This window comes from Globicephala melas, chromosome 1, assembly GCF_963455315.2.
Source record: "Globicephala melas chromosome 1, mGloMel1.2, whole genome shotgun sequence".
Lineage (NCBI taxonomy): Eukaryota > Metazoa > Chordata > Mammalia > Artiodactyla > Delphinidae > Globicephala > Globicephala melas.
In genome coordinates, this window is record NC_083314.1 from 180351741 (window position 1) to 180408020 (window position 56280).

The window sequence follows — 56280 nt, forward strand, 5'->3', positions numbered from 1 at the left end:
CCAGGATCTGGGAGGAGGCACAAGTGTCTGCATTCTAAGGAGTTCTGCTGGTCCTTGAGTAACAAGACCCTACAATCATCTGGATCTGGGCCCCTATTTTGCCCAGGAAAAATGCATTGACCCTGGAGTCTATGTTTTTACATGTGGAAGGCAGAAGAGAGTGTTTGCCACACCAATAGCCATGTGTGCCAAATCATTTTCTTCCCAGGGTTTTGGCAACTGGCAATAGGTTTTAGGCTGATTTCAGCTATTGTATAAAATGCTAATGTAAGCAGATAGGTTAGGGGGTCCCCCAGAGAAAGAGAACCCGGCTGGCTTTCTTGACATAAGAGAAACCATTTTTGGCCTTGCCATTTTTATTTTTTTGGTGTTGCCTTTTATTTTTATTTTAGTTTAGTTTAGTTTTTGGCCATGCCGTGTGGTATGTGGGGTCTTAGTTCCCCAGGGATTGAACCCACGCCCCCTGCATTGGAAGCACAGAGTCTTAATCGCTGGACCACCAGGGAAGTCCCATGGCCTAGCCATTTTGTGATCTAAGCCTGGCCATAATGAGTGCCCTTGAGCAGGTCTTAGTAATGCAGGAACAAAGGAAAAGCCGTCAAGAAAAAATAGTTCAGCAATAAAAGAGTCCTACTTCCGTAAGCAGCTATTTTGCCCCTTTCCTGCTTGCCTATTTCTGTTCCCCTTAAACCTTAATTATGACAATGACATCACTAGGTAACATTTAACCTAACTCCTGACTTATGCTCTACTAAATGTCCACAATGCCTTGCCTAACCTGTTGATTCTTTCCGTAGATTAAAAGAAGTAGGAATGAAGAATTAAGTAAAGAATGACTAGTTTTCTACCCTCAGCAACTCCCTGAGCAAATTTACAGGCAGACCACACAGGCAAAATAGCATCCAAAGGGAGATCAGGAGAAGTCAGCAGGTTTGCAAGCAACGGAAAAATGACGAAGAATCTGACCTCCTACCTTAATAATTAACTGAGATTTTTTCCCCCTTTTTCCCTTTAAAAACTTTCATGGCTGAGCATAATCTTTGGAGTTGGTTTTGGGACATGAGTCCAACTTCTCCCCAGATTGCCAGCTTTTCTGATTAAAGCGACTTCCCTTTCTACCAACACTTGCCTCTTTAGTACTGGCTTTTGAGCAGAAGCGGAACCTGAGTTTGGTAACAATTCCTCCTCAAGGAATATACAGAACAATCTGATATAGTCTTAGTTCCACAGGAACTAAGGCCCCCACCCAGGTGGAGGATATGATGGTGTTAACCCTCCTGAGTTGAATCAACTAAAGCTTGGACTCTGCCCAATTCTATGCTGAATCCTCCTCTGCGCAAACCCCTTCATGAATATGCATATACCCTTAGCTTAAAACTTCACCAATTTTGCTATTCAGGGAGACAGTGCTTTGGGAAAGATCCACAGTGTTGTCCTTACTTGCTGCAAGAAATAATAAGTCCTTTCTTCTCCTGATCTTTGGCTTGGTTGTGTCTTTTGGCTGGACACCCACCAAGAGGCGAACCCAGATTTCAGGTAACACTAAGAGATCCCTTGGTTTGTATTTTAGACACTCTAGAATATTGAATCTGATCCAACCACCTCTAACAGATGGGGAATCTAAATGAACTCAGAGGTTATATGACTTTGATTCTATTACCAACAATCACCAGCTAGTTATCTGGGTGTCCAGTTTGGTGGTCTGTTATACTAACTAGTCTCTACTCCAGCATCCTTAGCACACTTATATTTCTTTTGGGAAACAGACTGCAAATAACAGTTGATGTGTTGTCTGGATCTAATATCTTTCTGGAACCCGAACCAAATGTAAAAAAAGGAGTAGTGAGGCAGGATATTGACTCAATACTCTATGGCTTAATCCTTTGTGAAATGGGTTGGATGATAAATGAATATAGTTAATGTAAATAACTAGCCTCTGTTGGCCTCTAGGATCTAATACAGTGGCATATAATTGATAAGCTTCTACTGAAATCACGAAAAAGAAAGTATCAAACAAGGGGTCATAGCAGAGCGTAAAGAAAAGCAAAACAGTATTGGGGACAGGTGAAGGATTCCATGAATACACATTTGAAAAACACTAATTGCAACACTCAGAAGGCTCCTTTGCGATACGTGACAGGCTTAACAAAAGATGACTTCGCACACTTGAAATGCTGACCCTGACTCCATTCCCTGTTTTCTTCTCTAAGAAATTTGCTCTAAAAGCCATGGAGGGCCTTCCCTGGTGGTGCAGTGGTAAAGAATCCACCTTCCAATGCTGGGGACGTGGGTCGAACCCTGGTCTGTGAGCTAAGATCCCACATGCCACGGGGCAACTAAGCCCACACGCCGTAACTACTGAGTTTGCGCGCCTCAGCGAGAGAGCCCCCCTGCTGCAAACTACAAAGCCCAGGCCCTCTGGAGCCTGTGCGCCACAACTAGAGAGAGAAAACCTGCATGCCACAACTAGAGAGAAGCCTGTGTGCTGCAACAAAGAGCCCGTACCACAACGAAAGATCCCGCATGCCGCAACTGACCCAATGCAGCCAAGTAAATAAATAAATAAACGCCAGCCATGGAAATGGTTAAAGAGAAAGAGCATAGCAAGGCAAAATTCAAAGCCATCCCCTGGTCTTTAGCACGTTATCCTCCGTAAAAAAGCCAGATACTAGCCAGAGAAACCAGGGAAGAAAGCACTTATGGTAACATGTCGCCGCTAATTTGGGGGTGAGGAGATTAAGTACATTATCAGGAATTTACTGCTTTTGGGAAAAGTCATCATTAATTCCTTCTTATGAATGGGAAAGAGAGGAAATGAGATTCAGGTGAAGGTAGAATATGCCACCCTCAAATGTGCCACTTTTTCATAGTGACTATTTTGAAATGAAGATGATTGGGAAGCAGATAGAAGAAAAACTCTCTGCCCTTCCCCCAGAAGCAGGACATAATTGTGTAAATGTGTCCCCCCCCCGCCCCGTACCAGGTTGGACAGAAGTTAGGGAGACAACACTAGATTCCTATCAGCCTAGAGATGGCATCAGATTTTACATAATAGACTTTACGAACTAGCTCTCATTTTCCGTTAGTTCCTCCATGTATTTATCTTCCCACAATTTGCCACCCCTAGGAAGTCAAAGCCCTTTTCTTTGTCTTGTCACTCTTTGCTGAGATGCCACATAACCAAGTTCTAACCACTCTGAGATGCTCATCACTGAATGTTCCTGTGTGTATTCACCATGCATGTGCTAACAAACTTCTCTTTGTTTGTGTCTTGTTACTCTTTTTTAAAATAATTAATTAATTAATTTTTGGCTGCACTGGGTCTTCGTTGCAGTGCTCGTGCTTCTCACTGTGGTGGCTTCTCTTGTTGTGGAGCATGGGCTCTAGGTGCGTGGGTTTTAGTAGTTGTGGCACGTGGGCTTCAGTAGTTGTGGCTCGCGGGCTCTAGAGCTCAGGCTCAGTAGTTGTGGCGCACGGGTTTAGCTGCTCCGCGGCTTGTGGGATCTTCCTGGACTAGGGCTCGCACCCATCTCCCCTGCATTGGCAGGCGGATTCTTAACCACTGGGCCACCAGGGAAGTCCCTACTCTGTCTTTTTTAGTCTAATTAACAGGGCTCCAGCCAATGAACTTAAGATGGGTAGAGGAAAAATACTTTTTCCTTGCCTATGAGGTTTTGTGTCAGTATGAATCAGATTTAGTTTGAGAAGTTCCAGACTTCCCTACTTAGTGTGAGAAAGGGAGGGGAGAATCTTACCATAGGCTGGGAGATCTTAAAAACACACAGGAGCCTTAGAACCGTACGTTTCAAAGTGGTTAAAATGGCCGATTTTATGTTATATTTATTTTAGCACAATTAAAAGAAAAAAGAAATAAAATGGATCCCCCTGCTCTCAGTTTACAGATGGGGAAACTGAGGCCCAGGTCAGATAATGAGGAGGCGGAGCCAGAGCAGTCCCCAGGCCCCTAGACTCCCAGCAACTCTGGCCCAGCTGTCAATAGCGCCACTGATGGGTGTCATTTAGGCGAAAGTGCTTGGCACAGAGTAGGTGCTCAGAACTATCAAGTCTGAAGAATTAAACTAAGGGCAGGACGAACTAAGAATCGGCACGGAAGGGAGGCGTTCTACAGTCCCGGCAGGAAATAAACTCTTGAGGCCCCGCCGGCCCCCTACGCACCCTGGAGGCCCCCGCGTTCCCTTCCCTCCGCGCCTAGAGCGCCGGAGCCCAAGCCGGGCAGGGGGCGGTGGAAGCGACCCCCCCCCAGACGGCCACCCACAGTCCTCCCGGCTGGAATTGGGCCCCGGGGTAGGGGGGGACGGGGTAGTGGCCTCTGAGGGGTCTGGGTTTCTTGACCCTCCTCAAGCCCTCGAGGGAAGGAGAAGCCAGAAAACTGAAGATTTCAAACGTAGCTCCCGAACTCCACCGGGCACGAGAGTCACCTGGGGGCGCGGGCGCGGCCGGAGACCGGCTGGGGAAGGTCCTCTGGGGCCCGGGAATCCGCGTCCCGGACCAGCTCCAGGTGATGTTGATGCGGCCGGCCGGGACCTCCCCGGGACGGCCACTGGGCTCGGGGAATCCCAGAGCCGCCGCCCGGAGCCTCGCGTTCAAGCGGCTGCGCAGCGAGGTTCTCTCGGGAGGGGCTTCGGGCCGGGGCGCCCCCTCACCCGGGTGGACCCCCATCGTGTCCCCGAGCCTCCCAGCGAGGTGGGCCCATGCCACCCGCGCCCCCTCCTGCTTGGAAGTCCGCGATAGGACAGGAGCCTCGGCCGCGGGGTAGAGACGCACGGGGCACCGGCGGACACACGGAAGGGCAGGCAGAGAGACTCGCGGACGGGGGAGAAAGAAGGACGGGGAACGGGTGGGCGGACGGGGGACAGGAGGAAGGACGGGAGGGACCGGGACATGGGCAGACGGGTGGGGGGGCAAGGGGATGGGGGAGACCGAAGGATGGGGCGACAGGCAGACCGACTGGAGGACTGGCAGACGAACGGGGGTGGGAGTCCGACGGTCAGACGGACAGACAGCGAGACGGAGGATGGACGGGGGTGGGGAAGCGGGGTAACCGGCGGATCCTCAGGCAGACGGGGGGACGGAAGGACGGACGGACAAGGGTGAGGGGAGACAGGGAGACTGACCCACAGGACAGCCCGGCCTCCTCCGCCCTGACCCGGACGCGCGGACGGAGCCCGAGGCCCCCGCACGGCCCCCCTGGCCCTACCTAGGGCCAGCATGTAGCCCTCCAAGTTGTCGCTGCTGAGCAGGTTCCAGGTGCCGCTGAGGTCGGCGGGCATGGCGGGGCTGGGGGCGGCACTGGCGGTGGGCGGTGGGGACTCGGGAGGTAAATGTGTGGCAGGGGAGGCGGGGCCTCCGGGAAGCCCGCCCCACTCTTGGCCTCCTTCGCCACGCGCTCCTGGATTTCTGCTACCTCCCTTTTGGAGATAGCTCAGTTTTCCTTTGGGCTTCCTCCTCTCTGCTTTAACTCCAAACCGTGATCACAGCCACACTGTTTTCTCTGCCTACACGTTACTAACCAAGGGATCTCCTTCAAAGGCATGGCATTGATTACTGTGTCAGCTGCAAATAATATACCAATAAATCCAACTCCAGTGGTCTCAATAAATAGGGGGTTATTTTCCTTACCTATCAAGCAGCCCTGGGATAAGCAGTTGCGGGTGATGATACGGCAGCTCCATTGTCACGGAAGTGGCACCTCTGTGATTCTCCTGGCTCTGTGATTCCTGCCGGTCACCTCACTGTGATGAGTTGGCTGCTGGGCTTCCAGCCGGAACATCCACATTCCGCGAAAGAAGGGGTAGAGCACCACTTGCCATTATCCCTTCATCAGATTTCTGTTTACCCTCATTGGCCCAAACTGTGTCTTATGCTACTTCTAACTGCAAGGGAGCCTGGGGAATCTAGTATCCAGTCTTTAGCCTTGTCAGTACAGAAAGGCCAAAGAGTAAGGTGTTGGGAATGTGGTCTAACCTATAATAGCCAAAAACACCCTCTCTATAGGCTGGCTCCAAGACTTACCTGTCCATTTCTTTTCTTTTATTTCTATTTTTTAAAAAAATGTTATTGGAGTACAGTTGATTTACAATGTTGTGTTAGTTTCAGGTGTACAGCTTATCTGTCCATTTCTGATCTCTCCTGTGAGCTCCAGACTCAAGTATATTAATAGCCAACATTTATTGAGTGATTACTATGTGTATTATCATTTATCACAAAATGCTACCTCTCCAATAGTTACTTTAGTATCTCCATTTGACAGAGACAAAACCTGAGACACAGAGAGGTTAAGTAACTTGCCCAAGTTCATACAGTTGGTGGAAGAGTCTGGATTCGATCTCAGGCAGCCTGACTCCAGAGCTCATGTGTCACCTCTCACTGCTTAAGATGCCTCTCGGGACCTCCCTGGTGGTGCAGCGGTTAAGAATCCGCCTGCCAATGCAGGGGACACGGGTTCGATCCCTGGTCCGGGAAGATCCCACATGCCGTGGAGCAACTAAGCCCGTGCGCCACAACTACTGAGTCTGTGCTCTAGAGCCCACGAGCCACAACTACTGAAGCCCACACGCCTAGAACCTGTGCTCCGCAACGAGAAGCCACCGCAATGAGAAGCCTGCGTACCACAACGAAGAGTAGCCCCCGCTCTCTGCAACTAGAGAAAGCCCACACAGCAACGAAGACCCAATGCAGCCAAAAATAAATAAATAAATTAATTAATTTATTTTTTTAAAAAAAGAATGCCTCTCGATGTCTCCCCTTGGATGACTTAAAGGCATTTGAATGTAACATATACAAGGCAGAAAGCATAAAACAAAATTATTCCTTGGCTTTCCTCATCTCCGTAAATTGTACCACTAGTCACCCGGTTGCTTAAGCTCAAAGCCCATTTAGACACTGGATTTCTCCCTTCTCTGCTCACCCATATCCAATCCATCAGCAAATCCTGTTGGTTCTTCCAACCTAACCCAAGCCACCATCCTGTCTTGCCTCTTCCTGGACTTGCTGCTTCAACTCCTGACCCCACCAAACCATTCTCCATCCTGCAGTCTGGCAAGCTTTTGAGAAATGTAATTCAGATCTTATCACTCTCAGGCTTAAAATGTTCAGTGTTCAGTGTTGTCCCATTTTTCGTAAGAGGAAATTGCACTCCCTCCCATGGTTCCAAAAGCCATTTCTGATTAGGTTCCTGGATACTTCTCCAACATCATCACACTCTGTCTCCCTCGACTCAGCAACTCCAATCATACCAGTTTTGTTGTGGTGGTGATTCTGTGCCGAGGTCAAACCCTTTCTTTCTTCACAGTCTTTGTATACAGTGTTCCCTCTTCCTGGGAGGTTTTTCCTCCTGGTTTTTGCATGGTTAGCTCCTCTGGCTTCCAGTTCAAAAGTCACTATTAGGGAAATAGTCATTTTTAACCATGCTCTTCATGGAGAAGAATTTTCCCTAAACACCCTGTGGTTTTTTTTTTCCAACCCTATTTCTTCCTCATGGAGGTGGAATGAGTTACCTGGTTGGGGGACACCAGGGTGACCACCCATTACGGTTTCCCCAAGACTGAAGGAGTCCCAGGGCATGGAACTTTCATTACTAAAACTGGAAAAGTTCTAGGAAAACTGGAATGAGTTGCTTGCCCTACGGACAACAGCCATTGAAGAATTTTATCCACTAGGTAGAGTTAGTCTATCAAATATTGGAAACACAGATTCTCAGTATTTTCTTCTCCCTTTTGACACGGACTTGAGGGTGTGTCTATTTCACAGACCTGAACTTTCTCTCAGATAGACTGCCTAGACTGGGGGAGTTAGTATATAATTTATTCTTGCCACTCCCAAATCAATGGCTTAAAATAATACAAATCATTAACTGGCTCACAAATCTGCAGTCTGGGGAGGGCTCACAGGGCATGGCTCATCTCAGCTCCATGTGGCATTAGCTGGGGTAACTTGACTCCAGTTGGGAGGGCTAGAGAAGCCACTTCCCAAATGGATCCATCTCATGGCTATCTGTTGGCTGGGAGCCCAGCCAGGCCTGTGGGCTGGGGGCCAGGTTCCTTTCCATGTGGGCCTCTCCATGGGCTGCTTGGGCTCCCTCAGGCAGGGATAGCTGGGCTCTAATAGGGAGCATCCCAAGAGAACCAGGAAGATGCTGTACCATCTTGACCTAGTCTGAGAAGTCATATAACATCACTTCCACCAGAGTCCAAGGCCCACTCTGATTCAAAGGGAGGGAACATGGACCTCATCCCTCAATGTCACACTGTAAAAGGAGCACGTGAGATGGGAGATTCTCATAATAGCCAGCTTGGAAAACACCATCTGTCACAGTTACCAATCCCTCTTTTGACCCTCACACGAAGCTACAACTCCTAACCTGGACTTTATCAGTCATGAGGGTGCTATTTTGGGAATTCCCGGTGGTCCAGTGGTTAGGACTCGGCACTTTCACTGCCGGGGCCCTGGTTTGATCCCTGGTTTGGGAACTAAGATACCGCAAGCCTCGAGGTGTGGCAAAAAAGGTGCTATTTTGGTTCTCCACTTATTGTTTCTTTTGTCTTATTTTTCCATTAGTTTAGAAGTTGAACAGAGAAATATTTGGATCTCTTCAAAAATCTGAGTCACCTTTTCAGAACAGCCTTCTGATATACATTTACTCTGTATCACATCTCTGCTTATATCCTTCATAATTATCATAATCCATAATCATCTTTTCTTGCTTTGTTTACTGACTACCTTTTTCCTTAAGATGTCACGGGCAGAGACCATGTTCATCTTATTCACCTCTATAGTATCCCCAGTGCCTAGTACAGTGCCTGGCAAGTGCTTAATAAATGTTTGTTGACTGAATGGCTATGACCTTTCCAAAGGAGAAATACCATTTTCATTGAGGAAACCATAGTGGCACTGCCCTGCTCACATGAGGGTATTGATTCTCATAAGTATGAAACATTGATTCCTTTGGTGGAACATGACAGGATGATATCAAGTCCTGGGATTAGATATACTTTGCCACGTAAAGGGCACAGAACTAAGAACTCTGACCAGATTTCTGGAGCATGAAACCTGTTTAAATTCCGGATGACTAAAGGAACAGGACGTGGAGAAATCACATTTCCTTCCTATCCTTAAAATCTGATTGTTCTAAATGTTGGCCTGAAAATGAAAGTCACAGAAATAAACTAATAATAGTTCTAGCAATTGTGCTGGTTGGTATGGCTTTTGGCCAGCTTGAGCAAGGGCCATCTATTAGGGAGAGGGTTGAATTTTAGTTGAAGTGGACATAGCCTGGACTTGCCCATGGGAGGAGGAATCATTTTCCCCTCTGCAATTTCAAGATCTTTCTTCTAGATTAAGACCAAAGTTATCTCTCGAAAGGAAAAAGAAAGTTATCTGGCCAAATTTGAGCCCTTTCCTTCCTTCTGTTTGATACTGGCAAAGTAAACCATAAAATTAGAGCAAAGATGAGGTCCTAAGCTTGTGTACAAGCACTGCTTCTCCTAGACAGTAATGGATGGGAATGATGAGGGACACTTGATGGAGTCTGATACTGGTCCAGCAAAGAATGGTGTGGACAGTAGTAAACTTCACCCTATCCATACCTCCCCTCCCTAACGCAGGAGGCAACACCGTCAGGGAGCTCGGTGTAGTTCCAGGGATAAGACCTGGATACACAGGGGTTCGTTATACTTTTATCACTAAACCTATGTCTGAAAATTTCCCTAATGTTTTAAAATGTAATTGTTGTCACGATACTCACTGGTTTGGAAAAACTTATCGGGCAATTTAACTTGATTTGGGACACACTGTCTGCTGTATCATTCAGACTTGTAAGACGCTTGAGGCAGAAATGGATCAGAATCCCAGCACTGAAGTCCCCTCAGCGGGAGGAGGGCCATCGTCCCTCAGGAGGAGCCACAACAGAGAATGGGAATTCCCACCATGTGCCGGCGCCACTGCAGCAGGCCCGAAACCCTACCTGGACCCTTCCAAGCTCCTCTCCTATGAGCTGCCACATCCCACCCCACACGCTTGGCCTTGGTCAGGCTGGTTTCCTTGCTAAAGCCCATAGTCACACGCCTGTTCTTCTCCATAACTCCTCTTAGGTTGTTCCTCCTGCCTAAAGTTGCTGGAGTTGGAAAAAAAAACAGACCAGAAACAGGACTCCTCAAATTTCAGATAAGTGACAAATAGTTTGTAGTATAAGGAGCTCCACCTGGAACACCCTCTGTCCTGGTTTCCTGATTACAGGACCTCTGGGCACTCATTTTGAGGAAGCCTTCAGGAGTGGCTCTGGAGACTTCCCTGCTGACACTCCAAATGCAGCATTTCTCTGCCCGCCCTCCCTAACTGCAAGCAGCCTGGCGACAGAGGCTGCTGACAGGTGCTGAAGGGTGCTCCCTTTAGCACCTCAAGTGATGAGTGTTCCGAGAACTACTTCCTGGTCATGCAGAAGGGTGGGGACAGGTGGCAGCTCAGAGTGGTGAGAAGCCAGTGTGAGTGGCAACTCTCCATCAGGGCTACAACATTTCAGAGCCGGAAGGGGCCTCAAAAATCATTGTTTTGGGGGCTTCCCTGGCGGTCCAGTGGTTAAGAATCCGTGCTGCCAATGCAGGGGACTCAGGTTTGATCCCTGGTCCGGGAACTAGGATCCCACAAACCTTGCGGTGCGGCCAAAAAAAAAAAAACACAAAAAAAATCACTTTTGTTTACAGAAAGGGAATCTGAGAGACAAGTGACTGCCCCCATAGGCTGACTGACATGCCCGGAGCTAGAAACCCGCCTCCCAGGCAGAAGCTTCTTCTGCTGACTCACAGGCAACAGGGCTGCAGGGTGATGTTCTGGTACCAGCATGGGCAGCTGGGTGCCCTTCTTCCTCTTTTTGTTGGTTAAGAGTGAACTGCGGCTCATACCCCTCCTTCCTCTGACTGGGCATCCACTGCCCCAGTTCCAAGGAAATGCTAACACTGGGCGAGTTCAACTTAGTCCATCTGTATGGACTGAACACATCAGGCATCACCATCAGACTACCATACTGTTGAAAGTTTTATTTATTTGTATTTATCCACTTTGGGTGGATGCAAATTTCAAGATTTGACTAAAACCTCATTCTTTGAAAAGTAATACATTACACAAGGAGTAAAGAGGTTAAGAGCACAGGTTCTGAAGACAAACTGCTCGTTCAAGCTTCAGTTTTGCCATTCACACCAGTCACCTAATTGTGCCCATTTCCCTTACGATATAAGGCACATGTTAGCACATGCCGGGCACAATTATTAAGTGCTCAATAAGTGCTGACATTATTAAGTTCAAACAGCACCACTGGTGAACCAGGTACAGATTTTAGAGATGGATACTGTCTATGCCTTCTCATAGTTAGGTGGACGCTATGGTGAACATTTTAGATCAAGAGGCCTTTGGGAGTAATTATGAGAATGGTGGAGGAATGGATGTCCCGTGGCACCCAGAATAAATGTCAAAGGAGCCCATTTCATAATATAGCAACTTCCGGGCTCCCAGAGAAGTGACTTGGAGAGGGTGGGGTAAGGATGACAGCAGCCCCACCACTGCTGTGCATGCTGACCTTGGGGGGATGCTTCCTTCTACCCTGTAGTGAGATACTCAAGGGGGCAGGAAAAGAAAGAGCATCCTTTGACCCAGGAGATGAGGCTAAATCACCCCCTTGGCTCAATCGCACTAGGCATTCAGTGCCCCAGTTCCAAGGAACTGCTAACAAGTGCTGTTCACACTTGTCCGCTTACCAGGCAAACAACAACACAGATCTCCCCATATGCTGTAGGCTCAGCTGAATGAAGCTGCAGTAAAGGACTTCTACTGAACGTTCTTTTGCTGCTTCAAATTAGACAATGTAAGAGGTAAGGGAGTACAACACATAAAAAACACCAGCATCAAACAAAACACCAGCTCTACACACTTCCTAAACTCTTAAATTCACATTACAAGAGCCAAGTATGAAAAAGGTATGGCAGGGAACAAACAATGGCATTTTTCCCCTCTTCCTCAACAGAAGCCACAACAGTTACTGATATTTATTCCCTTGTGAAATTCATTGTCTTATTTCATTATCCAAAGAGGAAGTTCTGTCCTTAAGGATACCCTAAACTATGTTATTACCTTGTGGCATTAGCAGCATCCTGGTACTGGGACAAAAAGGCAAGCAGCTCCTTCCATGTACAAAGTTGTTGATCCATAAATAGCACAACAATAGGATCATTTCACTGTTACCAGGTCTCCTGGGAGGGTCCTCACATGCCTTACCCAGTGGGCCCTGAGGTCAATATACTCACAGCTAAGCAGACTGTGAGCACTTCTAGGCAGGAAGGCATCAAAGTAGAAAAGAAGTTTCTAGCACTGGAAACTTCCTGCAGTCCACACACAGTTCATATAAACTAAGTGTAGTTTTCCAGGAGAAGAAATCAAAGTTACATTTTGATAACTTCATCTGTTTCTAGATTGTTATTTTTCAGTACTGCTACAATTCTTAAACTCCGAAAAGCTGAGGAGTGGAAGAATGATCCTCATCTCTACAATCTGAGATTATAACCTTGCATTTGTTCAGCAGATAAGAGACTGAAGCTATTGGATGCCAGGCTTTGCTCTCCTCCGTCTTTGAGAAGTCGGCCTGTTGACTTTATAAGAATAAGCCACGAGCTGTAGAATTTACATTTGCCAAGTTTATTTAACATTTTCCTTTTTTAAATGGTGGCTTCAGATCTGACTATCTAACTGCACAGGTATAAGTACATTTTTTTCTCCTACAGAGGTATAAATCCTTTAGAGTGGTGTAGGTATGAAATGTAAATTATTAGATGTAGGTATGTAAAGGTAAATTATTCTACTTTCTTCTTTTAAAATTATTATTATTATTTTGGGGGGCTGCGTCAGGTCCTTGTTGCTGCGCGTGGGCTTTCTCTAGTTGCGGCGAACGGGGGCTACTCTTCACTGCCATGCACGGGCTTCTCACTGCGGTGGCTTCTCTTGTTGTGGAGCACGGGCTCTAGGGCACACGGGCTTCAATAGTTGTGGCACGAGGGCTCAGTAGTTGTGGCGCACGGGCTTAGTTGCTCCGCGGCATGTGGGATCTTCCCAGACCAGGGCTCGAACCCGTGTCCCCTGCATTGGCAGGTGGATTCTTAACCACTGTGCCACCAGGGAAGTCCCTATTCTACTTTCATTAGAAATTTAACTTTAGTCCTCTTTCTATCACAGAGTGATTTTCATGAACCATAAAACTATTCTAGAAAAAGCTATTTCTGGTCTTTTTGTTTTATTAATTGGTAAAACTTCCACAAAATTTTAATCAGTAGCAAACCATATAACAAGTTTGTGTTTTTAACATAACGTTATGACTTCAATTATTATTTGAGTGTTCTACTTTGGGTAAAGTTCCTACAAAAGGACAAGAAGAGAAAAAGTATAAGAAAACAGACTCTTTTTCTGCTTAAATCCACAAATGGCAGGTTCACAGTGGGCTGGAATAGAACCAGCAGGGGTCTTCAGAAACTCGAGAGTTTTAGATTGAGGCTGTGGAGATTTCTTCCACAAGCCACTCATCAGGAACCAAAATTCTGAGCTAAAGGAACTGCTGGGGGGCTTTCCTGGTGGTGCAGTGGTTGAGAATCTGCCTGCCAATGCAGGGGACACGGGTTCGAGCCCTGGTCCGGGAAGATCCTACATGCCACGGAGCAACTAAGCCCATGCGGCACAACTACTGAGCCGGTGCTCTACAGCCTGTGTGCCGCAACTACTGAGCCCACATACCACAACTACTGAAGTCTGCGCGGCTAGAGCCCGTGCTCCGCAACAACAGAAGCCACCACAATGAGAAGCCCGCGCACCACAATGAAGAGTAGCCCCCGCTCCGCTGCAACTAGAGAAAGCCCGCGCACAGCAACGAAGACCCAACGCAGCCACAAAAAGAAAGAGGAACTGCTGGGCTGGTCCAGTGCGGCATTTCTCGTGTCCTTTCACCATCTGATTAAGCTACCAGTAAAGGCTAAGAGCATTCACACCTCACAAAATCCTTGAGTGAGATCTCTCATTCTCTGTGGTTCTCTCTGCGTCAGGTTAGCACGACATCCCTTCTATACAGAGATGGCAGATGGCCAGGGCTGGACCAGGAGCCACAACAGGGCTGTGCTAAGAGAATCTGTGCATAACGTGGGGAAGGCAGAGGCTCCCTGCCTCTCGTGGGCATCAGAAACACCCGTGTACCTTTCTAAACATTCCAGGGCTCGGACCCCTCTCCCTGCCTCTACAGGTGGGGCTGCAGTTAAGCATGCCTAGCAAAGCTTCACTGGCCTTCTGATGTGTGCTGGAGAGAACCAGCTCCTGGCGTAGTTTCTGCCAGGACTTCACAGCCGGTATTTTGCACAGCTGGAGATGACTGATCAGTGATGCATTTTACAAGATCACTATTTTAAGAATTCTTCGGCCACCCTGAGTGAGCGCTGCCCAGGAAAAAAGGCATGCATAAAATGTTCGTTCCTTTCGTAACTAAAATTAGGATCTTAAATGGTCTCTTTACTTTTCACACTTTACTTCTCTTTCTGTGGTAAAGCCAGGATGTCTTTTTTGAATTCTTTTTGTAGTTAGTTTGATTGAATGTTCTTCTACAAGGTTCTTCTACAATTAGTTCTGCTACACATCTCGTTTTACAGATAAACAGGGGACTTCCCTGGTGGCGCAGTGGTTAAGAATCCACCTACCAATGCAGGGGACATGGTTCGAGCCCTGGTCTGGGAAGATCCCACATGCCACAGAGCAACTAAGCCCACGTGCCACAACTACTGAAGCCTACGCTCTAGAGCCCGCGAGCCACAACTGCTGAAGCCCACGTGCCACAACTACTGAAGCCCACACGCCTAGAGCCCGTGCTCTGCAACGAGAAGCCACCACAATGAGAAGCCCACGCACCGCAACGTAGAGTAGCCCCAGCTCGACGCAACTAGAGAAAGCCCGTGCACAGCAACGAAGACCCAATGCAGCCAAAGATAAATAAATAAATTTATAATAATAATAAAAAATAAAGATAAAGGGATTTGTATATTAAATGTTCTTCTACAATTAGCTCTGCTACTAATCTCTTGTTTTAAAGATAAAGGGATTTGTATATTCCTAAAAAAAAAATTGAAATCATTCACCTTAGTAACTTCTGATAAAGATAAACCTGATTTTAAATTACAACTGATTTTTACCAACCTTTTAAACTTTAATTTATTAAAGAGGATCACAATTCCTTCCCCCATTTACTAACACCCACACTGTTTCAAATTCCCAAAAGGAAAGTCCACAATACCATGCTGGAGAATTTCTTATGTGTCAGCTTCTGCAGTTTTTCTCTGCAAAGGAGCTAGGATCACCCCAACATTCCTCTCCTCACTCTCAGAGCTATACAAACTATGCTTCTCAATATATTCCTGGACAAGGTCTGGTACCAAGTAGCGAATGCTCTGGCCCCTTCTGAGGGCTCGCCGGATCTTTGTGGATGAGATGTCATTGGTGATCCATTCATTCACCAGGTGAATGTTGTTCTGGTGTTTCCACAGCACGTCGGATTCATAGATGAATTTCTGAGCATCATTTCCAGCCCGAGTAATACATATAAGCCCATAGTCTCCCACGATTTTGGTGATATCCTCACACTTCCACAGATTGGGCACACCAAAGGACTCCAAGAGATCTGCTCCACACAGCAACTTCACCTTTGGCACACCTGGGAAGAAGAAGAAAACAGAGTTTCAGGGTTTGCCGTTTTTTCTTTTTTTAAAAAAATATTTATTTATTTATTTGGTCGTGTCGGGTCTTAGTTGTGGCAGGCGGGCTTCTTCGCTGCAGCTTGCAGGCTCCTTAGTTGTGGCATACAAACTCTTAGTTGCGGCATGCATCTGGGATCTAGTTCCTGGACCAGGGATCGAACCCAGGCCCCCTGCATTAGGAGTGCAGAGTCTTAACCACTGCGCCACCAGGGAAGTCCCAGGGTTTGCCTTTTTAATAACGCTCTGCATCAAAATGAATGCGTATGTGTGTTCTTCTGGCTAGAGGGTTCATAGTTTCTATCACATTCAGATTCTCTAAAAAGAGATCTAGGATCCCTCAAAAGTTAAGGTTGACCTCCTGCAGGATAAATAAGCTCAGGGTGCCTCTGACTCTCCCCTCCTTCCATCATAAAACTAACAAGGGGTGGGGAATTCCCTGGTGGCCTGGTGGTTAGGATTCCGGGTTTCCAATGCCATGGCCTGAGTTCAATCCCTGGTCGGGGAACTGAGATCCCGCAAGCTGTGCAGTGCAGCAAAAGGGGGAAAAAAAAAAGAAAAGAAAACTAACAAGGGGCATTTTCCAGGCACCCACACATACTGAATATGAAAGTAAAATACAAAGGGGGCTTGCTCAGCTCTAGAGTCTTATCAGCTATCATTGGTAAGTCCTGGCAAAACATACAGACCTTTTGTTTTTGTTTGCTCTAGTGATTTCTTTTGACTACAATCTTGTCTTTGTTCAGCCCACTTCCTCTTCCGTCCAGGCCTTTCCAGTACAGGTGAGCCCTGCTGCTGATCACAGCTACTGGCTTCCAGCTTCTCTTGATGGTGTCTATAAAGCAACAAAGCAATAGAACATTTCTCTTTCTCACTATGCTCAACCGAAACGTCATCCCTCTGGAGATGCCTAAGAGCCTCTGATGCAATGTTAAAGGTTGGGAGCTGTTAAACACATTTAACCACAGGTACGATGCCCAACTACTCAGAATGGATGCCTTCGAACACATAGTACTGCTGGGTCAGAACGGATGCTGGCTAGGATATGGCATGGCAGCCCTGGGCTCTGGCTGTCAAGAATGGAAAGCAAGGAAAATCCTGGGAGCACAGCAAATGGTAGCTATTACTATTCTAAGCTGTATGTGTCTGTGTCATAAAAACAAGCATTAACATTGATTACAGAAAGTAAGTCCCCTAAATACCAATGAGGTCCCTTCTGAGAGCACGTTCATAAGTCCAACAAAGTTGGACTTTGTTGTTCTTAAGTCCAACAAAGTTAGCCTAGGTACCCAACTAACACAATCGGCTATATAGTACTGTACTGTAATAGGTTTATAATACTTTTCACACAAATAATACATAAAAAGCAAACAAGTATATACTGGACCCCGACAAGTAATCTCTTACCATGTCAGCGTGGTGGCCAGACCCTATAGACTGGGACAGTTTAAGAGCAGCATCGTTGGCAGCAGAAGCAGGAACAGTTTCCTGACTCCAACTGCAGTTAAGGAGGCATGACCTTGAAACAAGCCACCGCTTCTACTCTTCCAGCCCTTTCAACATTTCTGCATGAGCACCTAAAATCCCTTTCTGCTTAAAATGCTCAGAGTGGTTTCTATTTCCTGTCATAAGCCTAACTGATATGGTTAGAACCAGAAGGTTCGAACCCTAAGAACAGACATTAGACAGGTTTTTCCAAAAGTCCTGGTGTTTTATGCTCAAGAGAACATTCAGCAATAATTAGATGTTACTCACTCTGGTTTCTGAACCCTTAAACTGGAGCTGTTTCAGCGTTCTGAGCATGGCGATTTGTGACAACCCCCATATGCTGTCAGGGAAGCAGCTCCCAAAACCAGCTCTCTCCGTGATCAAGCATCATGGCTTCTCTTCCTTAAATTATCTGCCTCTCTCTTTTATACTTAAGAAGACTGACCACAGTAACATCATCTTACAACTTTACCTTTCTCACTTGGGGCACAGACAGGCCAGGTGTGCTTCCTCTATTCTTTAATAGGGATATACAGTTAACAAGTGTGCAAACATCTCAAAACACAGTGACAGCCATAAAGGCTGAGCACCACCCACACCCTGTTACCATGTGATAACCTCACACAGCAATGGCATGGCAAAGCTGACTGCACCATGGATACCTTAGCACCGTGGCAGTCTCTATCCAATCCTGTTGAAGACTTTCCCATGTATCAACTTCCAACCATTTTGAGTTCTTGGTGGCGAGTTCTGCCATGATAACTCGGTGATGGGCAGAGATGAGTCCTTTCTTCTTATATGCATCGCCGACGGGAGAAATTATGCCTTTGATAACTTCATATTTCCCTGGGTAAAGAAGCAGATTTGATATGAGGTATTATAACAAATTAGATTTTATGCACAGGAAATATCATCAATATGGTTTCATAATCACAGATTTCCCCCCTGCTCCTTTTTTCACAGGGATCCAGGTTTATTTATTTACTTTTAATTGTGGTAAAATATACATAAAATTTACCATTTAAGCTATTTTAAGTGTACAGTACTGTGACATGTTGTACGACCATCACCACTGTCCATCTCCAGAACTCTTTTAACTTCCCCAAGTGAAATTTCTGTACCCATCAAACACTGACTCCCCATTCCTCAGCAGTTTACATTTTGATTGATGTTGCCAAACTGCCTTGTAAAAAGCCTTAATCTATTTGTATACACAGGAGCCCATTCCTTCCCAACACCTGATATTTGACATTATCAAGTTTCAAAACTTGTGTCAATGTGATGGGAAGAATATATCTCATTTTTTATTTTAGTTCCCTGATCATTAGTGAGTTTGGACACCCATCCACCTATCAGCACACAGCATGATCACTTATGTAACAAAACAAAATAAATCTGTGTGTATGTAGGGGAGAAAAAGTTTTCCTCGACCCTCTTAGGGTCCCTGGCGGGGTGTGAAACTGACAAAGATTGATTAACAGGAGAAAAGCATACAAATTTACATAATGTAAGATTTATGTGACACGGGAGCCTTCATAAGGAAATGAAGACTCCAAGAAACAGTTAAACCTAAGTACAGTAAGTCCCCTACATATGAACCTTCGAGTTGCGAACTTTCAAAGATGCGAACGTGTGTTCGCATGTCCAATCACATAAGTTAGTTAACATGTCTGGCGTACACTGTCACGTGCACCGCATCCTCTACAAGTGGTTGTGCTTTTGTGTACTTTACTGTACAGTACTGTAAGGGTACAGTAGTATAGTATCTTTATTTCTAGCTAGATTTGCAAGAGGACGACTTCACTGAACTCCTTGCTGTGCAACACAAGGAGCTTACTAATGAAGCTGTGATGGAATTGGAGGCCCAGAGAAAGGACAAAGAGAGAGGAGAGGAAGAAGTAACTGAAGAGATTCACGACTCAGGAAATGGCAAGGGGATTTTCTTTATTTGAGGCGGCACTGTTAGTTATTGAGGCATAGGACCTGAACATAGAACGGTACACGAAGGTTGCAGCAGCCGTTCAGAATGCAATCCAGGGCTACCAAGTCATCTATGATGAGAAAAAAAGAGCTACTACCTAGATTGTTTTTTCAAGACGGTAGATGGAATTGAATCCAACAAGGAACCAAGGAACCAGAACCTGTGCCATCAGCGTCAGGCGTGAGTGACATTGCAGCTCGCCCTCTGTCTCCTGTTGCTGACGATCCTTCAGCTCTACCATCTCCCACCTCCTCTCCCTCCTCCAGTCAGTAACTCTTCTTGCCTGTTCACTCGATGCCAGCCCCTGTATGCCAGCTGTTGTCCTGTACTACTGTACTTTTCAAGGTACTGTACTGTAAGATTAAAAATGTTTTATTTTTTGTGTTTGCTTGTTTTTTATGTATTATTTGTGTGAAAAGTATTATAAACGCATTACAGTACAGTACTATATAGCCAATTGTGCTAGTTGGGTACCTAGGCTAACTCTGTTGAACTTACAAACAAATTGGACTTATGAACTCACTCTTGGAACGGAACTTGTTCTATATAAGGGACTTACTGTATTTTTATGCTAGATTAGATGAAGGGTAAACAGTCATGGCGGAATACGATAGGGCAAAGAGTACAAGGTAAGTGTAGAAAACTCAGGGGAATTTACCAAAGAATGTTTGCTTGACTTCCCTTTGTCTTCAGAGATAAGGATGCTCCTTTTCTCCGGGTTTAGGGAGAGCACCTCTCACGTGAACGTTTTACGATCTGCTTCAGGGAAGAGGGGTGGAGGGAGGAGGCCAGAGTGACCTTCCTGCCTCTGCTGTTTTATCAAAGTCCTTCCGCTTAAAATATCCAATATGCCAAAGTGCTGTATTGTAGGGCAGTGCATCCTGAACCCCATCATTGCTTTTGGCTACTCTTCCTACCTGTTCCATTCATGTAGTCCCTGGCCAGCTCAAACAGCCTGAGGTGCATATTGGTGATAGGATTAAAGGAACCACAAGCAAGGAGAACCACTTCTGTCTTCTCTGAGTTTTCCATGCTGAGAATTTGAAGTTGTAGATCTAAATGGAAAACTCTGACACCTCTCTTATTGTCTACAAAGGAAAAAGAAAGTAAGTTCAGTTACAGGGCTTCTGATGTCTTTCCATGTTCTCATTCCAAAGAGGTGGAATAAATAGTTAGCTTCACTGACTATGCTGGGTGAATTGCAAAAATGGCCCCTTTTCTCCATCCTTCCTTTTCAATGTGAATTTGCAGCTCTTACCATAAAGGGATGGAATCTCCTTCGCACCCTTTGTGACTTGCTTTGGCCCAAACAATGTGGCACATGGGAAAGTGTTCCCATTCTGAGCCTAGGCCTTCGAGGTGTTGTACACTCCCACTCTCTTTTGGACTCCTGCCCCTGACCTGAAAACAAACCCAGGCTAGCCTGCTGGAGGATGACAGAACTTGCAGGAGAGAGCTGGTACTCCGGCTGACAGACAGCTGACCATCAGCTATGTGGTTGAGGCCATCCTATACCATCCAAACCCCAGACAATCTGCTTAGATGCACGAGCAAGTCCAGGTGAGATTAGCTGAGCCTGGATCAGATCAGCAAACCCACAAGCTGAGCCTAGACTCATGAGCAAAAATGAATGTTTGTTTTGCAACTGCACTATTGTGGCCGGGTTAACAGATACAATGACATTATCATCCACCAAATATAACTCCCCAACAACCCGTCCTTCAAAACCGTATTTTGCCTCTTAGTCAACATGGTCATGTTATCACTTTCAACTGAGTAACAGTTTACAACGGACAAACTCTTTTCCATATCAGTTATTCCATTTGATCCTTCCATAACCCTAATGAAGTAATGCAAGGCAACTGAGTTTAAAATTTTATTAAAAATTTTTTATTAGGGCTTCCCTGGTGGCGCAGTGGTTAAGAATCCACCTGCCAATGCAGGTTCGAGCCCTGGTCTGGGAAGATCCCACATGCTGCGGAGCAACTAAGCCCATGCGCCACAACTACTGAGTATGCGCTCTAGAGCCCATGAGCCACAACTACCGAACCTGTGTGCCGCAACTACTGAAGTCCACACACCTAGAGCCCACGAGCCACAACTATTGAGCCCACATGCTGCAACTACTGAAGCCCACGCGCCTAGAGCCCGTGCTCCGCAAAAAGAGAAGCCACCACAATGAGAAGCCCGCGCACCGCAATGAAGAGTAGCCCCCGCTCACTGCAACTATAGAAAGCCCGTGGGCAGCAACGAAGACCCAACGCAGCCAAAAAATAAATTAAACAAATTAAAAAAAATTTTTTTTAATTAAACGAATTCACGTATATAGATTTGAAATCGTAGGGTGACAAAAGGCCCATAATGGAAGCAACAGTCATTGGCCATATCTCACCCACCAACCCCTCCAACCAAGTCCCTAAGAGGTGACCACTTTTAACTTTTTCAGCTATTTCTTCTGGTCGAATCTATCGTAATTCTATATTATGTGCTTATAATATTATTTCTTAATTTATTCAAAGAGTGTCTATTTACTTTCTCTCATGATCAAAGAAAATTAGCTCATACACCCCCATTACACTCAGGTTATATACTTGGGAAGTTTGGGAGAGAGTCGTGAGGGTGTATGAGAGCTAATCCTCATAGATTATGTATGGGGGGGAGAGATAGAGAGAATCTCTAGTCTATGCTGAAAGTCACCTTCTCCCACAATTCTGAAGGCATTGCTTCTAGACTGCAGTGCTAACAGTGAGAAATCCAAAGTCACTTCCAGTAATTCTGATCCTTTTAATGTGGCTTATATTATTTCTCCCTTGAAGCTTACGAGAACCCTGTCCCCAAATGTTCTGAAATTTTACAGTGATGTTCTCCAGTGTGGCTCTATTTTCATCTATTGTGCTGGGCCCTGAGCAGGCCCTTTCAATCTCAGAACTCATAACCTGCAGTTCTATAAAATGTCCTTGAGTTATTTCATGGATGATTTTCTACCTTCCATTTTCTCTGTTCTCTTTGGAAATGCCTAAGAGTTAGAGCTGAAGCACCGGGACTGGTCTTCCAATTTTCTTACCCTTTCTCTTCTCTTTTCCATCTCTTACCTTCATGCTCTAATTTCTAAATATCCTCAAATTCATCCTCCAATCCACCTATTGAGGTTTTCATTTCTGCTATTATACTCAGTTTTTTTTTTTTTTTCCTTTGGGCCACATCTCAAGGTTTTCAGTATCTTAGTTCCCCGACCAGGAATCGAACCTGGGCCCTCGGCAGTGAAAGTGCTGAGTCCTAACCACTGGACTGCCAGGGAATTCCCAATACTCAATGTTTTAGACCTTTGTCCTCTGAATGTTCCTTTTTATGGTATTCTGTTCTTGTTTCACCAATGCATTACGCTCTCTTATTTCTCTACCAATATTAATGATACATTTTATATTGCCTTCAAAGAGCTGATAGGAAGTTCTAAGTGGGTAGGTAGGGCTTCTGCACAGTGGGTTTCATTGTATGGTAACTTGGCTGTATTACAGGTCTTTCTCCTGGGATTGGTCAGCATCCATAAAAAAAGTATCCTCCAACCTCCTGCCTATATAGCATAACAGCTACAAACCCCTGCTCTGAAATCAGGCTGTCCAGGTTCAAACCACAGCTCCAATACTTACATGAGCTGGATGACCTTGGGCAACCTAACCTTCCTTTTGCCCCAGTTTTTCTGTCTTAAAACAGAGAAAATAATATTACCTACCTCATGATTATTGTGAGAATTAAATGAGACAATACACATATGCTACATAAAGCTGCTTTTGGCAAGTAAGAAACACACTATGAATATAGCAATTATTTATGTTGCATATCATGTTGCTGTAATTCAACTCCTTTTTTTAAAAAAATTATTTATTTATTTATTTATGGCTGCGTTGGGTCTTCATTGCTACACGCGGGCTTTCTCTAGTTGCAGCAAGAGGGGGCTACTCTTTGTTGCGGTGCACGGGCTTCTCATTGCGGTGGCTTCTCTTGTTGCGGAGCACAGATTCTAGACGCAGAGGCTTCAGTAGTTGTGGCTCACGGGCTCTAGAGCACAGGCTCAGGAGTTGTGGCACACGGGCTTAGTTGCTCCGTGGCATATGGGATCTTCCCGGACCAGGGATTGAACCCTTGTCCCCTGCATTGGCAGGTGGATTCTTAACCACTGCGCCACCAGGAAAGTCCCTCAACTCTTTTTGATCTTCAAAAAAAATTTATTTCAAATGGTTCAATCAACTATTATTACTCTACTGAATCTGTTTTTTCATGGAGGCTTTTTTCCTGAAATTCTTTCTCTAATCTGGGCTGAAAATCTCTAACCCATTGTGCATCTGTCATTCTGAAATATGACATTTCACCTCTCTCCTAAGGGAGATCCCCTATTTCTTAGAACCATGTCATTGTCTTTCTTGTTTTTCTTCCTAATTTTTCTGGAGCATATCCTCAAATAGCTTCATAATAAAGGGCAAATGGGAGATAAAATAAATGTCTTTATTCTTCCTTAACTGAGAGAATTCTAGGCTGCAATTTTCTTTTAAAATTATGAATGCATTCTTCATTGTTTTCTGGCACCGAACACTGCTGTTGAAAGTCTGGTGCTATTCTGATTCTTGTTCCTTTTCATGTAACCTGCTTTGTCTTTTTGGAAGATCTGAAGCATGTTCTTTTTATCCCAAATGCCATAATGATGCAGCATAGTGGGGGTCTTTTTCATTCATTGTGCTGGGACTCAGTGAAGCTGTCTATCTCCAACTCAAAGCACTCAGTTCTAATTATTTCTTTAATAAACACTCCCTATTAACTATCAATAAATAAAATACTTTCAGGAGTTCCCCGGATGCCAAATTGCTCAAAGTGTTTTGGGAACTTTTAGGGAATCACCTGTAGAGCCTGAAGTATTTTTATAATTAAAGTTGAAACATAACGAATGACAATAAAGAAACCAACATTTGGGAATTCCCTGGCAGTCCAGTGGTTAGGACTCTGAGCTCTCACTGCTGAGGGCATGGGTTCAATCCCTGGTCAGGGAACTATGATCCCACAAGCCTCATGGCACGGCCAAAAAAAAAAAAAAGTAAACTAACATTTATATGATACTTTCTAAATTACAAACTACTTTTCAGGCACATTATAATTTAATTCTCACCATAAAAGAACAAAAAATGGCCAAAGACATTTAGTTTGTTCCGAATAATAACCTATTGTTAGATATTTAGTTTTTCTAGTTAATCATCTATCATTGGTCATTTAGATTTATCTAATTTTTCACTATTACAAACATCTCGAAGAAATAATAAGTTGAGAATGAGTTGGAAATTAAGGCTATAAAACATCTCACTGTGTACCTGTAAGCCTTGCCAACACTCAGAAGACCTGTATCAGGACCATTTATTTGTAGCCCAATTGTGTTCAGACCCAATTGTTAGTCTGACCAACTTACTTTTGCTCAGATTTTATGCTCGCGTGAGACAAAGTTAGTGAGTGGCAGAACCAGGGCTAGAATTTAGGTTTCCTGACTCCTAGGTTCTCTCTCACCAAAAAGAAAAATTCGAGATAAATTGGAGGTGTGTAGATTGGAAATGAGCCCTTCTGGCTGAGGAGTTGCGGAATGTGAACTTCAGTTCCTTAGACAACAGGAAACTTTGACGGTTTCTGAGCAATGGAGTGACAACAGGGTTCTAGAAAAACAATGCTCTAGAAAAACAATGCTCTAGAAAAATAAGGTGACATGAGTGTTTAAAAATCCTTATATGGTTGTATGATCTTGACCTGATCACTTAATTCTGTGTCTTAAGTTTCCTCAACTGTAAAATAGAGACCATGATATGTTACGGCAAAGTGCTTATGACAGTGCCTGATGCATTGTCAAACAGCTACCAAATAAATGATAGCTGTTATTTGTGAGGAAAGTGATAATACTGATGATGGTGATGCTATTGGATTAACTGGAAGGGGCAAAACGATAGGAAGGCCAGTTACAAAGTAATGAAAGCTTCAATTTAAGTACAGTCAGTGGGAATGGAAATTAGGAAACATTTATTCAATAAATACTTGAGGTCTACTCCAAACAGTGGCAGGGATCACAGGGACACTGCTAATTGTTAATAGGAAATAAAGGAGAGAAGAGTCAATAATGCTCCACACAGCATTAAAAAAATGAGTTCACTGGTTAGAATGATTTAAATGTCCTACCTTTCAATTATCATCCCAAGGATGATACCAGGATTCACTTGGGGCTTGTTCCCCCCCTCCCACTCCTTATCTGCCCCCCCAATTCCCATGCAAAGTACCTGTGGTATTATGGAGTGGCCCTGGGCCCACAGGGAAATCAGGGTATCTGGCCAGCTACTGAGCATGCTCTCAAGGACCGTGGTGGAGGGGCCTGATTCAGCTGGAGTCCAGCGTCAGTTCCAGCCCCACCCATCTCAAGTTTCAGGTACCACTCCCCAGGGGGACTAAGCTGTGAGCTGAAGAACAGTAAGCTTGAGAGCAGGAGGTGCAGATCCCCTGGGAGCTGCTGGCTGTGCAGGGAAGGATGGAACAAAGAGCTTGAAGCCCCTCCCTGACCTTGGGGGCGAGCTCAGGTTTCCAGGTCCTCCCCAAGGGAAGGGGTGGGGAAGGGGTTGGGGGAAGCTGATCTCTCAGCTTAAAGGAAGCTTTCTCTCTTTTCACATTCATGACCTGTCTCAAATATCCAGCTCAGTTCTATTAATTCACTGTTAACACAGCCAGCTTTAGACTTTAGATCCTCAAAGCCATAGAAGAATTCGGTTACAGCGAGCTTCTATCTATCATAGCTTAGAGTGGCTTTCAAAGAACAAGGATCTGCCCCTCTCCATTGGAGAGTACTTCCTCCGAATCCCCGAAGGGTTCGTGTGGAGGGAAGGGGGCCTCGGCAGGTGAAGAATGAGTGTAGAGGAGGTTTGGAAGCTCTAACGGGACTGTTCCGGGTCTTCCTTGCCTTTTGCTCCAGGTGCTCAAGGACCAGGGCCACCATGATTCACTTCTGTCTGGCTCATACAGCCTATCACTTGCACTGCTGGCTGCCAAGATCTCATCAGCTCAGGCTGTAAGTGCCCCTCGTCAGCCCACTGTGGCAAAAAGTTCATTTCTTCCTGAGGCTGTCCTGAGGTTGAAGTAAAATTTATTTTCAACTTTAAAATCACTGACTTTAAGTTTCAAAAACATTGATGTGTAAACATTAATGAAACATTTTGTAAACATTAAGTCAGTTTTTAAAACATTAACTTAAAAAAAAAACTGTTTGGCTTTTCTTGTCACACTTCAGAATGCTCAATATAATTAAATCTATTTTGACCGACTGTTAATGCAATTGACTTGACAACTTCTCAGATTTACACCTCTAAAGGGACACTATTCCTTTTAAAATAGTAACCTTAAACATGTAACCATATTCTAGTTCTAACAATGTGCCACTGCTTTAGTCTGGGGGTATATATATACATATATATATATATTTTTTTGCAGTACGCAGGCCTCTCACTGTTGTGACCTCTCCCGTTGCGGAGCACAGGCTCCAGATGCGCAGGCTCAGCGGCCATGGCTCACAGGCCCAGCCGCTCCGCGGCATGTGGGATCCTCCCGGACCGGGGCACGAACCCACGTCCCCTGAATTGGCAGGCGGACTCTCAACCACTGCACCACCAGGGAAGCCCTGGGGGTATATTTTGAAATTGCTTTTTGTTTTGAGTACCTTCACTGGGGGTAAATCTTTGTCTTTGGAGGGGAGATTTAATTTCTACAAATACCCTAAAGTCATTCGGTGCTAAATCCAATTAATAAAATAAATGAAGGTGAATAACAGTTTACAGTAAAGAGGTAGAACTATTAGTTAAGGAATAAGATTTTCCTACATGTGTGGAAACTATGTAAGTGTAATCTCAAAAGAATTTCAAAATTGAGCGGTAACCACAGACCTCATTTGGTTGTGTAAGTTGTGGTAGGTACGTTAACTCACTCAGTGTGAACCACCTGGCTGGGGGGAGAGCGAGCACAGTACAGGGCCACAGGGTCCTAACCATGCTGTAGCTCACCCTCTGCTGTAGCTCTACTGCTCGCTACTACTAGGTGTTTGTCCTCAGACTAGACATTTAATGTTTCTGAGCCTCGGTTTCCTCATTTATAAAATGGGAAACCACAGTCCCATTTCATAGGATTGTGTGCATATTAAATGAGAAAGTGAATAAAAAATGTGACACATTTGTCTACTAATTATGAATATTAATAATTCTTACTATTGCTTGTGGGTTGTCTTATGGCATTAACTTACAGCCATGGTAAAGAAACGAAGGTTCTCAGGGACTTCTCTGGTGGTCCAGTGGCTAAGGCTCCATGCTCCCAATGCAGGGTGCCCAGGTTCGATCCTGGTCAGGGAACTAGATCCCACATGCTGCAACTAAGAGTTCACATGCTGCAACTAAAGATCCCGCATGCCGCAACTAAGACCCAGCACAGCCACAATAACTAAATAAATAAACAAATAAATAAGAAAACAAGGTTCTCAAGATTCCTTAGAGACCAGTAATCACAGTGATATAGTAGGAGCTCAATAAATGGTTACTATTATTCTTACTAAAGTATTATTAGACATAATTTTGCTGTAATGGGATGGATCTTAGTTCATCTTTGCTATGTTTAAAACTTTTATTTCTGTGGTTTGATGTAACATTCTCGTGAAACAGAACTTGAATTTGGTTTCTTGAAGGCATTTTATCACTGAAAAAGTAATGTATCATGTAACTCACTGTGTCCCATGCAGCCAAGTGACAGTGTTCCTGTTTGGGATCACCATTCTGACCCTCCAGTTCTATGTTCTGCTGAAGTAAGTTCTTTCTCCAGCCAACCCCCTCCCCTGGCAGCTCAGCATGCACGTCTTACCTGTGGAGATGGCTCGGATGCCCTCTGCCATTCCTGTTATGTGTTTAATTGCAGCCTGCCCCATTGTTTTGCCCCTATTATCAATGGTAGTCACCTGTTTCACCTCTTCGAAGAGTCAAAAATCTCAGTACAGCCAGGAGAGCTGGGATTTGGGCAGATTGAGTTTAACTTTTAGTCAACAGTTATTTCTTCTAGTATAAGAAGTCGTCAAATGGGAAACAACGAGAGCACCGACGTTTCAATTTATAAATTCCCTAGAGAGCAGTCCCAACAGCCTAGCATTAGCTAACTTCTGCAAGGCTGAGGGTGACACAGGCACACTCAACCAGATTATGACCTGACCTGTTATTTCAGATTCTATGCTGGAAAGTAGTTTTGGCTGAAAAAGGCAGTTCATACCTTTTTCGGGCAAACGAGGCAAATGCAATTTGATACATTCAAAATCAACTGCAGTTCTAAAAATCCTAAAAAAAAATCTGAAAACTTAAGTGATGGGGAAGGAATGGAAACCGTGACACTCCTTGTAATTAGCCTAACTCAAACTTGCCAGCTTCTACTATAAGAGGTGTGTGTGGTAGGGCATATTTCCTTACTCCAGAATTTCCACAAAATGCTTTTTCACCAAAATATCAAATTAACATGAATTAGAAAAATGGTAAACATTATTTGTCCACCAATTAAGATATTAGTAACTCTTAATAATATTTTTATTAATGCTAGCATTAATTAATTTGCAGTCACAGTAAAGTAACCAAGGTTCTTAAGAGGAGTGAGTTGCCTGGAGCCAAATGAACCTAGTGCCGCAATTAGAATTCAAGGATCAGGGCCTTCTGGTGTTACACTAACAGCGTGGATTTCTTCTAATAAGTAATCAATTTATGTATGACCCAGGGTATTGATTTTTAGGCCCAGATCTTCTCGATATTGCAGTCAACCTCTCCTCACCAACCTGGTTGGTAATATCATCTTTACTTTCTTCACAATTGGTAAGTGTGCAGTCATTCTGTCAGGCACTTTTAAGTGTCTACTATTTGCCAGACACTACTAGAATAAAAACGGGTAGAATAGGACTTCTTGCTCTTCAAGAGCTCAAAGACCGAAACCTAAGAAGAAATTCACATTTAGAATTCAGGTGAAGGGAATTCTTCTTTTTGGTTTTAGTTTTTGGCCATGCCGCACGGCAGGCGGGATCTTAGTACCCCAACCAGGGATCGAACCCGTGCCCCACTGCAGTGGAAGTACAGAATCTTAACCACTGGACTGCCAGGGAAGTCCCTGAAGTGAATTCTTAAAAAGTTCCTTAGTATCTCTTTTAGTCATCCTACAACTTGAATATGAACCCAAATTAAATTAAATACTAATGTTTTGTTTTGATGTTATAAAATTCTTTACAGTTATAAAAATATCAGATTTATCCACTCATTCAATAAATAGTTACTAAGGAGATGATATAGGTAGAAAAACAGGGACCTCAACTAATTGAAGTCAAAAAATGATACAGAAGAGTTGGACTCTGAAATGTGCTGAAGTTTTAGGAACACCTTAAACTAGTATATTTTACTTATATTTTCCTTTGTATGTACTTTTAAGAGTGATGTGAACTTTAAATTAAGACTATGTCTAAATTTTTATAAAGTGAAAAAAGTTATTGGATGCCTTAACATGGTTCTAGAAAGAGCCTCCAGAGAATTCCCTGGTGGGAGGCCAGCTCAAACAGTAATCCCACAACAGCAGGAGCTACTTCTTCTCTCTGACCTTCCTTGCCCTCATTTCTAAAATGGAGATAAAAATACCTGCTTCACAGTTTTACTGTAAGGTTTAAATGAAATAATGGGGGAATTAAAAAAAAAACTGTCACAGTTATTATCACTAGCATTGCCGATAGTAAGCACATGACCTCGATCAAAGGAAAACCTTAGCCTGGCTAGGTTTTGAGCACTTTTGTTCCACAATAGATACATGAGGAAACACCTTCTATTTAGGGTCTGCATTCAAGAGTATACTTCTGAATGAAATAATGCCATTTTGCAGCAACTATATGATATCACTTATATGTGGAATCTAAAATATGATACAAATGAGTATATCTACAAAACAGAAACAGGCTCACAGACATACAGAACAGACTTGTGGTTGCCAAGGAGAAGGGGGAGTGGGGGAGGGAAGGATTGGGAGTTTGGGGTTAGCAGATGCAAACTATTATATATAGGATGGATCAACAACAAGGAACTATAATCAATATCCTGTGATAAACCATAATGGAAAAGAACTTGAAACAAATATATGTATAACTGACTCACTTTGCTATACAGTAGAAATTAACAAGACATTGTAAATCAACTATACTTCAATAAAAAAAAAAGAGAAATGTATTTCTGAGATAATTCAACCCAGTAAACTGAGGCTGTTCTGCTGTCCTTTTAGGTTTTACCGTGCTGCTTACTCAGATGGAACCGGTCCCACAGGCACTAAAGAGGATGTTTTCTGTATTTGGTGTGGGGTCCTTCAGTGAAGGAGTCTGCACCGTAGTGTTAACATTTTTGGCAACCGACTGTGTACGTTCTTAAATACTGAATTTCCAAAGGCTCATCTTAACCTGAAAGCTTGGCTGTATACAATGCACCATTAGTCCTCAACATTTATTTTCTACTTACACTAGGAATAGAGATGGAGAGATAGAACTCCTCAGTAGACACATCACAGTTAAAACATTTCAACAGGGAAAGTTTAAAAATTCCATGAGAGATTTTTCTTTTTGTAGAGTGAAGTCTGCTTTACTAGAATTAAAAAAAAAAAAGTTAAGACATTAATCAACAGTGGTAGGAACTGCTGGACGGGGTTGGCACATTAAGCAGCGAGCTTTCCATCTCCCGCTAAGTTGGTGCCTTTGTTTAAACCCTTTCAGCAAAAACATTTAAAATATGTATTGCAATTAAAAGACAAGTATTCCTAACAGTTATTTCTTCCTCCCAAATATAGGAAAAAAGGACTCCTGAACTTTACTACTTGTCTGTGATGCTTTCAGTAAGCAACGTGGTTTCTACAGGTAAGCAAAAACTTCCCAAGTAACCCATACCTATTTAAAGGCTTAACCAGTCCTTCAAGGGAAGTAAATGCTCAGGTAGGATTCTTACATTGCAAGGGGAATGTATAGCTCCTCTTAAGGCAAGAGCTCCAAGAAGCTGCAGAGTTTTAAAAGCAAAGAAAAAGCAGAGAGGGTTAGAATGGGATATAAAAAGCCATCCTTCTCACATTATTTCCACTCCATTTAATTAGATCCCATTCTTTATCCTACAGTGTTTTGCTCAAGCCTGGGGCTGACTTGGCTGGCCAGTGTAACCTGTCAAAGGCCAGATGCTAAATCAACAGTCTGAAGCTGACATCTGAGCCTTGCTGGTCCCCTGCCTTAGATATATGTCTTGGCAGGTTAAGCCTTTTCCAGCAGCCTTGTCATCTGACTACTGCCAGCAAACATGTGACCATCTCCACCCTGCCACTCCTAGATGAAGTGGGGTCAGCTGAACATCAGAGCCACGACAACAAGAAGCACAGCAAAACCAGTCACTGGGAAGAAATTTGTCAGGTGACAACATTAATGAGCACTGACAATGGATAAAAAGGAATCGTTCAACCAAAATCACTGGGTCGATATCACAAGCAAATTCAGCCCCAGTAAGGATCTCCTATTAGATACTTTCAAGATCATTAGTACTTTGACTTTCTGAACCTCCTTTTCTGTTTCAGTGAAGTTAGTAGCATCAGCTGGATGGCCACTATAAAAGTATTGAGAAGGAAAAAGAAAAATATAGATCTTAGTAATGAACAAAGGTCTAGTTTCAAAAGAACACAGTGATCCAGAGTGTATATTTGAACAAGGTCAATCTATCACTTCTTTAAAAGTGCAGCGGGAGATTTTAGAGTAAAACTCATCACGATCTCCCCTACCTGGGCTACACCAATCTCTTGCATCATGACAGTCAACTGCTGTCTAGAGAAAATAGCCAACTGACCTGCATGATGTTGTCTTTTGACTTGTTCTGTGTGTATGCACAGATTCTGAGGGATTTTAAGTAGTAGCTAGATACTCACAGATGCTCTCAAAGTCTTTAGTAAGTGGAGATAATGCCATTTCTTGAGGGGAAGAACAGTATCTCTTGGCAGAAGGAACAAGTTTAATACAAACATCTCGCAACACATCTATGACAGACACAGATCTTCACAAATGGGAATGATTGTTTTCCATCTGCTTCTCTGTTCACGTGATACTTGCTGCAGGGGAAGTTACCCACCAACACACTATCCATCCACCACACTGACATTTTCTGAGCACCTTTCACATTCCAGACATAGCGCTAAAACTTAGGAGTTAGAAACGCGAGTAACTCATAGGTTAACAGTGAAATCCCCTGAAATAATTCTTTTACTATGGGTAACAGAAACTATTTAAAAGTAACACAGCCTTTTACATTCTCTAGACCTCATTAACCAAATATCAACATGTCAGATGAATGTCAACTTATCTCAAGATAGGATTTTTATCAGAAGTTTCTTTTTTTCTGAACTATCTTGCCCCTCACCCCCAAACCTGATCTACTTGAAGATCTCAGCTGATGACAAACCCATCCTCCCAGTTGCTACAGTCAAGTACCTCAAATCATCCTAAATGCATTGTTTTTCTTTTCCCACACCCCATCAGGAAGTCCTAATGGCTTCACCTTCAAAATACATACAGAATCCAACCATTTTTCGCTAGTTGGAAATTTTTAACTGACTTTTCTAAATGCAAGAGGCTGCTTCTTAAGACCAAGGCTTCTTGGTACTTCTTTTTTAAAAACTAATTTATTCATTTGGTTGCTCCGGGTCTTAGTAGCAGCAGGTGGGCTTGCAGGCTCCTTAGTTGCAGCACATGTGCTCCTTAGTTGTGGCTCCAGGGCTCCTTAGTTGCGGCACACGGGTCCCTTAGTTGTGGCATGTGAACTCTTAGTTGCAGTATGCATGTGGGACCCAGTTCCCTGACCAGGGGTCGAACCCGGGCCCCCAGTATTGGGAGCGTGGAGTCTAACCCACTGCGTCACCAGGGAAGTCCCTGCTTGGTACTTCTGTGTCTTGAAATTATGCAACATTCTTAACGTAACTCCAGAAAACGAAATTCTGTTTCTTAATTGATAAGCATAACTTGAAGCAAAATTTAACCAGCACCTTAACCCATAACCTATAAAACTGAATTTTCATGCACATTTATGCTTTTATCATTTCCTCCAAAACCAAGTCACCAGAGTTAATTTCATTAAGAAACATTTATTTTATGCTACCAATATCGTATGAAATACAAAGCATGCTCTTTCTCCACACAGGTGAAAAGTATAAAATTTTAAACTGCTATTTTTTAGCCCCTCATAACTTAGACAGCCATGATCAGCAATCGTCCCTCATAGACTGACAACACTTTCTGCTATAACCCATGTTTGCTCCGAGTGGAAAACTTTTGCTGAGCAACTTCATGGGGGATGCTTTGTTTTAGCGGTTCTCAATCTGGGACCTGGGCTTCAGAGGTACAAAGTCTCTGAAGTTGTAAGCAAAATGTTGGGCATGTGCACCAATGAGCAACTTTCTGGGAGAATGTAAAAGGAAGTTTGAGAAAATAAAAACATTAAGCATTACACTCATTAAATTTACTATAAGAAAAAAAATACTTGATGTTTGACATCCACTACTCTCCATTTAAAATTTAAAAAACAGGGCTTCCCTGGTGGCGCAGTGGTTGAGAGTCCGCCTGCCAATGCAGGGGACACGGGTTCGTGCCCTGGTCCGGGAAGATCCCACATGCCGCGGAGAGGCTGGGCCCGTGAGCCACGGCCACTGAGCCTGCGTGTCCGGAGCCTGTGCTCCGCAACGGGAGAGGACACAACAGTGAGAGGCCTGCGTACCGCAAAAAAAAAAAAAAAAAAAAAAAAAAATTTAAAGTTAGCCTTCACACTACTTTTTCCACAGCTGCTAAACCCTAGAAGTGAAAACTTTCTAATTACTAATTGAATTGAATTGAATATTGAATTTCTAAATGCTCATCTAATCTGAAAGCTTGGGTATATTCAATATACCATTAGTCTTCAATATATACTTTCTACTTAGATTAAAATTAAATATATGTAAAAATGGAATTCCTAATTAGACATATGTCATAGTTAAACATTTCACTGGAGAAAGGTCAAAAAATTCCACAAAGAATTCTCTTCCTTTTTCTACTTTACTATAATTTTTTCTAAGTTAATATGGAACTGTTGGAAGATTGTTTTAGGGTGCCCCATGCTCAGAGTTTGGATTTCATCCTGTAGGGAATGGGGATGTTTTAGAGGGCTTAAATAGGGAGTAATATATCAATGCACTTTAGAAATAATTCTCAGGACTTCCCTGGTGGCACAGTGGTTAAGAATCCGCCTGCCAAGGCAGGGGACGTGGGGTTGAGCCCTGGTCCGGGAAGATCCCACATGCCGCAAGCAATGAAGCCCATGCGCCGCAACTACTGAGCCTGCGCTCTAGGGCCCGTGAGCCACAACTACTGAGCCCATGTGCCATAACTACGTAAGCCCACGTGCCTAGAGCCCGTGCTCCGCAACAAGAGAAGCCACTGATCACTGCAACTAGAGGAAGCCCATGCGCAGCAACGAAGACCCAACAGTCAAAAATAAAAACAAATAAATAAATAACTTTATTTTTTAAAAATGCATTCGTATAATGGCATATTAAATAATGGGGCTATGAGTAAAACAAAGTAAGGCAAGAGGATAAGGAGTGTTGGAATTCTAAATAGGGTGGTCAGGAAAGGCCTCACCATGTGACATTTGAGCAAAGAATTAAAGGAGACAAGGGAGTGAGCCATGCAGACACCTAAAGGAAAAATGTTCTAAGCAAAGGAAACAATGCAAAAGCCCTGAGGCAGAAGCAGGCCTGCCCAGTTCCAGGATCTCCAGCGAGATCAGAAGGGCTGAACAGGAGTTAACAGAGGGAAGGAGTTTTGGTAGATGTCATCAGCGGTAAAAGGGAGCCACTGCAGGGTTTCTGAGCAGAGGAGTGACATGACCAAACATATTTTCAAAGGATCTCTCTGGCTGCTAAAGCCGACAACAGAATGTAGGGGGAAATAGGGTGGAAGAAAGGAGACCAGATGGGAAGGTACTGCTGTAACCCGGGTGCGAGATGATGCTGACATGGACCAGGGTGGTAGCAGTGGAAGTGGTGAGAAGTCATTCGATTCTAGATATATTATAAAGGTAGAGCCAATGTGATTTGCTGATGGATGGAATGTGTGCTGCGAGAGAAAGAGGAGTCAAGAATGACTCCAAAAATTTTTGGCTTAAGCAACTAAAAAACTAGAGTTACCTTTAACTGAGAAGAGAAAGATGGTCATGGAATAGGTTTAGGGAAGAAGATCAGTAGTTCAGCTTATAAAGAAGTTAAGTTTGGGATGTCTATTAAATATGCAAACAGTGGTGTTAAGTAGGTAACGCAGAACAGAGCCCAGGTCAGGGGAGAGGACAAGAGATTTACTAGATTTGGGGTCATCTGCATATAGATGGTATTTAAAGTCGTAAGACTGGATGACATTACCAAGAGAGTGAGTGAGACAGAATGCAACAGCAGTGTGGGCATCACCGGGGAACTGGTTAGAAATACACAACCACAGGCCCTACCCTAGGTCTACTGAATCAAAATTTGCATCTTAACAAGATCCCCAGGTGATGTGTATACATCTTAAAGTTTGTAAAGCTCCACTGGTCCAGGTGAGAGATAATGAAGGGTAATAACAGGAGGGATGGTGTCAAGGGTTTACAAGTAGATGAGCTGAGTGAATGGAGGAGGGAAGGAGGTGAAGGGAGATTTCTGACTTAAGAGACCACTTAGATGGTGTGCCGAGAGTCAACAGAGAGTATTAGGGGAAGCACAGGTTGGGAGGTATGAAGGGAAAGCATAAAGAGACACACTACGGTTTTAAAGGTGCTGCTGAACTTGAGGTATACACAGGACATCCGAGTAGGGAGATCTAGTAGGTAGACAGAAAAAGAGAGAGACTAGAACCTGGCAGTAAAACCCAGAGACACTAAAGACTACCTTCAAGGAGATATCGCGGTTAAAAGAAGGCTGTTTATTTGATTTGATTTCTTTTTTGAAGAACAGAATTAGAATGTTGGTTGGTTGAGGGAAAAGCACAATTAGGAAGCCACACAGCCTGCAAGAAAGCTAATAATTCATGGAGAAAAGTCCCTAAGGAGGCCACAAAGAAAGGATTTTTTTTTTTAAGAAAGGATTTTAGGTACAAATTAAGAGCATAGCTTAAAAATAATGAGGAGAAATGAAAACATACATCTACACAAAGAATTGTATGGTTTGGCTTTATACGTAATAGCGAAAAGCTGGAAACAACTCAAATGTTAATCAAGAAATGAATGAATGAATGAAGTTTATTATTAGCTCAAATAATGGAATACTACTGAGCAATAAAAAGGAAGAAACTACTGATACAAATAACATGGATGAATCTGAAGAGACATTATTTTGAGTGAAAGAAGCCAGATACAAAAAAGAACACGCTATATGATTCCAGTTATATGAAATTCTAGAAAAGAATTTATAATGACAGAAGACAGATCAGTGGTTGCCTGGGGCGGGGGAAACTGACAACAGAAGGGCAGAAAGCTTCAGGGTTCCTGCTATGGAATCCTTATTTTTTCTCCTGTGCTCTTCACTGAATGGCAATACATTCACCCATTCTCTTTGGATGGGCTTGTTTCTCAAAAATAAATATCCAGTTATACTAATGTAACTATAATGATGGTGACAACTATAACAGTAACATTCGTTGAGTTCTTCCTGTGTGCCAAGCAATATACTAAGCACTCACGTGATCCTTACAACACTCCAATGAAGTAGGTACTATTATTCTTTTTCCCTAGCATATGAGGAAACTTAAGCTGAAAGAGGTTGATTAACTTGTTCAAGATCTCACAGCCTGTGTAACAACCTTGACTCTAAAAGTTCATGCTCTTAACCGTTACACAAGATTTACAACGGTACGTTATCTACTCGTAGACATTAGAAAGAGGTCCACGCATTCAGAGTGCCTTTGGCTCATGGTACTTCTTTTTTTTTTTAGATGTTGGGGGTAGGAGTTTATTAATTAATTTATTTATTTTTGCTGTGTTGCGTCTTCGTTTCTGTGCGAGGGCTTTCTCTAGTTGTGGCAAGCGGGGGCCACTCTTCATCGCGGTGCGCGGGCCTCTCACTATTGCGGCCTCTCGCGTTGCGGAGCACGGGCTCCAGACGCGCAGGCTCAGTAGTTGTGGCTCACGGGCCTAGTTGCGGCTCACGGGCCTAGTTGCTCCGCGGCACGTGGGATCCTCCCAGACCAGGGCTCGAACCTGTGTCCCCTGCATTAGCAGGCAGACTCTCAACCACTGTGCCACCAGGGAAGCCCCATGGTACTTCTTATTAGCCACTCAAGTTTCATCTGCCCCTGCATATTCCCTACCTAGTTGGAGCAGCTAGTGCTCTCTGGACTCCCATCCCAAGTCCAAGTTGAGGTGTCCTAAACCTTCCCAGCTGCCAAGTAGTATTTATCTGGTTTTCCAGTTATGACTCCCAGTTCTGAGGTTTTCTTCCCCAATGCTCTCTCCTGTGACTACCTACCTAACATTCATTCACCTTTTCCCAACATCTTCTCTTCCCTATTTCCCCTCCAGGCTTGTATTCTATTTTTGTTTGAGAACTGGAACCCAAACCAATTTCTCTTGTCTATGCACTAGGAATACTTTTTCATTGTCCATTAGCTCTAAAGAGAACTCAAAGGTATGTAAGAATACTCTCAGCATAGAACCGCTGAATCAGAGTGTCACCGAGAAACAGCACGCAAATACAACGCACGTATGGTGAGGCCTTTCCTCCACCACTTCTAAGACTGTACACACTAAAACCAACATAAATGCCTAAATAGAACACCTTATTATCATCATCAAAATTAGGGGATGAACACAGTGAGAAAATGTTTATTCAGCAAGTTCTTCCAATGATGAAAGAAGTATATTTTCCAGTTTTGTTTTGTGTGGCACTGGCCCTAACTATTTGTCATTGAGAGTTCGATATTCCACAAAAACGTTGACGCTTCCACACATATTCACATGTCAAAAATTAGAGTTAATTATATTAACATGACAGCCACTTACTTTTACAAAGCAAATTCTGTGAATCTGAAGCGTTTTGCGAGGTAGGCTATTGGAACCATTCCAACTGGTGTGTCAACAGTCTTCTCTAAAGTTGGACTTAGAAGAGTGGTTTCACATGCAAATTGTAACTCTGAGAAACAATTTACGGTGATAAATTAAGACATTCTATGATTGGACAAACAATTCATTCTGGTGGAGTTCTACGGTAATCTTGGAAGTTTGTCCTGGGTGGCTGAAATATAATTAACTTTAAAGACAACATCTGAGAAACAATTTCGCCGTAAACCCTGATGTCGTCTTGTGGACTAATGACTTCAAGGAGATGGGCTGGGAACATGTGAAAATGTTTTAATTTTCTGAGTAACTTCTAGACTGTTGCCAACAGCTAGCAGTCTCTCCTCAAGAGGAGTGAGTGTCCCGCTTCCAGGAACATGGATCTAGTCTTTTATAGATTTGGAAATTACGGATTTCAGAAAAAAGAAAAGTGCCCCGCCAAGCCCAAGAAGCCTCTAGAAAAGGATTTTTTTTCCCCAGGGTGCACTCACTTGTTCCAGAGGCAAATTTACCGGTTTTCGGTTCCACAGAGAGAAACAGAAACAATGAAGGGGCAAGACTCCCTGTTCCAAACTTGAATGTGACCTAGCTTCAGGGACAGTTGTACCTTACCCTCAAAGACCCTAAGCAGTCCTGAGCTGACTCCACCAGAGACGGGTTTTTCAAGAGCTCTGTGAGGTGACTTACCTCCTCCTCAGGGCGGACCAGCCCGAGCTCTCCGAGAGACGCTCCGCAGCCCGGACGCTAATGAGGGTAACACCCGCGGCCGCGCCCTCATTAGCTCCAGGAGGCCGGAAGTGCGTGCGTCTGACGGAAGTGCTCCTCTTCTACGCGTCCGCCGAGCGGGGCCCCTCAGGTAGGCGGGGCGCCTGGCTCCGAACTCTGGGACCGAGTGGTGGGTGGAGGCGGAGAAGGGACCCCGAGGGCCTGAGGAGGTGGTTCGGTTTCTGGTCGGGAAAAGCGGAAGAGTTTCGGAGGCAGCTGATTCCCGGCGACCTCTGGTGGCAGTCGGGCCTAGTCGAGCCGGCCGCCGCACGACCCAAATGCGGGAGCTTCATGTTCCCCGGTGGGAGATGGGATTTGGGGCTGTGATCGGGGCTGCTCCCTGACCGCTGACTCCCTGTCCGGATGGTTGAGGTCCAGACGCTGCTCACTTCCAGCCGGGAAAATGTATGCGCTCCTTTTCCGTGGCTTTGGATATGACAACTTCCTTCAAGGCAGATCCGGGTGCGGGGTTTACCTGAGTAACACTCTCGGCCTCACTAGAAAAAAACCTCAGAAAGACTGCCAGAGGCACAGTCGCAAGAGAAAACGGGTTTCTCCCCCCTCCTCCACACCCCTTCCCGCCCCTATGATGTCGTCCTAGAAAGAGAGGGTGTGTTTCAGTTGCAGGCTGCCCAAGTGGCAGTTACTGGGACTGCTTTAGGTATACGTTTATGTATAGTAAATAAAACCACTTTTTAATGGTTTCCCTTTTCCCAGCCAGCTCCACCCCCAGGTGGTTTGAACTTTGAGCCTCTTATAGTCCTGATGAACAGTTTCGCTTTCCTCAAGTTTAAGACACTTGGAACTTCAAGAATTGGAGGTTTATGCAATTTGAGACCGGTCCGCACTGAGCAGAGTTCAGAGGATTAAGAGACAGGTGAGCATGAATGAGTACCTTAATTCTCAAAAATTAAGTTTTTGGGCTTCCCTGGTGGCGCAGTGGTTAAGAGTCCCCCTGCCGATGCAGGGGACACGGGTTCGTGCCCCGGTCCGGGAAGATCCCACGTGCAGCGGGGCGGCTGGGCCCATGAGCCATGGCCGCTGAGCCTGCGCGTCCGGAGCCTGTGCTCCACAACGGGAGAGGCCACAGCAGTGAGAGGCCCGTGTACTGCAAAAAAAAAAAAAAAAAAAACTTACAGTTTTTGAAGAATAATTTTGCAGTTTCGGTAAAAGGTGCACCACCTTTATTGAATACTAGGTGGTGCCCGTGAGTTAATCTTTCTGGGATAAATCTCAAATAATGTAGCATGAGGGTAAGGTTTTTAAAGCATCTTCATCTTCTCTGAAATTCATTTAGAATAGCTTTACCTCCTTACAGTACGTTGTGCCTTTATACAGTTCATTCAGTTATCGAATATGTAGTCTGTATTAAGTGCTGAAGAGGCTAAGAAAGGAATCAGACCCATTTCTGCTCTCAGTTTACAGTCTGGAGAGGAAGACAGACAAATAAACAACAAGCTATGATGAAATCACATATAATTCAAGGCAGACATAGTGTTAAATGGAGACTAAGACGTAGAATGCCGTGGCAAAAGCAATCAATTATCATTATTCATTTACCATTTATTTATTCAATACCTTCTATCTGCCCAGCATTGTGCTAGACGCTGGTGTATAAAGAAAATGTAAAATCCCTACTCTCAAATAACTCACAATGTAGTGATTGGGAGGGAACCAAGGAAGGCATTATGGAGAAGGTGAAACTTGACCTTGAAGGATGGATGACTTGGCCTTGATAAGTAGAAGAAAATGCAGGCTCAAAAGAGAAGGATGAGGACTTCCCTGGTGGCGCAGTGGTTAAGAATCCGCCTGCCAATGCAGGGGACACAGGCTCGATCCCTGGTTCAGAAGATCCCACATGGTGCGGAGCAACCAAGCCTGTGCGCCACAACTACTGAGCCTGCACTCTAGAGCCTGCACGCCACAACTACTGAGCCCGAGTGCCTAGAGCCCGTGCTCCGCAACAAGAGAAGCCACCGTAATGAGAAGCCCACGCACCGCAATGAAGAGTAGCCCCCACTCGCCACAACTAGAGTATGCCCGTGCACAGCAATAAAGACCCAACGCAGCAAAAAAAAATAAGTAAAATTTTTTTTTTTTTTTTGCAGTACGCAGGCCTCTCACTGTTGTGGCCTCTCCCGTTGCGGAGCACAGGCTCCGGACGCGCAGGCTCAGTGGTCATGGCTCACAGGCCTAGCCGTTCCGCAGCATGTGGGATCTTCCCGGACCAGGGCACAAACCCGCGTCCCCTTCATCGGCAGGAGGACTCTCAACCACTGCGCCACCACGGAAGCCCTAGCCAGTCTTTTTTTTTTTTTAAAAAAAAGAGAAGGATGAGCTTCTTCTCTGTCCCTTTAATCTTGCCTCAGGTAGTTTCTTGGCTACTCCTCCCTTGATTAGCAGCTATTCAGAATCCACCCTTTGGAACTCAGGGAAGGTCTCAAAGGCTGGAGTCTTACCTGTAAGAAATGGTGGACAGGGAGTTCCCTGGTGGCACAGTGGTTAAGAACCTGCCTGCCAGTGCAGGGGACACGGATTCGATCCCTGGTCCAGAAGATCTCACATGCCGAGGAGCAACTAAAGCTGTGTACCACAACTACGGAGCCTGTGCTCTAGACCCCATGAGCCACAACTACTGAAGCCCGTGCTCCACAATGAAGAGAAGCCACCGCAATGAGAAGCCGGGGAACCCCAACAAAGAGTAGCCCCTGCTTGCAACAACTAGAGAAAGTCGGTGTGCAGCAATGAAGACCCAACACAGCCAAAAATAAATAAATTTTTTTTAAAAAGAAATTGTAATAACAAAAACCTTATTTCTGATATTAACAAAAAATACAAGATATCTAAGAACACCCAGTGTTTAAAGCCTTTGTGAATAAAATAATACTTTTTTTTAAACTAGAGATCATAAAAGAAAGCTTTGATAAGTGGAGAGATATATTGCTTGATTGGAAGTTTCAAATTTTAAGGATACAGATTTTCTCCATATTAATTTTAATGTAACCCCTGTCAAAATTTCAACTGAGGGACTTCCCTGGTGGTACAGTGGTTAAGAATTCGCCTGCCAACGCAGGGGACACTGGTTCGAGCCCTGGTCCGGGAAGATCTCGCCCATGCACTACAGCTACTGAAGCCCGCGTGCCTAGAGCCCATGCTCCACAACAAGAGAAGCCACCGCAGTGAGAAGCCCATGCATTGCAACAAAAAGTAGCCCCTGCTCGCCACAACTAGAGAAAGCCTGCGTGCAGCAACGAAGATCCAATGAAGCCCAAAATAAATCAATAAAATAAAATTAAAAAATTTCAATTGAATTTTTTTTGGAATTTGTCAAAATGATTCTTAAATTCATCTAGAAGGGAAAATGTACAAGTATAGTCAAGAATTTTGGGGAAAAAAAAAATAATAGAGCCAACTCCTTATCAGTCATCAGTATACACCAGCTCTAAAGCTATAATAATTAAAATAGTAAAGTAATGCCTTAGGACCAGAATATTATCAATGAAACAGACTTGAGTCTGTTTCTATTGAGTCTCAATTAAAGGTAGCATAAATAAATACTAGTAAACAGTGTTGGGGCAGTTGGCTATCCATTTGAAAGAAAATAAAAGTTAGATCCCTACTTCACAGCATTAACAAAAAAATAGTATATTTTTGGGAATTCCTTGGCAGTCCAGTGGTTAGGACTTGGTGCTCTCACTGCCATGGGCCCGGGTTCAGTCCCTGGTCAGGGAACTAAGATCCCACAAGCCCCATGGTGCAGCCAAAAACAAAAACAAAATAGTATATTTTAAAAAATCTTGAGATGGTCAGGACTTGCTTTCATGGGACACAAAACTAAGAAAACATAGAGGAGAACATAGGTTTGGCCATTAAAAATAATAATTTACCATAACAAAAAATGCCATAAATAAAATTTAAAGCCAGGAGACAAGAGATAATATTTGCAACATAATTGCAAGGACTTTATATCCATGTTATATAAATCAGTAAGAGAAAGATAATCCAGTAGAAAAATGGGCACATTTCCAAAGAAGAAATTCACATCAAAAGTTGTTCATTGGGTTTCCCTGGTGGCGCAGTGGTTGAGAGTCCGCCTGCCGATGCAGGGGACACGGGTTTGTGACCCGGTCCGGGAGGATCCCACATGCCACGGAGCGGCTGGGCCCGTGAGCCATGGCCGCTGAGCCTGCGCATCCGGAGCCTGTGCTCCGGGACGGGAGAGGCCACAACAGTGAGAGGCTCGCGTACCACCAAAAAAAAAAAAAAAAGTTGTTCATGCCCACAAGTCATTAGGTAAATGCACCTAAAGACCAATAAGATAATACTAGGAGTATTCTGAGTCCTGGAGTGTACTTATTAAGAATGAAAAAGAATGTTAAAATGAATCTTGTAAAGCAGAGTCACGCCTGATCTGTTTCTTTATAAATCTGTATTTTCATCTATCAAATATGTTTAAAGTAAGATAGACTAATAGTTAAGACTTCTAATTAATTTGTGAATTCAATTAAGAAGACTCCCAGGCATTTTTGTGGGGTGTTACTACTATATGCATTTCACCTTTTATATATAAATTGAGATTTTTTTTTGCACGACAATCTTCCCCACACCTGTAGCTCAGAAAGAGTATAGCCAATTTTTTTTTGGCTGTACCACGCAGCATGCGGGATCTTAGTTCCTAGACCAAGGATCGAACCAGCACCCCCTGCAGGGTAAGCGCAGAGTCTTAACTACTGTATTGCCAGGGAAGTCCCCACCACTTTTTTTTGTGTGTGTGTGTGTATAGCCTACTTTAAATTGCTTTATTGTTCTACTTAGTAAAATGGCTTCCAGAGGAAAGACAGAGACAAGCAAATTAAAGCAGAACTTAGAAGAACAGTTGGATAGACTAATGCAGCAATTACAGGACCTGGAGGAATGCAGGTAATAGTATAATTGTGTGCTGCTATGCTGTAAAATGGCTTTTGTCTCCTGCAGCTAGATTATAAGCTCCATGTGTGCAGGCCCATGTGTGATTTTGGTTTCCCCTGTAGTGTTCTTCACAGTGCTTTGTCTGCTGGAGAAATAAACTCAGTACTGGCTTTGGAGTTAAAAAGGCTGGAATACTGAAAGTATTTAGATTAATTTCAAAGTGAATGTGAACTTGGGCTAAATATTTAACCACCTTAAGTTTCCATTTCCTTGAGTATGAAATGGAAATAATAACACCCATCTTGTCTTCAGTATTTGAAGTAGCCCTGCCTGGTATCAAGCTGAGAAGGTACTGCTTGAACTTCTGGTGTGTCTTCAGCCTTAACTGCTCAAAGAAATAAGACTGCTCATTGCCTTTTTAACAACCTGGAAAGACTATTGTAACTATTGCAGATGAGGGAACAACACAATGCTTGGCCCAAAGTAGGCACTAGATAAATTGGAGCTGTTTTGTAGTAAATGTTTAACAAATGGCTTGTTTGGAGTACTCAGATGGCAAGTACTGCATTGCTGTTGTATTTCAAGGTGCATAGAATTTTACCTACCATTAATGATAATGATGGTAATAATAACAGCTATTTATTAAGTACCTATTATATGCCAAGTACTTTCCATATTTCATTTAATGCTCATAGCAACCCTATAAAGTAAGTACTATGATTATCTACAGCTTATACAATAGATAAAAAAAACTCAGACTTGGCTAGTCAAATATCTTGCCCAAGGTTATACCATTGATTCAGAGACTGCTTAAAAGGAAGTTATTATGTGGTTTGTTTGTTAAGTATGTCTCATTTTGGTTTAAAAAAAAAATAAGAAAGTGTAATTGTCAGAATTGCAGGAAAACGCCCACACTAATGTCTGAACACATCCATCATTAGTATTTTGATATTTCCTTTCAGCCTTTTTCCCCCAGGATATTTTTTGTATATATATGTATCTGAAGTCTTAGTGTATAAATACTACGATTGTTTTTTTCTTTTGGAACTCTATATTTTTCTATATTATGTTCACTGTACTTCAGAGAGGAACTTGATACAGATGAATATGAAGAAACCAAAAAAGAAACTCTGGAACAACTAAGTGAATTTAATGATTCACTAAAGAAAATTATGTCTGGAAATATGACTTTGGTTGATGAACTAAGTGGAATGCAACTGGTAAGCATAATTTACTTACATTGGTGACACAGTTTGGTTTTTGTTGTTGTTTTTTTCCAGTAAGTATATTTAAGATAGAAAATGTACCCTTTTTGGGGTTTAACTTCTAGAGGAATGTCTACTTATGGATAAAACAGCATTTGCTTCCAGATCTTCATCTAGTTATATATTTGACTCCAGTGACATGCATAGAAATAGCAAATGGATACTAAAGTTGTAATACTGTTTGAGGAACAAAGAAGACCTATTAAGAATTGAAGACCTATCAATCAAATATTGTAATATCTGCTTTGTTGGACTGTTTTGGTTAGTTTTCACCTTCTTGTATTTCTAGGCTATCCAGGCAGCTATCAGCCAGGCCTTTAAAACCCCAGAGGTCATCAGATTGTTTGCAAAGAAACAACCAGGTCAGCTTCGGACAAGGTTAGCAGAGGTAAAGTTTCTTTAAATTGATCCAGTCCCTGTATGTATTTCTTTTCTCAGCCCAAGAATTTGCTCATTATGTTATTCTAAAGTTTAAAAATTGGTCATTTGAAAATGTACAACACCAAGAGTGAACCCTAGGGACTTCCTTGGCAGTCCAGTGGTTAATACTCTGTGCTCCCAGTGAAGGGGGCCCGGGTTCAATCCCTGGTCAGGGAACTATATCCTGCGTGCCGCAACTAAAAGAGCCCGCACGCCGCAACGAAGACCCGGCGGAGCCAAATAAATAAATAAATAAATAATTTTTAAAAATAAATTAATTACATTTAAAAAACAAAAAGAGTGAACCCTAATGTAAAGTATGGACTTTGGGTGATTACGATGTGTCAGTGTAGGTTCATCAGTTGGAACAAATGTACCACTCTGGTGGGGATGTTTATAATGGGGATACTATGCATGAGTGAGGGCAAGGGGTATATGAGGAATCTCTCTACCATTTGCTCAATTTACTGTGAACCTAAAACTGCTCTAAAAGATAGTCTATTTCAAAAAACTAGTCAGTTGACTTTAAAGCCACAACCCACAACTAGGTTTCTGACAAAATTAGTCCTTTGAGCAGTGGTTGTTGATAACAAATAGAGGTTTAACCAGCATATGGCAGTTTAAATTGCTACTGACTGCTTCTGCTACAACTCCACATTTAAAGTTTTACTATTTATTTCTGGAGCTCTGAATTGAAATCCCATCTAGCATTCATTAGCAGCCATGCTTTATGCATGTGTGGCCTTTCCCATCTAAGAATTTCAAACATCTTTATAAACCTGACACTTAAGGAAGTCTGTTTATAGACTTGAATATAGTTAAGACATTAATAAGTTATTTGCAGCCATTAGTAACTTAATAGCATAGTGGTTAAGAGCATGGATTTGGATCAAACTGTTTGGATTTGTACCCCTGTTCTACTGTGGACGTATGTGACGTTGGGGAAGTTATTTTCTTCAACCTCTTTTTTTTTTTTTTCTTCTTTTTTCTTTCTTCGGCCGCACCATGCGGCATGTGGGATCTTAGTTCCCCGACCAGGGATCGAACCCGCGTCCCCTGCATTGGAAGGCGGATTCTTTACTACTGGACCACCAGGGAAGTCCTTCTTTAACCTTTTTTTGTGCCTGTTTCCCCATTTGTAAAAAGGCAGTAATGATAGTCCCTACCTCTTATGGTTGTTATGAGGTTTAAATGGAGTAAAATGTGTAAAGCACATAGAATAGTACCAAAGCATAGTACATGCTATCAATGTTTCTGGTGGTAGAGGTGATATTTAACCAAAGTTCCAGGAGATCTGTTACCAGTTGTCTCATTCAGGCCTTTAGACCACACTTCAGTTTAATGAAATAGAGTTCTTAGAGGATAGCTCCTCTTTAAAGAAGCTATTGACCTACTAATTCCTCAGTAGAGTTTATAACTAAGACAATGGTTATGATTAGTATCAAGATTTATTAGAACTGTGTAATAACATTTCTATCATGTTTGCCTTGAGTTGTTTCTATAGTTCTTTATAATATTAATTGGTAGAGGACCTTTTCTTTAAAAAGTACATCTGAAAAGCTTGATTTTATGCAAAGAATGCTTTTAACTTAAATACCATATGCTTTGCATTCATCTATTACAGATGGATAGAGATCTCATGGTAGGAAAGCTGGAAAGAGACCTGTATACTCAGCAGAAAGTGGAGATACTAACAGCTCTCAGGAAACTTGGAGAGAAGGTACTTGTATTTAATTTAATATATTAGGTATAAAGAAAAAGTGTGAAGTATTTGGTATAGAATTTCTTGATCTGTGATTTAGTTTGTGGTCCTAAGACTTTTTTTTTTTTTTTTTTTTTTTTGCGGTATGCGAGCCTCTCACTGTTGTGGCCTCTCCCGTTGCGGAGCACAGGCTCCAGACGCACAGGCTCAGCAGCCATGGCTCACGGGCCCAGCCGCTCCGTGGCCTGTGGGATCTTCCCAGACCGGAGCACGAACCCGTGTCCCCTGCATCGGCAGGCGGACTCTCAACCACTGCGCCACCAGGGAAGCCCCTAAGACATTCTTAACAGTGATTCCTAGAGCCACTTTGTTCACATTTGAACTCAGTCCTTTGGGTTTTGTTCTGTTTGTTTAGCTGACTGCAGATGACGAGGCCTTCTTGTCAGCAAACGCAGGTGCTATACTCAGCCAGTTTGAGAAAGTCTCTACAGACCTTGGTGAGTACCCTCGTATTTCTGAAAGCTGGACATGAATTACTGCTCTAGATTGACAGATGGCACGGGTGAGATAAAATGATGGCCTTTCTTGAGTTTAGAGGTGAAACCAGAATTGTTTTCTTTATAAACCGCTTTTTAATGGGTTTGTTTTCCAATACTATTTAATTAAAAATAATCAAATTAATATAGCCTAATGCTTTAAAATATTTCAGCTAAATGTAAATATAAAAGTAAACTAAAATGTTACATGTTCTATTTCATACCCTAATTAAAGTAAGTATTTGTAACCAATAAATTGCCCTATGTGGCTTAGTTGTTTGTGCAGGGAAGGAAATTGTCGTGGCAGTGGGGAGGGTCAGGGATAATGCGCTGATAATAAAAACTCGTTTCATTTTCTGTTTTATCATCTACGTGATAGATTTTCCTCTCTTTACCTGGAACTATAAATGCATTTGAAATGACATTTCTGTTTATTATGTGTCTTTCTCCTTAGGCTCTGGCGACAAAGTTCTTGCTTTGGCAAGTTTTGAGGTTGAAAAAACAAAAAAATGACATGGTGTGAAAACTTAGGACATTGATCGCATTCTTGTTGTAAATGGCATTTTTCTTCCGGGGATTCTGAGTCATGGCAAAGAAGTCAAGAGATTCATGAAGTGTATTAATAACCTAAGAAAAGGTGACGGAAAAACATACTTAAGGCTTTTGTTTATGCCCTTCGTCATTGTGCTTTGTGTAGGGGTACCCACTTCTGTGATCCTGGACTTGTTGGGATGGAGGGGCTCACTGGACCTTATTCATTATGATTTGTCTGTTTAAGAGAAAACAAAATAGTGTCTCTGCCTGTCTTTATTGAGCCTCCTTGTTTTTAGATGCTGGTAGTAAATGAAAAGATGTGAACTGATGATTCTTTTCTGCTCATAATTTATCCCCACTTGTTGGAGTAAATAATGTAGCAACATCAACAGACCTCATATGTGTTCACAGAACTTTAGAGTTCTGAGTGATCTTAGAATCATTTTCATTTTACAAACAAGGAAAGTAAGGCTCAGAAAGAGCAAGTGACTTTCTTAAAGTCACATTAGAGACAGAGCTGGGAATAAGACTTGGGTGTCCTGTCAGTTTAGTGTCCATTGAGTTTTATTTCTTTATTTTGTGCTGCTTTTAAAAAATAATTCCCACATATCGGTATAAGTCCGTATTTATGAAAATTCAATGTCCCCAAAAAAGTTGTCACTGAGTGACCATTCCCCAGCCCGTAAGCTCTCAGTATGAATGGTGCCCATTGTGTCTCTGAGTTTTGAGCTTGAAACAATGGGAGCCCTGTTGAGAGTCTCCTGAAGTAACTTAACCTCCTGCGTTGTTTCACCAGGGAAGCAATTGGAAGTGGCAGCTCGAGGCCCTCCCTGTGTGTGACCTCTTTGCTGAAACCCAGAGGGTGGTGACTGTAAACTACTATTTACTCTTCAGTTTTGGGAGAAACACAGAATAAGTTATGAGAAGAAGCCGGTTTCTCTCCTGAGTGTTTATGTCTCTCTGCATGCTCAGATATATAGATTTTTCCCATATGCATGTACGTCACCTTATTTCCTAGGCTCTGACCACTTTATATTCTTTCACATTTTTCTCAATATTCTTTTTCTTTAGACTTTATACAAATTAAAAACATTTTTAAAGCTTCTTGTGTACTGTAAACTCTACTAGGTGCTCTGCCAACTGGACAAATTAGGGGACCTCAGCTACATTAATGCCTTATTTGGAACTTTTAATGGGTAATTTTTTATATATTGGTTTATGATGGTCACAAACTCGTTAAATTGTGACAAACTAAGAAAAAGCAAATTACCTGTTATTCATCTAGGGCTTTATGGTCAATCACCATTATTTCATTATTCTGTGTGTTTTTTTTAACCAAAGTGAAATTCACATGACCATTTAAAATTCATCATTTTAAAGCGTGCAGTTCAATGGCATTCAGTACGTTCACAGTGTTGTGCAATGACCACCATTATCTAGTTGCAAAACATTTTCATCCCCCCCAAAGGAGACCCCATACTTACTAAGCAGTCATTCCCTCCTCCTTCCAGTCCTCTAGCGACCAGTAATCTACTCTCTGTCTCCATGGATTTACCTATTCAGGATATTTCATATAAATGGGATCATATAGTATGTGACCTTTTGTGTCTGGCTTCTTTCACTTAGCGTAATATTTTTTAGTTTAATCCACATTGTAGTGTGTATCAGTACTTTGTTCGTTCTAATGGCTGAAAATATTCCCTTGAGTGGATACCACTTTGTGTTTATCCATTTATCTCTTGATGAACATTTGGGTTTTTTCCACTTTTTGGCTATTGTGAATAGTGCTGCCGTTATGAACGTTAGTGCCTAAGTATTTGTTTAAATATCCCTTTTCAATTCTTTTGGGTATATACCTAGGAACAGAATTACTGTTTGGGTTTTGTTTTAATTCATAGCAAGATTCCCTTCCAGTAGTAGTAAGACAAGGAAAATTAGGAATATTTTATATTTGAAAGAGGCCTAAATGAATCTGGAGTCCTTAATTTTGGTTTCCCTTAAACTTTCTGTAAGACTAACCTCAGTGAAATATTTTGTCATTAATCACATTAATATATTCATTTTGTAAGTGATGACTAGTACTTAATTTAAAATTAACCTTCGTTTCAAAGTGACCAGGTTTGCAGTGCCTAGCAAGACACTGTCAGTCATGGCCGTGTGACCTTTGGTAGATGACAATATATATATATATTTTTGGTGACAATATTTTTTGAGCCTCATTTTCCTCATCTGTTCAGTGGGGATCATAGGAGCTAACTACTACATAGGATTACCGTGCATTCCCCTCTCTTTCTTAATGTAGAAAGCTTTACATTGGGGTTAATCCACAATTTAATAGTTTTTTCAAGGGCCATATGATATGTTTATCACAAATTTGGTAACTTAGAAAAATAATTTGAAAAGTCTATACAACTATAGTTATTAAATGACTTGTAAACTATGTTCATGTTATGTTCATATTTTGCTATATTTAATCTTCTAGTTTTTTAGACCTCTTGGGAGGTCTCAGACTGCAATAACTAATGCTAAGGCAGCTTTTTGACATCCTTGGGTCAAGCTAATATTTTAAGGGAAAGAATTCCTGCATTTTTCAAAGAACTGGGGTTGCCGCAGAAATAAATTCCAATGATCAAGTGTCCAACCTGGCTGTTTAATGAAATCTAATAATTTAAAACAATTTCTCTTTCAGTGTTTTGCTTTGTTTTTATCCTGTGAGTGTTAAGTTAGGTAGAGGAAGAAATCAAGCAGTAGAATGAGTTGTTTCCAGGAACGAGTTGGAGTTGGGACAGATGGGTTGTTAACTTTGGTCGATAGGCCTTTTATTGAAGACACTCAGCCAAATAATGGTCATCTTAGGCAAAATAAAAGACTGTGCAAATCCACCATTGGAATAGTATCTTATTACAGTGACCGGTGGATAGTTTGAAATTATTACAGAAAAAATAAACCCAGACCATTTTGCCTAGAGCTTTTCAATCACTTTCCTGTCCACTTTTTTTTCTTGTCTTTTCATTACTAAGACCAAAGAACACTCTTCTTTGCCTCTCAAATTGTTTTTCAGCATTAATATGTAAATTAAAACTGTCAGCACTCCCACAGACCCCCGTGAACAAGCTGTATAATTGCTTCCAGTCTGTGTGGCCCTGGAATTGAAAAGATTTAGAAACTGGGGAAACTAGTACTTAATATTTTCATTAAGTTGCAAAAAGCAGGTTAGAAATATGGCTCTACTAGATATCACCCTAGAATATGGCCTTTTGACATCCTCACTCATTTTCTTTTTGAAAGCCCCTCTCCCTGCTCACACTAATAGCAAGGTGGAAAGACTGTAATGCTGAAAGGGCCTCAAACACAAGGGGTTAGTGACATTCTTAAGAGCTTACAATGCAAAATCCATGCTGTTCCAAGCAGAGGACCAGGAAAGTTGAGTGGTTTGAGGCTGTCAGTTGGTAGCTTCCTAACGCTTGGTTGTTTTCCTCTGAGAGCATCACATTCCTTACAGCCTCAGACAATGGACTACGATTAAAAATAAACAAGTAGGGCTTCCCTGGTGGTTCCCTGGTGGCGCAGTGGTTGAGAGTCCGCCTGCCGATGCAGGGGACACGGGTTCATACCCTGGTCCGGGAGGATACCACATGCTGAGGAGCGGCTGGGCCTGTGAGCCATGGCCGCTGAGCCTGCGTGTCGGGAGAGGCCACAACAGTGAGAGGCCCGTGTACCGCAAAATAAAATAAACAAGTAAAAAATATTTTCTATAAAGGAGGTCAAGGAGAACCACCAATTTCCTTTTGAGTCAAGAAAGAAGACAGGGACTTCCCTGGTGGTGCAGTGGTTAAGAATCCACCTGCCAATGCAGGGGACACGGGTTTGAGCCCTGGTCCAGGAAGATCCCACATGCGGAGCAACTAAGCCCGTGCGCCACAACTACTGAGCCTGAGCTCTAGAGCCCACGAGCCACAACTACTGAGCCTGCGTGCCACAACTACTGAAGCCCGTGCACTTAGAGCCTGTTCTCCGCAACAAGAGAAGCCACTGCAATGGGAAGCCCGCACACCACAAAGAAGAGTAGCCCCCACTTGCTGCAACTAGAGAAAGCCTGTGCGCAGCAATGGAGACCCAACGCAGCCAAAAATTAATTAATTAAAAAACAAAAAGAGGAAGATAATGCTAGTAAGAGTCTTTTCTAAGATTATGCATCAGTCACAGGTCCTCTGTCCTCAGCTTCTGGCAACTGTGACTGAACTTCTGAAGCCTTCCCACAAGAACCTCTGATTTTGTGTTTCAGTCATAATTTCAATACCTGGTTTAAGAGTTTAAGTTATTGTAATTATGTCTGTTCATTCTAAAATGTCTTAGTTCAAGTACTATTTTTTGGTTGCTGCTAAATTGTCATATATATAAGAAGAGTTCAGTGATTTTTTTGGCTTGTATGAAAACCTGATTCTTTTAGGCCTGGCCTTATTCCTGCAATACTCATAAACCAGGCAGGCCAAGTTGAAAACTGAGGCAGTGACCCTCGATGATAATTTAAAAAATAGGTAATCTAGGTAAAAGTAAATATTTGGCCTGGATTAGGTTGTAAGTGATTGTCTTAATCCTATGGTTGACCATGTTCTTAGAAAATGTGGTGTTTATTCATCTTTAAAAAAAAATTTTTTTTTTCGGCCACGCCACTCGGCATGCAGGATTTTAGTTCCCTGTCCAGGGATCAAATGCATGCCCCCCTGCAGTGGAAGTGCCGAGTCCTAACCACTGGACCACCATGGAAGTCCCTTAAAAAAATTTTTTTTTAACTTAGCACCTCAAATTTTACGTCACGTTTATTCTAGGTCTTGGTAAATTATACCTTAGATTTGGTTTTTAAAGCTCTGAGCTTGTAAATCAACTATACTTCAATAAAAATAAATAAAAATTTTTAAAAAAGATAGCAGCCTGTAGGAGGCAATAAATCTGGCACCCTATATCAATGCTTGGAAGAGAGTCACCCACCGATCAGGAAAGTCCACTTTAAATTCATAGAAGCAAGAAATAAACTTCCATTGTGTTTGAACCACCAAAACAAACAAGACCTCTGAGCTTATACTCATTTATTTAAATATTTTGTTTCATATTTACTCAGGAGAGGAGCATTTGTAATTTTCGAGCAAACAGGCAAAATCTCAGCCCCTTAGCCTCAGCCTCGTGGCATTTCTTTTCATCCTGTCTTCCAGAACTATGAGTGGTTTATTCCTCTGCAAGAAAATACCATGAGCAAGAGTCCAAATAAAAGAGTACGTGAGACATACCTAAATCTACTTTCCATTCTCAGGAAGGAAAATGTGAACTCTGTCTTTAACTTGTGAGCCTGGAGCAGAAATGAGGGATGTGAGTGTGTGCTCATTCATGTGTGTGCCTCTCTTCTGGGAACCTGACTGCTCCCACAGTACTCTTACGACCTCCCACGGTGCTGCTCTTGCCAGAGAGGGAAGTTGATTGTGCCAGGTTAATTTTGTTACAATGAAGGCACTGGACAAATTGTGTACACTAGACCCTTTTACTTTGAAAAACTCAAAATGTGCTTTCCCTGGTGGGGATTAGGTCTTGCAAATGAAGAGAATGGGTTTTAGAAAAATCTTAACAACAATTACTGTGTGGAAGCAAGGAAAGCTTCTGTCTGCTACCTCTTCTGATTGTGATGTCATTTATTCTTTCATCAGGCATTTATTGAGTGCTGAGATACGCCAGACACATTACTTGGCTCTTTTTGGTTAAATTTTCTAAAATGGATATTGAATAGAGTCCTTTTATTAAAAAAATAAGACTCTTAAGTGTTTATATGGTTAATAGAAGTTTAGATATCCAGCTGCATCACCAAGAGGTTTATTTCACAATGATAAAATGTGTTTTAAATAGACCTACCCCTCCCTCCAAATTTGTCACTCCATCATAGTTAGCTGGATCCTTAGAAACATTATTTCAGATGTGTATTCACATATTATAAGGAAGATTACACTGGGAAATAATTCTGATCTGTACAATTTGATCTAAATGATCTCTTTCATCTATAATTTTTTACCTCATTTTAAAATCAATCTTGTAGGAAATTCCCTGGCGGTCCAGTGGTTAGGACTTGGCGCTTTCACTGCTGTGGGCCCGGGTTCAATCTCTGGTCGGGGAATTAAGATCCTTCAAGCCATGCAAAGTGGCAAAAAAATTAAAAAATAAAATCAATATTGTAAAATGCATATCTCACTAAAATACACTTGACCCTTGAACAACACGGGGGTTGGGGGTGCCCACCCTCTGCGCAGTTGAAAATTCATGTACAATTTGACAGCCCTTGGTATCTGCGGTTCCACATCCGTGGATTCAAACAACCACAGGTTGTGTAGTACTGTAGTATGTATTTAGTGAAAGAAATCGGTATAAATTGACCCACACATGCAAACCCATGTTGTTCAAGAGTCATCTGTATTTATGTTATTAAGTCATTTTGGAGAATATTAAATGGAAAGAAAGTGGGAATACTCCTGTAGGGGAGGAAAGATCTCTTTCCTCTTTTTGTGTTCTTAACTGGGACCCCTATAACAGAGGCAGATTAACAAGAGAAAAGCATACACATGTATTCACTGTAAGTGTTATGTGACATGGGAACCTTCATAAGGAAATGAAGACCCAGAGAAACTGTTAAATCTGAGTGCTTGTATGCTAGATTTGATGAAGGGTGGAAAGTCGTGGGAAAATGAGATAGAACAAAGGTGAGCTAAGTGTAAGAAACTGAGGGAAACTTAGCTAGATCTGTTTGTTCCCATTCCTTTCTGTCTCTTCTTTGAAGGTAAGAATGTTCCTTCCTTCCAGGTACTGGGGAGGGCACCTCTCACATGAGGGTTTTATGACCTGCTTCAAGGGAAGGTCGAAAGTCCTTACTACTCATGCCATTTCTCAAGTTCCATCAGCTTAAAATAGTCAGTATGCCAAGGTGCCATATCATGGGGTGGTGTGTCCCCTGAACCCTGTCACTACATTTCTAATCCTAATTGTGCCACTCTTTTATACTTAATTTTGGTCTCATTTTGTCAAGTCACCTTCCAAATATTCATGTAGATATTTTGTGAAGAATAGTTATTAAATGGTTAAATGGCTTTGAAACTACAGTGTAAGGAACTGTACAAAATTAAATAATGCCACTTTCATTAAAATACTTAAAATCTTAAAATATACATTTTAAGAATACTAAATAAAATAGAGGCGTTGTGTTTGGTTTGACAAAGGGAAGCTTGTGTTCATATCTAGATATTTGAAATAACAGGAAATTAAGATCATAAAATATATTAACTAGGAGTACCTAATGTGGGGAAAAGCCTACAATTCTGTTTCTCCTGTCTTTTCGTTTCCTGGATGTGAGATTAATTTACTTTTAAATTTCCTTTAATGACATAACTTGTGCTAAAGAGATCTTATAATAACCCAAGACATCCTAGTGAAAGGATGTTATTGGGTTTGTGGGAATTTGTGTGTTAATATTACAGTCTGTCTCAGCAGGGTGTCATTAGCAGCAGAAATGGAAGGCAAATTAAAACTAGTCCTTTTATCTTTTCCAGACACTGCAGCCCCTTTAGCATGCTGTTTCTATATGTCTTCTCTGAAAAGAAATTAAATGGAAATTGCGTGCTCAAAGTTGTTTTAAAGTCACAAGTGTCACCTGTATGCTTGCTTAAGGACTCCCTGCCTCCTCTTCTCTGTGAGCA

General features: G+C 42.8%; 3 protein-coding genes across 9 annotated transcripts in view; 1 reads left to right on the forward strand and 2 right to left on the reverse strand.

The window, feature by feature from the left end:
- The window catches only part of RBP7 (retinol binding protein 7), an 18373-nt gene extending 13062 nt beyond the window's left edge, over window positions 1-5311 (reverse strand). Inside the window, exon 1 of the mRNA XM_030879013.2 lies at window positions 5219-5311. Coding sequence (XP_030734873.1) covers window positions 5219-5291 — 73 coding nt within the window. The 5' untranslated portion in view covers window positions 5292-5311. The remainder of the gene's footprint in view (window positions 1-5218) is intronic.
- A 7856-nt stretch (window positions 5312-13167) lies between these two features.
- NMNAT1 (nicotinamide nucleotide adenylyltransferase 1) lies at window positions 13168-39269 on the reverse strand. Of its 4 annotated transcripts, XM_060283313.1 has the most exons (7): window positions 39111-39156; window positions 38370-38499; window positions 30810-30932; window positions 20166-20336; window positions 17930-18113; window positions 16469-16614; window positions 13168-15739 (listed from the first exon to the last, which is right to left on the reverse strand). In XM_060283313.1, exons 4-7 carry the CDS (start codon window positions 20278-20280, stop codon window positions 15339-15341), a joined length of 846 nt encoding a protein of 281 aa, XP_060139296.1. In that variant the 5' UTR covers window positions 20281-20336; window positions 30810-30932; window positions 38370-38499; window positions 39111-39156; the 3' UTR covers window positions 13168-15338. The 4 variants fall into 4 exon arrangements, with proteins under 4 accessions (XP_060139296.1, XP_060139285.1, XP_030734895.1 ...); XM_060283302.1 differs by lacking the exon at window positions 30810-30932; XM_030879035.3 differs by lacking the exon at window positions 38370-38499 and having other exon boundaries at window positions 39111-39147.
- Window positions 39215-50758, forward strand: LZIC (leucine zipper and CTNNBIP1 domain containing). 4 transcript variants are annotated; one of them, XR_011377603.1, is made up of 10 exons: window positions 39215-39279; window positions 39906-40065; window positions 44004-44108; window positions 45181-45316; window positions 45651-45749; window positions 46808-46873; window positions 47403-47501; window positions 47899-47980; window positions 48474-48656; window positions 49350-50758. XR_011377603.1 is itself a non-coding variant. In XM_060283327.1 (9 exons), the coding sequence occupies exons 3-9, from the start codon at window positions 44008-44010 to the stop codon at window positions 48530-48532; spliced, it is 642 nt and encodes a 213-aa protein (XP_060139310.1). In that variant the 5' UTR covers window positions 39215-39279; window positions 39906-40065; window positions 44004-44007; the 3' UTR covers window positions 48533-48881. The 4 variants fall into 4 exon arrangements, 3 of the variants coding, with proteins under 3 accessions (XP_060139310.1, XP_069902163.1, XP_060139302.1); XM_060283327.1 differs by lacking the exon at window positions 49350-50758 and having other exon boundaries at window positions 48474-48881; XM_060283319.2 differs by lacking the exons at window positions 39215-39279; window positions 49350-50758 and adding an exon at window positions 39335-39593 and having other exon boundaries at window positions 48474-48881.
- Window positions 50759-56280: the final 5522 nt, after the last annotated feature.

Coding starts and splice junctions, on each gene's coding strand:
- NMNAT1 (XM_030879066.2), bottom strand. CDS start 20,280: ATGGAAAACTCAGAGAAGACAGAAGTGGTTCTCCTTGCTTGTGGTTCC. Junction 18,114..20,165: donor GGACTACATGAATGGAACAG/GTAGGAAGAGTA, acceptor TTCTTTACCCAG/GGAAATATGAAGTTATCAAA. Junction 16,615..17,929: donor GAGACTGCCACGGTGCTAAG/GTATCCATGGTG, acceptor GTTGCTTTATAG/ACACCATCAAGAGAAGCTGG.
- LZIC (XM_060283327.1), top strand. CDS start 44,008: ATGGCTTCCAGAGGAAAGACAGAGACAAGCAAATTAAAGCAGAACTTA. Junction 45,750..46,807: donor TTCGGACAAGGTTAGCAGAG/GTAAAGTTTCTT, acceptor GTGGGATCTTAG/TTCCCCGACCAGGGATCGAA. Junction 47,502..47,898: donor TCAGGAAACTTGGAGAGAAG/GTACTTGTATTT, acceptor CTGTTTGTTTAG/CTGACTGCAGATGACGAGGC.